Source organism: Littorina saxatilis, linkage group LG8 (genome assembly GCF_037325665.1).
Source record: "Littorina saxatilis isolate snail1 linkage group LG8, US_GU_Lsax_2.0, whole genome shotgun sequence".
Classification (NCBI taxonomy): domain Eukaryota; kingdom Metazoa; phylum Mollusca; class Gastropoda; order Littorinimorpha; family Littorinidae; genus Littorina; species Littorina saxatilis.
The window spans coordinates 22,420,328-22,476,621 of NC_090252.1; the positions used below are offsets into that span (position 1 = coordinate 22,420,328).

The window sequence follows — 56,294 nt, forward strand, 5'->3', positions numbered from 1 at the left end:
CATCAAAAGGATTTCAATACACCAAAATGTTTGTCTGACTCAAAGAGTTGGCAGAAACTGAAAGTATTTTTAGAATGTCCTAGGAGTTCATAACTTCACACCGTGACATCACAAACTATGGCTAATTCAAACCAAAGTAAGAAAGTGCATATGTCATCTTATTTTCTCTCCAGCTACTCTTTGTAATCAACATACAACTAAGTAATAAAAGTAAAACATTTGTGAAAACAAACGATAACAAAAATCATAAAATGTGAGCGTGCGCATAACTTCACAAGAATTTTTGTTATGTTGGTCTCTAGTACAGTTACTGTATAATATATTTGCAAAACAATGACAAACTGAGAACACAGAGTTATAGTATAGGCTAAAGCTGCACTTATATCACAAAATCAGATTTTAATTGCCAAAATAAAACAAATTGTTTGAAACTTGTGAAAGTTCATAACTTCACATCAATCACACATTTATACTAAAATAACTAACTAAAGTCTCTTGCAAATAATTCTAAACAACTTAATGATTTACTTAACCAAACTCAGTCATGAAAACTGTTACCGAAATCATTATTTAGTTAGTGTTTATGTCAGCTGACTGTGTGTTCATAACTTCACATCATTTATTTAACTGAAAAGCTACGTACTAAAATCTGCTGGTAAATTAAAATAACAAGAAGAGCAAACGCTCGATCGAGTCACTTTCGCAGTTCTGAATATTATATGAGGCATCAGATGGACAGGAAGAAATTGCTATTCACAACACAATACAGATGTAAATAATTTGATGTAAAGAATAATCCTATAAAGTTTGAATCAAATCCGATGAATAGTTTCAGAGATATGATATTTCAATTTTTTTCCTTCAAGACATACCTGTGACCTTGAAAAAGGTCAAAGGTCACCAAAGCAGACGTCAAAGTGTAGAGGTCACTGGGAGTCACGTTCACATAAAATTTGAGCCCGGTCACTTTTATAGTTTCCGAGAAAAGCCCAACGTTAAGTTGTGTGTTGCCGAACAGAAAAGGCTAGTTATCTCCCTTGTTTTTCTGATAACGTTCGTAAAAGGCTACAGATGTAAATACTTTGATGTAAAGAATAATCCTACAAAGTTTCAATCACATCCGATGAACTTTGTCAAAGATATAAAATGTCTAATTTTTCCTTTGACGCTGACCTGTGACCTTGAAAAAGGTCAAAGGTCAACGAAACCATCGTTAAAGTGTAGAGGTCATTGGAGGTCACGACTAAACAAAATATGAGCCCGATCGCTTTGATAGTTTCCGAGAAAAGTCCAACGTTAAGGTGGTGTCTACGGACGGCCGGCCGGCCGGACAGACTAACACTGACCGATTACATAGAGTCACATTTTCTCAAGTGACTCAAAAATGACATCAAACTGTAACAGCCTACTCTGGAGAAGAGCAGCACATCATTTGAGGTAGTGATTTAGTGTAGTAAATTAATTATTGTGTATAAATCATACTCATGGCATGTGTTCATAACTTCACACCGTGGGGCTGAGGGTCAGTTGATGTGAAGTTATGTACACCGTGCAGTCAACCCAGATTCATGCTGGAATTATCAAAATGTAATTTTGAGGGTTGATATTCAGAAAACTTCTTACAAAATGTCCAGATAAAGTCAAATGTACTCTTTTGCTATTAACAAGGCATTATTTTAAACACGCCCTTGAAAAATGAGCTTGAGTTATGTGAAGTTATGAACTTCATGACAAAACGGCTAAGTACTTCAGAAAGAAACAGTCAGCAGCCAGTAGATTCTTTTTGTGATGAAAATCATGGTACAGTGTAATTTGGAAACTGAAAATAGTCATTTTACATATATTTTGGGTTTTGACATGAGTTAGTAACTCTCACATAAAAATAGTGCGCAAGACACAGAGAAAATGGCTAACTAAAGCATACTGCTTGACTTTAGTGACAAAAATTGCTTAGTATCTAAATCTAATGTACTTTTATATGCAAAATTGCTGTTCCACTACAACCTTAACTTTCATGGCTAGCATTTAAGGACAAAAAACACTCTCAGTGGAGATAGTAGGAAAGTTCATAACTTTCTCACAAGAATTTTTTATTTCTCAATTACTCAAACACCAATGAATGAACTTGATGCAAACTTTCAGTGTGACTGCTGCTAGTGGATCCAAATGCATTACAAAGCTAGGTGTTCCCCAACCAGTCAATTTACTCTTTTTATAAGGCAAAAGGTTGGAAAGTTCATAACTCTTTTTTCACAAGAAAATCTGCACGTAAACTTCAAACTACTTTTGAACATGCAAAAACAAGTCAAACAACCCTTTTTATGTTTTATACCTCTGCAAAACATACTGTAAAATACTTTTTTACAAAAATATATCAGGTTTCAATCTTTAATTATTATTTAGAGCTGATCAGTGAACAAAAATGAAGTCTTACGGAAATAGTTATGAACTTTCTGTGAAATTTTGTCTCCCCATTTTCTGCAGGCTCACTGACAAAATTCAAAAACTTTGCTTTGTCAAAGGTACATTTGAGTTTTACTGGCTCAGTGAAAAGTCATTCATGACATTCTGTCCCATAAATATGACAGAGTAGACCATGTTTCAATATGCTGTAAGGTCATGTCACAAAAAATGGCCAAAATGTAGTGCTGCTGACTTCAGATAATGGCGACATTTTCATTAAAAACAACAACTGAGCACACAATGTTTCTCTAGGTGTGTACTTCATACTTTTTTTTACAAGTCTCATTAATCTTTACAAGGATTTTATTTTTCTTTGATGTACAAATCAGGTTAGAGCCAAGGTTGCACAGCTATTTCAGCTGTGGACACCATTTCAGACTTAAGGCCATATATATGCATCACATATAATTATTTCTTATATCTGTTGTGACTGTAATTGCTCAAAATTGTGTCATATCGTGGCATCTCAAATACAAGCAAGTCAAAGTCTATATTACTATGTCTCTTGGCATTTTATATTTTGTGCTTGGAACTGAAATTGCACATTCCATTTGAATCAACATTTGTATCTAAAGCAACTTAATCCAGTGTATTTTGCAAATATCCATTCTGACTGTGATTGTTTAGTAACTGCTCAAAATTATGTCATGCAATGTGAAATGATTTAGAGATGAAATAAGATAGGATCGAATCAAAACTGACAGGTTAATATACATATGACAAAAACAAGGCTTTTGAACCATATACTGTGAGAATGAGTGAAATGCTCATACTGTGTGGTTGCCATTATGTCATGATTGTTTTGTTTTCTTTTCCTTCAGTGTTCTTTTGCCTTTGTACATAGTAAATTTCAAGGAATATATACAATCAATCAATCAATCAATGAGTCTTATATCGCGCATATTCCGTGGGTACAGTTCTAGGCGCTCTGCAGTGATGCCGTGTGAGATGAAATTTTATACGGCCAGTAGATTGCAGCCATTTCGGCGCATATTTACCTTTCACGGCCTATTATTCCAAGTCACACGGGTATAGGTAGACAATTATCAACTGTGCCTAAGCAATTTTGCCAGGAAAGACCCTTTTGTCAATCGTGGGATCTTTAACGTGCACACCCAATGTAGTGTACACGGGGGGAGGTTCGGACACCGAAGAGAGTCTGCACACAAAGTTGACTGTGAAATAAATTTCCGCCGAACCTGGGATCGAACTCACGCTGACAGCGGCCAACTGAATACAAATCCAGCGCGCTACCAACTGAGCTATATCCCCGCCCCATATACAGCTGCGATGAGATTTCTAATGCTCTAAAATATACATCAAAGCACACCTGTCTAGTTCTTTTGGACAAATAAGAAATGAACAAGAAACTCAAGACAGAAGTATTTTGCAGTAAACACATAGTAAACGAAGCAGGCATGGACAAATATAAGCAGAAGACATTGTGTAGTACTTGCAGTTTTTATTTTTCTTGTAATACATGAAAACTGTGATACTGAATGAATTCCATGTTGCCTGCCTGAAAGTGAAAACTTGTCAGCATCTATAATGCCTGACATTTTTCTTTAACCTATCAATGCACAGCCTGAAAATCGTCCATGTTCACAACTCTTAGATTACTGTACAGTCATAAAAGTGTGACACTACACAGGTTGTGGGGGAGAATAGTTGAACAAATCAGAATGGAAGCAAAGGTCACATGGCTGTTCTGGTCTCGTACTGCTGGTGTGACCCCAGGGCTGAGGTACACCAACCAAAAATGGCTGCCACTCAAACTGGAGAGAACAAACCGCGGGTTCTGATCGGTTGAAATCACAACAAATCTGAATATCAACCAATCCAACAGCGCGGCTGGCTCGTGCAACTTTCTCGTGCACCTCGGCCCTGTTCCCTGATGATATTTCCCCAGGCATGGTACTGAAGGAATGGCAGTTTCAGCTGAAATAAAGCCGGGGGTCCAGGTGGCCGCTCAGGCCCCCTGGCGGGGTCAAGGGGCAGCGCCCCTTGTGGGGGTCAGGGGGCAACCTCTGAAGCTGATGACTTTTTACTAATTCAAATGTGTTTAGTGCCCTCTCTTTGAAGCTGAGAGGGATATAAGTGAAAGATAACAAGGCTTGAGTAAGAAAAAATAATAATCTCAAGTCAATCAGCAGATTTTTTTATTTTTTTTATTTTTTTTCTTTCCGGCGGATTTCCGCCGATCGGCGGAAGAGTACCATGCCTGTTTCCCCCAGTACATGCACAGAGGAGCCCCCTTTTAAGACCCCCCCCCTCCCCCCCAATCCCCCAATTTAAGACTCCTTTTTTTAAGACCTTGTTTTGTCAGACTTGTTGAGGTCCTAAAAGGGGGTTTCCACTGTATTGCCCAACATGATGTTACACTGGCAGTTTGTCATGAGAATACTGATGTTATCTTTGGTTTCAGTTCTGAATCGAGTACAGTGGACCCCTCCCCCCCCTCCCCTCCCCTTAGAGACCCCTCAGTTTAAGACTGCCTTTTTTTAAGACCCGATTTTCTCTGATTTGTAGATGTCTTAAATAGGGGGGGGGGGGGGGGGGGGGGGGGGGGAGTTCGACTGTACTCGGCAAGGTCAACTGTTTCCCCTCAACCTTAATGCTATGATGCAAAACTCTCAGTAACATTTGATTAAATCTTTGAAACATTTACCTGTTATGTATATGTATAACATTTGGCTGATTTGGCAGGATTTGTTTTTAAAGTACGGTGATTTTTTTTATTGAATACTTGGCTTGTATACATAAGATTTTGTTTGTACAATAAACTGTCATAAACTGTACACCAAAATAAATTTTCCTTGGTTCATCTTCAAGCATGAAAGAATATAAATCGTGATCATCACCCACATAAGGCAAAAAAAAAAAATATACTGTTCAAAAAAAGAAACGCATAGCTTGTAATATTTGGTTAATTTAGTTATATGGCTACAAGGATATCCACCAAACTGCAGAAAATGTTTATCTGGTCGTCGACCTTTCGTCCATTGCCACAAGTGAGCTCTGCACGTGACGCATGCGTTATCAGTGGCTACAATGTCAAAATTGCTCATTTGGCATGACCACTCGTCATGCTTCAGTGTAATCTCGTGAAACTCGGGGAATATTGAGCTCTCACCATGTCTTCCAAAACCCATAAAAGCGGATTGTTCGCCACAAAGAAATCAGACGACAATTCAGCGACGAAAGATGGCCCGATTGAGCAGAGAAGACCGCCAAATTGCATTGGGTCGTTTACAAGCAGGCCAAAGTCAAAGTGCAATCGCCAGGCACTTCCACGTGTCCCAGAGCACCATCAGTAGACTGTGGGTCAGGTTTCAAGCCACTGGCTCCGTTGCTGACTTGCCACGAGCGGGAAGACCAAGGGCGACAACTGCTGCTCACGACCGCTTCATACGGCTCCGCCACCTCCGGAATCGTTTCCTGTCGGCCTCATCTTCTGTCCAGGCTCTCCCCGGGCCACACCGATTATCGGACCAGACCGTGCGGAACCGCCTGCATGAAGCTGGTTTGAGAGCTCGCAGACCTCACAGAGGAGCTGTCCTCACCCGCCGCCATCGCCAGAACCGAGTGCAGTGGGGCAACCAGCACCTTCGCTGGACCGTCCGGAATCACTGGAGACACGTGTGGTTCAGCGACGAGTCCTACTTCCTGCTCCAGCGACATGATGGTCGGAGGAGGGTCTACCGGAGAGTAAACGAACGTTACGCGCCCAACTGTGTGGATGAGGCACCCGTTCATGGTGGTGGAGGCGTCATGGTGTGGGGGGCGATCAATACCGCTGGAAGGAGCACCCTGGTGCACGTCCAAGGGCGCATAACTGCCCAGCGATACGTGGAGGAAATTCTGCGCCCACACGCCCTTCCTCTTCTGGCTGACCAGGATGCCATATTCCAGCAGGACAACGCTCGCCCGCACACAGCACGACTCACCACCCAGTTCCTCACCGACCACCATGTCCAGGTGCTTCCCTGGCCATCCATGTCGCCAGACATGAACCCGATAGAACACCTCTGGGATGAATTGGACAGACGTGTGCGCAGGCGAGAAGAAGCGCCGGCAAATCACCGCGATCTATTGCAGGCACTTCAGGAGGAGTGGGACACCATCCCACAGCAAGATATCCGGCATCTGATCCAGTCCATGCCCAGAAGGTGCCGGGCACTTGTTGCTGCTCAAGGCAGTCACACCCCCTACTGACTTGACAGCCTCGGCACCCAATCGTATTGATTGACTGATTGATTTGAAGATGCAAATGAACTGTGTGTGCATTCAACTGTGTCCATACCAAATTTCAAACAAATAATCTAAATATTGGATTTTCTGTTAATTTTTTCGAAAAATAAAACAAATTTGGCAAGTAGCAACTATGCGTTTCTTTTTTTGAACAGTATAGGTGTGGTTACGGTAACATAGCCAAATAAAATAGGGTAGGAAGGTAGGCAATCACTTTTTTTTTTTAAACTTTTTTTTCTGTGTACAAATTAAACCTACTTGACAGGGAAATAAGTGTGCGACTAGGGCGCTTTCGCTTTCATTGCCTTTTCTGCACTCGTTTTCTTGTTTCTTTGGGGTTTTTTTGACAAATGTAATAAAAAGTTATAGGGTCGGCCCCTAAAAATAGGGTAGGTCGGGTTACCGTAACCACACCTATTTTTTTTTTAGGCCTTACTATTGAACACAAATCTCTTCAACAAAGGAACAAAAGCAACAAGCCAGTACCACCTGCTCGCTTATCACGTAACAATTACTGTTGTACAAAAACAAAAATAAATCCTTGATCACAATCTGTGAACAAGTTAAAAATATTCTGAATGAGGAGTCTAAGACAGACCTGTACACAGAAAAGAAATTAACATAACAGAAAAAATGTGTGTATATATATATATATGTAACTGTCCTGCAGCAATGCAAATTTCTATCAACATGATTGACAAAAAAACTGAAACAGTTGCGAAAAATAGACGCACAATGTTTGGAAATAAGCTGTGGAAAAGATGTTGTCATTAGAGACAAGCGATCAAAGCATCATAGTGAATATTGAGCTCAAATGGGCATGTTATGCAGTGCAGGCTTGATACGATGCATTTTTCTTTTCAAAAGCATGCACAGATGCATTTAAAAGGTTCCGGGTTCGAATTCCGACCACACCTGGTGGATTAACGGTGAAATTTTTTCCATTCTCCCGGGTCAACTTATGTGCAGACCTACTAATGCCGTATCCCCCTTCGTGTGTACACGCAAGCACAAGACCAAGTGCGCACAAAAAAGATCTTGTAATCCATGTCAAAATTTGGCGAGTTAAAGAAACACAAAAACACCCTGTATGCATACCCCAAAACAGAGTATGGCTGCCTAAATGGAAAAGAAACATTGGTCATGCACGTAAAAACCTGCTTGGGCAAAACACAAGTGCACATGAGAGCTGCAGCCCATGAACACAAGATGATTATTCACTATGGCCATGATCGCGCTGCATTTGCCTCTATCGATTAAGGGCAGAATATACCTGCGCAGTTTTAGCGGCACAGACGACGCACTGCATATTATTGATGCTGTGATTGGGATTATGACGAGTACTTGGCCTGTTTTCCTTTCACACAATGTGTAGCGGGCTGGGATAATCTGCAGTGCATCGTCTGTCCTGCTGGAGTGACATAGGTGAGCGCCAGGCCTTAGCGACCATGTGTGATTGCCTCAGCTTTTTCAAGGAGCTCTTTGCCAACCCATGAACCCAAACAAGAGTTATTTCCAGAAATTGTCTACTGAAATATATAGTAAAAACAAAGAAAAGCAGTAGCAATGATCCGTCTTTCTTTCTTTATTTGGTGTTTAACGTCGTTTTCAACCACGAAGGTTATATCGCGATGGGGAAAGGGGGAAGATGGGATAGAGCCACTTGTCAATTGTTTCTTGTTCACAAAAGCACTAATCAAAAATTTGCTCCAGGGGCTTGCAACGTAGTACAATATATTACCTTACTGGGAGAATGCAAGTTTCCAGTACAAAGGCAGACCTGATTACCACTAAAATTTCCTGGTGTACAAATGAGGCTAAAAATGTGTACAATCAGAATTTTAAGGTGTACAATTCATTCTCGCGGTACACACTGTGCTTTATTCCCCCCTCAAACCCCATTATTTAAAGACTGTAAATACATGTAAGAAAGAATTTGTGCTGAAAGTAAATTAAAACATTATTGTTGAAAAAAAAAACCCATACACTATTAGATATTTGAAAATGTGACACAAAACGAATGATAGAAAAACATAATTTTTATTTTTGACCTCTGAGGAAAATTTGCATCAGCTGCTGTCAGCAGTATTGAGTCAGCCCTTCATTTCTGTCACTGCACTGGTCAGTATTTTCTGGTCTCATACAGTCCTCTTTACACATTGCTTTCTAGGCTCACACAGTCCTCTTCAGACTTATATTTTTAACTCCTGAAGAACCCCATAATTAAGGTAGTCATGTTCCATCTTCACACAAAAACCCCTTCAGTGATGTACAGGAATGTTCTCGATTGATTTTTTTTAAAATAGTTTTTTAATTTTTATTTTATTTTTTTTATTTTTTTTTGCGTATGATTTTAATGTCTGGCGTATAATCGTACAGCGGTCTTCAATTTCGTAAGATTGTACGCAAATTTCGTACAGTAACCAGGTCTGCAAAGGACTTAACATTTCTTACATACTGCTTGACTAAAATCTTTACAAAAATTTACTATATTCTATACAAGAAACACTTAACAAGGGTAAAAGGAGAAACAGAATCCGTTAGTCGCCTCTTACGACATGCTGGGGAGCATCGGGTAAATTCTTCCCCCTAACCCGCGGGGGGTCAATGATCCGTCGCGATATAACCTTGAACGGTTGAAAACGACGTGAAACACCAAATAAAGAAAGTAGCAATGATATGGGTTTTCAAGAGTTTGAGCATTTCTTTTTGTCTCAAATAATACTAGAGATCACAACCAGGTGGGGTAGGAAATTGTAATGAGACAAGTTCTTGTCGCTGGAGTACTGTGGACAAAAATACTGTTGCTGTCAGTATCAAATATACTTCAACCAAATCTACTAATTCCACTTCACGCATACATCATTCTCAAGATTATGTAAAGCTGATGCTTTGAATGTGTACAATCACACAGTCCTTCTGAGGCGGTAAAGTCACTGCAACTCTGCAAAATAGTTCAATTTCCAAAGCACCTTTTACACGCCTCTACCACAAATGTTCAATGCCCAAGGCAGTTTTGTTAAATCATTCTATTATAGGCATTTTGACTTTAACAAAAACCTGAGCACATTGTTATCAATTGCATAATTTCAACAAGTCGACCAAGTTTTAATTTTCAGATACTTTGCCTTGTAATAAAAGGGTATACAGTAAAACCTGAGTCTAGCGGACCCTTATTGTAACGGCCACCTGCTACATACGGACAGTTTATCATGGCACGAACACGATTTCAACAATAACTAACCTTTAACGGGCGGACACCTGCCACTTACGGACGCGGACACGATTTTTCGGACCGTAGGAAGTGTAAACACTGTCACAAACGGACACAACGTACATAAAAACGCAACTTCGAAAACTCGACTGTTATGCAGACAGTGCTCGGCAGCCGTAGCCGTAGCACAAATGGTTGTTGATTGGTTGTCGACGGGCGCGGTGGCGCGGTGGTAAGACGTCGGTCTCCTAATCGGGAGGTCGTGAGTTCGAATCCCGGTCGCTGCCGCCTGGTGGGTTAAGAGTGGAGATTTTTCCGTTCTCCCAGGTCAACTTATGTGCAGACCTGCTAGTGACTTAACCCCCTTCGTGTGTACACGCAAGCACAAGACCAAGTGCGCACGGAAAAGATCCTGTAATCCATGTCAGAGTTCGGTGGGTTATAGAAACACGAAAATACCAAGCATGCTTCCTCCGAAAGCGGCGTATGGCTGCCTAAATGGCGGGGTAAAAACGGTCATACACGTAAAATTCCACTCGTGCAAAAACACGAGTGTACGAGGGAGTTTCAGCCCACGAACGCAGAAGAAGAAGAAGAAGAAGAAGTTGATTGGTTGTCCTGTCCCTTTTCTGACCAATCAGTGGCTTGTTTAGATGGAGACCCACTTTCGCTCACTCACTTTCGCTTCGCTCACTTTCGCTTTTTCGCATTGTGGATACAGTCACAACCAAAAGCAACAGTAGACTACTGTGTTTGAAAATGGAATCTCCAGCAGGAAAAAGAAAAGCGTTGACTTTAGAGCAGCGTGTCGCTGCCTTGAAAAAACTAGATAGCGGCCAATCATGCCGAGATGTGGCGAAGGAGATGGGATGTGGTAAAACACAGATCGCGAGGATCAAATCGGAAAAAGAAGACGTGATGATCTCTCTCTCTTTGTAAGCAATCGTTCGAAGGAAACCATAGTTAACACAGCTAAATTTGTGTTCCATGCATTTATGCTGAGACTAGAAAAACTGAATGAAACAAGAGCTGACCCAATTTGGTCGAGACACACTGCGGAATTTCCCGTTGAATGACTGATGAAGTCAGCTATTTTTAGCTTTGTGACGTCCGAATTGCGTAAGTTTGAATGCACAGTGTGTGTAGGGAACGGGGTAGGTGGGGGGGGGGATGTTGTTGTTGTTGTTTGCTACATGTATCATTTGTTTACTCACATTTTCAGTGAGTCTCATGTTCAATCCAATAAATACATACTACAGGACTGACAAAAAGTGTCTTGTTCATTTTACGTGCTCTTTGTAAAATATTGCCCCGGCCCCTCCACCTGTGAAGAAGGGACACCTGTCTAATAGGGACACTATTACCATTCCCAAAGGGTGTCCGTTAGAGACAGGTTTTACTGTATAGATATATATTAAATACATTTCATGGCTCAGACAATGCACAGTCATTCAAATGCATACAGACGCACAAAACAAACAAACTATATCATAACAAGGACACAGACTAGACTGCTTCCAATTTCTGAGATGTTTTCTCTCACCTGGAATCACACACACACAGCAAAGAACTCCTTTGAAGTGTGGTCCAACCCAAAGCTAGCTGCAATAATGACTTCCAATAATGACCTTCCAATAATGACCTTCCAATAATGACCTTCCAATGACCTTCCAATAATGACCTTCCAATAAACAATTTTCGTAAATAACTGTCAGGTTTGTATGGGTTATGGAAAAGTTGCCTTTTCTTGCAAACGCAGACAAACAATTTTTGTTTGTTTGTTTGTTTGCTTAACGCCCAGCCGACCACGAAGGGCCATATCAGGGCGGTGCTGCTTTGACATATAACGTGCGCCACACACAAGACAAGTCGCAGCACAGGCTTCATGTCTCACCCAGTCACATTATTCTGACACCGGACCAACCAGTCCTAGCACTAACCCCATAATGCCAGACGCCAGGTGGAGCAGCCACAGGATTGCCAATTTTAAAGTCTTAGGTATGACCCGGCCGGGGTTCGAACCCACGACCTCCCGATCACGGGGCGGACGCCTTACCACTAGGCCAACCGTGCCGGTGCAGACAAACAATGGCGGGACCAATCACTAGCAAGGGGTGTGTGGAGACACGCACATGTTTCAGGCACACCCCTCGCTAACGACTTGCTCCTCCATTGTCTGCAATGTTGCAAGAAAAGGTCACTCTCCCACAACCCAGACAAACCTGACGGAGTTATCTCGGAATTCTTCTTTTACACTCAGAGGTGACCATACAGAAGATTGACAACTGTAATACTCCAATCATTGACAGCCTCGATGCTCTAATCAGCAGTAGCTTAAGCACCAATTGTCCACATCCAATAAGAGGTGACCAAACTGAAGATTGACAGCCTCGATGCTCCAATCAGCAGCAGCTTAAGCACCAATTGTCCACATCCAATGAGAGGTGACCAAACTGAAGATTGACAGCCTCGATGCTCCAATCAGCAGCAGCTTAAGCACCAATTGTCCACATCCAATGAGAGGTGATCAAACTGAAGATTGACAGCCTCAATGCTCCAATCCGCAGTTGCCTGAGAACTTATTGTCCAATCAGATGTAAGAGATGTTTGGCCAGGAGGGAGGAACCTTGCAGATGACGGATTTCATGTGCTCGCGAATTCTGATGAAGTGTCGCTTGAACTCCAAACCATCACCCTGGAAACAAAGGAACTTCAGGTATAATTTTAACATTAACACTATCCAGTTTGTCAAAATAGTTAGTGTGTGTGTGTGTGTTTGTCTGTCTGTCTACCGTATTTGACGGATTACAAGACGCACCGTTTCATAAGCCGCACCCCCGCCTTTTAACAAAAAAATTGGGACGAGCCACGTGTAAGCCGCGTCACTATATTAGCCGCCGTCAAAAAAAATATAATCAGATCATGTCAATCAATCAAAACAAAACAATCAGGCAAACGAAAGTACGGTATTTGGCGAAATCGGCTCAGAGAATAAACAAGTGAAACAAAGAAGAAAAGTGAAAAAGTTTGAAGAAAAATATCACACACACAATTTGTAACCAACACACACATGTAGTCCCGCCCGGAATAAGCTTTTTTGGTATGATTTACGACTTTTGCGCACATTTCGAGCAGACGAAAACACAACATGGCTGCTCTCGCTCCTCCAACTATCGCGACACAAAAAAACGAAATCTCGCGCGCGCGAGATCCTGATACATCCGGTGTCTCTGTACGCTATCTTGTTGACAAACGAAGATTCGCGAAAGAAAGAGAAAAGCGCCGAGTCTTGAGTAGAGAGCTAATCTCGAGAGTTGCTGGCGGACGGATCGCCATCGTCGCACCATGGATTCGTTTATCCCCAGCTCAAAAGCAGCGCGCCCCTTGTCATCGGCCAGTGCAATCGCCTTCAATTTAAACTTTGCATCGTACGCGATTCTTTTGGTCTTCGGCATCGTACAGCCAGTACAGTTGTGTCAGTGCAGTGCAAAAGCAAACGGATACAAACGAATACGGGGACAAAGACAGCTCAGTTTCTTCGGACCAAATCGAGTTTAGGTAACGTTTTAGCCGCAGCTTTTTATAAGCCGCAATGCGATTTGTTTTGAAAAAAAGTCGCGGCTTGTAACCCGTCAAATACGGTATGTTTGTGACAGTGTATGTATGTGTGTCTCATTGACTGCACCACCTTATAAAAAGTAAAACCACTGTCCAAATCGACAACATGAATCAAGATTGCGGTAGTAGAACAGCCATAAACTTACAGACCTGCTAAAGTAAAGCATGATTTCACGTTTCGAGTTTTGTTACTTGGTCAGATCTGTCTCACTCCGCTGAGAGTCTCACTACGCTCACTCCTACCTTGGACAACCTGAAGTCGATGAGAAAGCTCTCCCCCATCTCCAGAATCATGGTTTTGAATGTCAGTGGAGACTGGCGTCTGTCAGTGGTGTGAACCGTCAACTGAAAACAAAGATAATTTGTTGCAATCTTAATCTTGAAAGAAAGACATTCGCTGATTCAGCTAGAAAAAAAGTTAGGCAAACCGACACAGTCAGAAACACCCACACGCACACACACAAAGCAAAAACACACACACACACACACACACAAAGCAAAAACACAGAGAAACACACACACACACACACACAAAGCAAAAACACAGAGAAACACACACACACACACAAAGCAAAGCAAAAACACAGAGAAACACACACACACACACACAAAGCAAAAACACAGAGAAACACACACACACACACACACAAAGCAAAAACACAGAGAAACACACACACACACACACACAAAGCAAAAACACAGAGAAACACACACACACACACACACAAAGCAAAAACACAGAGAAACACACACACACACACACACAAAGCAAAAACACAGAGAAACACCCACACACACACACACAAAGCAAAAACACAGAGAAACACACACACACACACACACAAAGCAAAAACACAGAGAAACACACACACACACACACAAAGCAAAAACACAGAGAAACACACACACACACACACACACAAAGCAAAAACACAGAGAAACACACATACACACACACACAAAGCAAAAACACAGAGAAACACACACACACACACACACACAAAGCAAAAACACACACACACACACACACACGCGTGACTGGGTGGCCGAGTGGTAACACACTTGCAATTCTAATTCTAAGTTTACAGCAAATATGAAGCGGGCTAGAGTTATTAGTTTTAAGTGCAATCGTTTAATTCTTAATACATGTGATGTTTTTATGTCTGTGATCGCCTGACACTGTAAGGCAATTTTCCTTGTTTTTATGAGGACAGTAAACATTTTGAGTCTTGAGTCTTGAGTCTTGAGAGGTTGCGAGTTCGACCCTGGGTCAGGGCGTTAGCAATTTTCTCCCCCCTTTCCTAACCTAGGTGGTGGGTTCAAGTGCTAGTCTTTCGGATGAGACGAAAAACCGAGGTCCCTTCGTGTACACTACATTGGGGTGTGCACGTTAAAGATCCCATGATTGACAAAAGGGTCTTTCCTGGCAAAATTGTATAGGCATAGATAAAAAAATGTCCACCAAAATACCCGTGTGACTTGGAATAATAGGCCGTGAAAAGTAGGATATGCGCCAAAATGGCTGCGATCTGCTGGTCGATGTGAATGCGTGATGTATTGTGTAAAAAATTCCATCTCACATGGCATAAATGGATCCCTGCGCCTTGAGTCCGAGTCTGGAGATACGCGCGCGATATAAGACTTCATATAACAATGAGGTGAGGCATTTTCCTCATTTGCATGGGAAATGTAGCACAAAATAAACCAGACTGTGCCCAAGAAAATCAATACAAAACAAAGCATGTGTGTGACTGGTCTGTGTTTCATGATGTTTAACAGAAAGTACATTCATGTCACATGTGATTGATGAATTAAAAACAGCAAGCATTTTAATCTTCAAATGTGACCCTCCACCACGAAATGAGTCGCATGTTACCTTGCGCGGTTCTGCGCTAGGCTTGATATAAGTCCGGAGAGTGTATGGTAACAGTGTGAGGGTCACCTTAGTCACAGGCTTATAACTCAAACAGTTTTCGCTCTTTTCTAAAACGGTTTTCACCACTGGATAGAGCATAAAAAACTCTTTAGGAAAATGTAAAAATATGAAAATCATGCAAAGGTGACATGCGACTCATTCCGTGGTGGAGGGTCACAAATGATTAAATTAAACATTTGCTTCTCAATCTCAAGCCGTCTTCATGATGGAAATAGTATAAGCGAGCACAGCATAGTTACCACATGAGAGGTACAGTGTTTGAAGTTGTAGCCCAGAAGGGAGAACACTCTGTCCAGCTCCTCATGCACCTCGGAGCGCGACTGCTTGGAGAAGAACCGGGTCATCCGCCGAACCAACTTCTGCATGGGGGTCTGGATAACAAGATAAGAAAAGAGAAACGAATGAACAAAATATCAACAGCAACGAAAGTTAACACTATCATGACTGGCTCTGCCTCACCCTTATCTTCCTCCTAGCCTGAGTCTGCCGCCATCAAACTTCTTCAAAGGTTCCTCTTTTCATACGTTTTTGTTTGTAAAAAAATTGCGAAAACCCACTTTGACCTCTGATCAGACTTTGGCAAACAGAAGTAGTGGGCATGGGAAGTAACTCTTAATATACATCCGTTCGAAGCAAACACAAGGTTTTTTTAACCTGTGTTGAATACTTTAAGGCCCCCCCCCAAAAAAAAAGTATGTTTCTGGTCACCCGACCCTACCTAGTTTTTTCCCGCCGACCCTATACTTTTTTTTATTGCATTTGTAAAAAAAAAAAAGCAAAAAAAAAAAAGCATCAAAACGAAACAGACAGCAGACGACACAAGGGGGATAACCCCGCATCCCTCTTGTCTCATTTGTTTTGTAATGTGTTGTCTTTCTCTTTGTATAGTAAGTCCAGTCTCTTTGCGTCACTGTATAGTCATTTTCTACCCTGATCAAAAAAACAAAAAAACAAAAAACCCAAAATATCCCTACCTACCTACCCTATTTTTTGTAGCCATGTTACCAGAAACATACAACTTTTTGGGGGGGCCTAAAAACAAAAGACAATGTCTAACACTCAAGCAGGAAACTGCGGTGACACACTAACCAAATAACCAGTAAAAACAGAAGAAAGCACTCCACCCGCCAACCAACTACCAAATCTGGTTCTCAAATCTTTTTATTAGCATCCTTTTAAGGATAGTTTTTATGGTACATATATTGTTATCCACCCACAAACTGTATTAAGTGTGAGTGAGTGAGTGAGTGAGTGAGTGTGTATGTGTGTGTGTGTGTGTGTGTGTGTATGCGTGTGTGTGTGCGTGTGTGTGTGTGAGTGTGTGTCTGTGTGTGTCTGTGTGTGTGTCTGTGTGTGTCTGTGTGTGTCCGTGTCTGTGTGTGTCTGTGTCTGTGTCTCTCTGTGTGTCTGTGTGTGTCTGTCTGTCTGCCTGCGTGCGTGCGCGCTGTTGCTATTGCACATCGCCGTGAGCTCTGGTGAGAAGGGGCGATTAACAAGTGTCCAATATAACTATCATTACCCTGCCTCATTTAGTGACCATTTTCAACCAAGCAAACAAACAACGTTACCTGAGACGAGGACTGAGTCCCGTTAAACTGAGAGCTGAGCAACATGTCGTCAGCCTGAGCGGGCTGAGAGAAGCTGATTTGAGCGTTGGTGTAGGACGTGCCTGATGAGCCGTCTCCCAACTCTTTGATAGATCTCAGACATTCCGGATCGCTGGGGACTTTGGTGATCGTACTATGAGTAGGCTGTGAGCAGGTCATGAGCCTGAAGAGAATAAAAAATGAATAAGTGCATGGGTGGGACTGAAAAATGTCAAGAATCATGAAGAATCATCAAAAAAGCACCAAAATACAACACAAAACAAGTCGCGTAAGGCAAAATTACTACATTTAGTGAAGCTGTGAAACTCACAGAATGAAACTGAACGCACTGCATTTTCCACAATGACCGTAGTCCGCCGCTCGTGCAAAAGGCAGTGAAATTGACGAGCCTGTTTAGCCCGATGGTTGCGCTGTGCTGCATAGGACGCTTTTCTGTACCTCTCTTCGTTTTAACTTTCTGAGCGTGTTTTTAATCCAAACATATCATATCTATATGTTTTTGGAATCAGGAACCGACTAGGAATAAGATGAAATTGTTTTTAAATCGATTTTGGAAATTTTATTTTAATCATAACTTTTATATTTTTTTATTTTCAGAGGTTGTTTTTAATCCGAATATAACATATTTATATGTTTTTGGAATCAGAAAATGACGAAGAATAAGATGAACGTAATTTTGGATCGTTTTATAAGAAAATTGTAATTACAATTTTCAGATTTTTAATGACCAAAGTCATTAATTAATTTTTAAGCCACCAAGCTGAAATGCAATACCGAAGTCCGGCCTTCGTCGAAGATTCAAACGCACGAAATGCACGGGATTTGAGAGGAGTTTTGCGCTTGGCATTTTCCAAATAAGGATATCCTACTATGAGTACTACGCTGGAATACTACAATGAATTTTCAAACGGCTACACTGGCTTCGTCTTTCCTGATTGAAAGGGGGTGTATTGTTGATATTTGTAGATAATAGACTCTGCATTTTAATGGTCAAATGGCGATTTCGGTATAAAAATGTAGACAAGGACCTTTAAGACTCACTCCTTTTTAAGACCTGATTTTCTAAGATTTTTGGAGGTTGTATACAGGGGGTTTGACTGTATTTCTGAACAGTAAACCATAGCACATTGATAAGGACTTGTATAATAAGTCTATCCAAAGAGATCTTTTTATCCAGTGTGAAAATGTAACTTTCACTTGTTGTAAGAAACATTTACACACTTCTTCTCATGATCACAGGATCAGATTTTTTTTCCCAGAGATCACTTTTCTTCCTCGAAAACCTAATCAGGTTTCCTCCAAAATTCGTGTACAGTGGAACTCCCCTTCTATGACCCCTCAATTTAAGACTCCCTCCCTTGTAAGACCTTGTTTTCTCAGACTTTTTTTTTTCAAAACCTCTGTAAATGTACCCCCTTTTTAAGACTTATTTTCTCAGATTGTTGGGGGTCTTACCACCCCCATTTTAAGACTCCCTCCTTGTTAAGACTTATTTTCTCAGATTGTTGGAGGTCTTACCACCCCCATTTTAAGACTCCCTCCTTGTTAAGACTTATTTTCTCAGATTGTTGGAGGTCTTACCACCCCCATTTTAAGACTCCCTCCTTGTTAAGACTTATTTTCTCAGATTGTTGGAGGTCTTACCACCCCCATTTTAAGACTCCCTCCTTTTTAAGACTTATTTTCTCAGATTGTTGGAGGTCTTACCACCCCCATTTTAAGACTCCCTCCTTTTTAAGACCTGATTTTTTTCAGATTGTTGGAGGTCTTACCACCCCCATTTTAAGACTCCCTCCTTTTTAAGACCTGATTTTTTTCAGATTGTTGGGGGTCTTACCACCCCCATTTTAAGACTCCCTCCTTTTTAAGACCTGATTTTTTTCAGATTGGAGGTCTTAACAGGGGGGTTCAACTGTATCCGAGGAGAATTCCCTGGAAAGACAGGTCTGACTGTAGCTATAAACAGGGTTGTTGTTGGGTACCGGGTGCATATAGATGGCATAACGCCCGAACTTAGTGCAAATCACTGAAAACTTTGCTGTCGCTTCACCAGATCCGCCAAACACAGTTGGTGAAAGAGGGCTGCCTTGTACTTTCAAAACCTGCCCAAACTTTTTCGGGCCAAAAAAGAAATATTTATTAATGACATGTGAGAAAATACATTTTCTCCTACATATGCGAGAGAGACAACCCAAGAGATTAAAATATCGTTCAATTCATAGAGATTACACAACGTCATCGAGTGAGGGACCGAAAAATATTGAAACTCGAGGATGATTTTTTTGTGGTATCAACCGAGACCGTAGGTCGAGGTTGATACCACACAAAAAAAATCATCCGAGAGTTTCAATATTTTTCGGTCCCTCACAAGATGACGTTTGTGTAATTTGTGTATACAATGATCAATCTCTATACCTTCCTGTCACTGGAAGCAGCAACACTTGAAAGCATAAGTTCCCTTGACAAACGTCATTTATGATTGGCGTCATCTATGAATGACGTCACTGTCTAGACAAGACAAGTGCCGGTATCGGCAAACCTTGTCGCGGCAAAGGGCTATGACCCGTGCCTTGATACCATTGAGATCATAGGAGATGCACAGCAGTGCCGATACCAGGTTTCTTTAGCTTCACTTTAAATGATATTAGAACGATAGTTATTCACTTGAAAGTGAACACAGGAGAGTTGTATACACACAGTATAATTACCATGTAAATGAGGTCTTTCAAACTAGTCTAGCAGGAACCTGATTATTCCATTGCTCATGATGTCAAAGTCACCAAGACAAACGCCAGTATGGGAACACTTTTGAGCTTGCTGTTTTGCTCACGTTTCAATATTTTAAAAAGCAACTGGTTTATGACACAGCAAGCCAAGTAGTATTCTCTTATCAATGCAACTAAAACTCACCCAGGAGAATGATCTGACTCAGAAGTTCGACCTCGTTTACGCAGCGGGCCCTCGGAGAGCTGTGATGCCCTATCTGTAAATAGCAAACAAATAAATTAGTATGATTCAAAGACACCTACACTTAAAAAGAGAAAGCAAGATTCCGACGGGCGCAGCGGCATGGTGGCAAGACGTCGGCCTCCTAATCGGGAGGTCATGAGTTCGAATCCCGGTCGCTGCCGCCTGGTGGGTTAAGAGTGGAGATTTTCTGATCTCCCATGTCAACTTATGTGCAGACCTGCTAGTGACTTAACCCCCTTCGTGTGTACACGCAGGCACAAGACCAAGTGCGCACGGAAAAGATCCTGTAATCCATGTCGGAGTTCGGTGGGTTATGGAAACATGAAAATACCCAGCATGGCTACTCAACGAAAGCGAAGTGCGCTGACTATGCTCTCAGAGTATAGTGTGGGAAACCCAAATGGGAAAACAAGCTCACACATAACCAGACAAATTCTGGAACGCTGAAGAAGAAGAAGAAGAAGAAGAAGAAGAAGAAGAAGAAGAAAGCAAGATTCCAACAAGTAATTCTCCAAAATGCACAAATCTTAACCTTGTTTTAAATTCCTACTGTTGTAGTGTAACAAACAGGGTAAAAAGAAAACTGCCATCACTTAATCATGGCTGTCAACCTTACGACTATGACATTCCTGTGGGGGTCCGATGTTGATGTCACATCGACAAGCTTTACAAAATGTGTGATGGCCCCCCTTGTCTGACTTGTCCATAAAGTCATAGTTCATCTTATACTGCGGTAAAAACATCCTTTAGCCTTTGGTTTTTGATCTTGCTTTTGGCGGCATTTTTGAAGGCCGAAACTGGAAAGAAAAACAACTTATTTTTCATACATGCGCACATCGACTTGGCTGGTTTCGGTTAACCAAAGCGTCTTTTCGTCCCGAAAAAAGAGGCTGCTTTCACAAATAATGTTAGAAAATTTCCTTTTCGGGAAAATCGAACAAATTTTGAGATTTCGAGACAGATTTCAATCATTGGGAGATTCCCCGAAAAATTCGGAAGGATTGGCAGCTATGCTTAATACTTCTCTGCAGACTGAAGTGAAGTAGCATTATGCCTGATATTAACCCCTTCACTGCCACAGTATACCGTAAAAGTCGACCTATAAGCCGCGACTTTTTTTTCCTAAATGGACCCCTGCGGCTTATAAGGCGGTGCGGCTTATGAATGACTTTTTCTGAATCAGTGGCGTGTATCCGACTTCGCTCAGTGACCTAGTTTCCGAAAGTTGGATCGCCGATCGCCGCTGTGTAATGGCCTTGAATCAGCTGTGTTTACCTCAATTCACTCACTCACCTTCTTTCCGGAAGTTTGAAGCATGACAATAACTTACACTCACACAGTAATGGGTTGGTATACACCGGTTTTGATCGATCACTTCGCATTGCTACTACAGAGAACAGCAACACGCACATCTAAAACAAAGCAACGTACAACCACGATGCCGAAAACACGGAGGCAGGCCTATGATGCAGCCTACAAACTTGCAGCCATAGACTTGGCTGTTGAAAAAGGCAATCGCGCTGCTGCTCAACAAATCGGCGTCAATGAAAGCATGATTAGGCGTTGGCGAAAGCAACGAGGCGAACTTGTGAAATGCAAGAAATCCACAAAAGCATTCCGTGGTTGCAAGGCACGCTGGCCACAATTAGAAAAAGAAATGGAGGACTGGGTCAGCACACAACGTGAGGATGGTCGCGGTGTTTCAACTGTTCAGCTTCGTCTGAAAGCACGCACCATTGCAACACGTCTGAAGATAGACGACTTCAAAGGCGGTCAATCTTGGTGTTGCCGATTTTTGAGGCGCAAAGGTCTGTCACTGCGTGCACGTACAACTTTGTGCCAACAGCTGCCGCCAGACTTCCATGAGAAAATGATGTCATTTCGAAACTACGCACAAGAGCAGGTAGCTGAGAATCTGATTGGCCCACAGAACATCATAAATATGGATGAGGTTCCGTTGACCTTCCATTGACACGCACAGTAAACAAAAAGGGCGAGTCTTCTGTGGCACTGAAAACAACGGGACATGAAAAAACACACTTCACCTGTGTTTTGTCGTGCACGGCTTCGGGTGAAAAGCTTCCGCCGATGGTGATTTTCAAGCGAATCACAATGCCGAAAGAAAAGTTTCCGAAGGGGATCGTCGTGCAGGTTAACAAGAAGGGGTGGATGGATGAGAAGATGATGGAGACCTGGCTGACAGAATGCTATGGGAAAAGGCCAGGGGGTTTCTTCCGTCGCACTAAAGCTCTGTTAGTCATGGACAGCATGCGTGCACACATCACTGAGAAGGTCAAAAAGTCAGTCACTGCCACCAACTCCATCATCGCTATCATCCCGGGTGGCACAACAAAGTACCTGCAACCCCTCGATATCAGTGTGAACCGGCCCTTCAAAGTGGTGATGAGGGATGAGTGGGAGAGGTGGATGGTGGATGGCGAGAAATCATTCACAAAGACTGGCCGGATGCGTAGAGCAACCTTTGCAGATGTGTGCCAGTGGGTCCTGAAAGCTTGGGATGCTGTCAAAAAGTCAACGATCATCAACGGCTTCAGAAAGGCTGAGATCATCACTGGAGCAGACGACGCGACAGACAACACGACAGCCACTGACAGTGGGGCCGAGAGTGACACTTCCGGTGACTCTGTGCCAGAAGCCATTCTGAACTTGTTCATCTCCGACACTGAGGAGTCCGACTTCAGCGGATTTTCAGCATCAGATGTTGAGTGATTTACAGAACTAACTACAGGTGCTGTGTGCAGGACGAGAGGACAGTTTGATAGTCCAGAGTTCTGTGAATCACTCAACATCTGATGCTGAAAGTAAAGTGCAAAACTGACAAGTTAGCCGGTTCGTTTTTGTGTGTGTGTGTTTTTTTTTCGTTGACTTTCGATGTTTCTTGACTTGAACTTTGCTTCTAGGCGCGGCTTGTATGCCGGAGCGGCTTGTGTATGGATTTTTCTGATTTTTTTTTAAAAATCGGGGGGTGCGGCTTATACCCAGGTGCGTCTTATAGGTCGACTTTTACGGTAACAGCATTTTGTTATTGCTGTGCGCCAGGGCAAATTTCGCTTTCTTCGGTAGGTTCACTAATCTGTTCACTGCTCAATCATTTATTGAGATATCTCTTTGATCTTTGGCATGTGGTTTGCTTACACCCTTGGCTATTATCTGATAACATGATCATTGGACTTTGTTTGTGATTGTTATTGTAAAAATCGATATAATGACCATTTTTGTCAAAAATTACAGTTTCCAAACTTTCACACACACACACTGCAGCACGTAAAACCGCAGAAAACACAGCTAAAACTGGTGTCAAACATCAGGTACTCACATTACAGCCCATAACAGTATTCTTCTGTGTGGTAATCCATAAATCACTTCTTGTAGAGCTTCCAGAACACTGTATCATTTGAAAACAGGTCTACAAGTTGATGTCCGACTTTCGGCCGCCATTTTGAATCTTGTAATAGATCGGAAAAAAATTCTAAAAATGTTTTTACCTCGTGGTACTAACTTATCTGAACGGTCAATGGGAAAGAACTGTGTTTAAACCCCTACAAGAAGTTGGACAGTGGTTACCTCCCATTTAGTTTTCACAAATGTCCTGAAAAGTGCTATGCCACGTGCTAGTACGTGTATGGGCGTATGACAAACCAAACATGACCACGTATCTAGTACGTGCTGGGCAGTGAAGGGGTTAATACAATGACAGTATGACCACGTATCTAGTACGTGCTGGGCAGTGAAGGGGTTAATACAATGACAGTATGACCGTGCCAGTGCTAAATAAGACTACGGTGAAGATTTAGGCTTTAGAAACAAAAATATGCAACCAAAAAGTCAAAAGGCATCAAATACTCCTATTTCAAAAAAGCTTAATCTTCTTCTTCTTCTGCGTTCGTGGGCTGAAACTCCCCCGTACACTCGTGTTTTTGCACGTGTGGATTTTTACGTGTATGACCGTTTTTACCCCGCCATTTAGGCAGCCATACACCGCTTTCGGAGGAAGCATGCTGGGTATTTTCGTGTTTCTATAACCCATCGAACTCTGACATGGATTACAGGACCTTTTTCGTGCGCACTTGGTCTTGTGCTAGCGTGTACACACGAAGGGGGATAAGGCACTAGCAGGTCTGCACATAAGTTGACCTGGGAGATCGGAAAAATCTCCACCTTAACCCACCAGGCGCGGCCGGAATTCGAACCCACGACCTTCCGCTTGGGAGGCCGGCGTCTTACCACCAAGCCATTGCGCTCGTCAAAAGCTTAATCAAAACAAGTCTCATCCCATTCATTGAAATGACATTTGGAGAACACACATTAAATCTACCAAAATAACGTCAATCATACAAAATAATCAATCACCTGGGGATGACAGAATTAAAAGAGGGGAGGAGAAAGAGATCACACACAAAAACACAGTGCGTGGAACTCACAGAAATGGAAAAATCATAATCACCAGGCGGTGAGAGAATTGAACGAAGGGGAGAAAAAGATATCACGCACAAAAACACGGAACACACAGATCATTCAGCTGAAGTAAAATCGAACACCTTGAACAGTAGTGAACACTCACCCTTGGAGAAGTTTTTGTTGAACCACTGGTTCTTACGAATATCTGTGATGGTGTATCGTTTCTCTGGCTTATCTACCAACAGCCTTCGGAGCAGACCTGAAAAGCAGAGCAATATTGTTCGAGAGAAATAAAAGAGAAGAACTCAGACCTGTTTACATAAGTGTTTTGGAGTAATGCTCAGCCCCCAAAATAGTAATCCTGGCACAAAAATAATAATCATCCAGCATTCGTCGCCAATTACAACGCACATGACAACTGTGTCTGCGAAACGCAATCATGCACATATATCTATCATTCACAAACAAAACACATCAGTCAGTTTTGTAGTCATCATAATTTCAAAGAAGATCACATCAAAAGCACATGCATCACTGATTCTTTTTCTTTTGCTCGTAGTAGGCCTTTTTCAGTGTGTCAAGCGCTTCTCTACTGTACTTGCGCTTGCCGAATGAGTGAGGGCGAGACTTCACCACAAGAATCAATCAATCAATCAATCAATGAGGCTTATATCGCGCATATTCCGTGGGTACAGTTCTAGGCGCTCTGCAGTGATGCCGTGTGAGATGAAATTTTATACGGCCAGTAAATTGCAGCCATGTCGGCGCATATTTACCTTTCACTGCCTTATTCCAAGTCACACGGGTATGGTAGACAATTATTAACTGTAATTGAAAAAAACCCAATGCCAAACATGTGAATTAATATTAAAAAAAAATCGTAGTCTTGACACGGATAGCGGAATGGCGTATTTTTTGCAGAAAATCGTAATAAATTACGCCAAAATCGTAAGGGTAAACAGGTCTGAGAACTAGAAGACAGAAGAGGGGAAGGAACTCTACTCTTTCCTGTCGCTGTAAGAAGGATGGAAAACTGGCTGCAAATTGCAAAGAGAGCTGATAGGGCCAAATAGAAACAACGTTTGGTCTGATGACAAGGCGAATTCAATTTGTGTTGGCGGAATCGTTTACAGCACCTTTTTTCTTTTAACTCATTGTCTCCCAGGTACAGATATATCCGTACCCACTCATATGGCTCTATCTGACCAGGTACGAATCCGCTCAGACTGTAACATCCATCAAACGCCTGCATTCCAGCGTGTTGATACACAGTTATTACACAGTTACTGCAATTCTGAGTGACCTGCTGCAGCACTGCTGGTCTCGGCTTAAATCTTGGTCAACATAGGTGGGGTAGAAAGCATAAAAAATGTTTCACGCCGGGCGCATTTGGCTTTTAACTGGACGCAACTTGTATGAGCTACGAGCCCTGGAAAAGTAACTTTCCTAGTAAAGTCTGCAAAATCGAGTTTTGCTATTTTCAATTTTATTTTGATCAGGTTAAAAAAGTTCTTGGGTCATGAGGAAAAAAGTGTCAGTCTGAGAACCAGAAACCTTTTTTTTTGTAGGCCTAAATAGCAGCATTCTTATTTCTGTCTGCTGTTGACAGTTGGCTTTTCGCAGTGTCACATTCATCACAAAATACTCACACAATGCCAGATTGTCAATCTTGTTCCAGGGTCTGTACTCAATGTGACACTCCCTCCAATTCACATATTCCACACAGGCCAACACAGCGGCATCCCAGGGCAACTCTGCAAACACAAGTATTCCGCACATCAGATTAAATCACAGCAAGATCAACTTTAAAAGATATTCGCTTTTCCCCTCCTTTTTAAGACCCTGTTTTCTGTTCATAACCTCTGTACATTAACTCCCTTATAAAGATTCCCTCCCTTTAAAGACCTGATTGTGACAGATTTTTGGAGGTAGTCATCAAAAAAACCTGGAACCCCCTATAGCGGAAGACCTAAAATACATGAGAAAACGGGCGGGGATATAGCTCAGTCGGTAGCGCGCTGGATTTGTATCCAGTTGGCCGCTGTCAGCGTGAGTTCGTCCCCACGTTCGGCGAGAGATTTATTTCTCAGAGTCAACTTTGTGTGCAGACTCTCCTCGGTGTCCGAACACCCCCTGTGTGTACACGCAAGCACAAGACCAAGTGCGCACGAAAAAGATCCTGTAATCCATGTCAGAGTTCAGTAGGTTATAGAAACACGAAAATACCCAGCATGCTTCCTCCGAAAGCGGCGTATGGCTGCCTAAATGGCGGGGTAAAAAACGGTCATACACGTAAAAGCCGTAGGAGTTTCAGCCCATGAACGAACAAACAAACATGAGAAAACACTGTCTTAAAGGGGAAAGGGTCCCACAATGGAAGTAGATTTACAGACATTGTCAACAGAAAGTCCAAATAAAGAAGCACAAAAATAGGGTTAGGTCTTATAACGGGGTTTAACTGGACAGTGGAACCCCCCTTTTAAGACCCCCCCCCCCCCCCCCTGAATTTAAGACTTCCTCCCTTTTAAGACCCTGTTTTCAAAGACCTTTTGTCCATATCCTCTGTAAAATTACCCCCATTTTAAGACTCCCTCCTTTTTAAGACCTGATTTTCTCACATTTTTGGAGGTCTTAAAAGGGGGGTATATACAATACCCAGATATAGTGAGCACCCACCTCCGCCAAGCATGGCCACAAAGACAATGCCACAGGACCATAAGTCAGCCGGCTCCGCTCTGTAGGGCTTGTTGTTTATGACCTCTGGAGCCAGGTAAGGAGCCGAGCCGCACAGCCTCTCCAGGTAGCGCCATTTTTCCTGGTAGCGGAAAATGGTCGCCAGGCCGAAGTCTGCGATCTTCAAGTCATCTGCACCAAGAGAGTTGGTTTTGTACATTGTAGTTTGTACAGGCTTTGTGGCAGTTCAGTGACGTAGAAAAGGAATTAATAGTTACAAACCTACTTTTAGTTTTTGTCTGGGTAGAATGCCACACCTGCATTTGTTTGTTTGTTTGTTTAACGCCCAGCCGACCACGAAGGGCCATATCAGGGCGGTGCTGCTTTGACATATAACGTGCGCCACACACAAGACAGAAGTCGCAGCACAGGCTTCATGTCTCACCCAGTCACATTATTCTGACACCGGACCAACCAGTCCTAGCACTAACCCCATAATGCCAGACGCCAGGCGGAGCAGCCACTAGATTGCCAATTTTAAAGTCTTAGGTATGACCCGGCCGGGGTTCGAACCCACGACCTCCCGATCATGGGGCGGACGCCTTACCACTAGGCCAACCGTGCCGGTCACACCTGCATGCACACACACACAACCACAAACAGACTCACACGCACACCAAATACAATACACACACTGAATAAGGCCCCCCAAAAGTTCTCACCATTCTCATCCAACAGCAGGTTCTCTGGCTTAATGTCTCTGTGAGCAATGCCCTTGCTGTGAAGATACTCCTGTTGACAGTCAAAAAAATCGATTAACAATGACATTTTGTGTGTGAGGCAAAATGTAAAAAGAATCTTTTTATTAACAGTAGCACACATAATAATAATAAACACCTTATTTAGATTTTATATGTAAATTTATTCATGAAATTAAAGATGACACGGACAACACTTTAGGTCAGTATTATTGGCAGTGTGATAGGTGTGCTTGTTATTACATACGTGAACCTATGTTTTATGTCGGTTGTCCTTTTGTCCAATTGTTGTTATAATCGTTTACAGCAGGCAGGGTGTGCCGAAGAAAATTTTCCATTTTTATGTAATATTTGAATGGACAATAAAGGGTTGTTATTGTTATTGTTAAGCTGCAAGTTTTCCAAATCCTTTACCACTGTCATGGAGGATGACTGCTAGTATTTCATTTTTCCTTGGAGAATGGTATTTTTCCTCAGAAAATCAATCAGGTTTCCTCTCAAACTCGCAGATCTGAGAAGAATTCCCCAGCTGGACACAAAGAATGATCAGGAACTGACATTCAATGATTTATGACAAAGCCAAACACAACCGGTAAAAGTGTACAATAATGTAAATGAAATATCCAACCAATAAAATCCTACATACCACACCATCAATCAGCTGACGAAAGTACTTCTGGGCCTCTGCCTGTGGCATTCCAACATCAGGTTCTGTGTGAACACAAGATACATTAGACCAAACCAAAAATAAAAAATTTTTCCCATGACCAGGCCAAAAAACAAACAAACTAGGATCGGTAGGTCGTTTTTTTTAAAGTTTTTTTTAATGTTTTATTTAAGTTTGTTTTTTATGTACACAAGCCTACCACACAATGTCCAGAGAGCAGCAAGTCAACCTCATCAGGCTGCGTACTGGCCACAACAGGCTCAATGCTCACATGAACCGAAAGTTCAAGCTGGCGCCATCACCAACCTGTGCCTGCGGTCAAGAGGACCAAACAGCGGAACACATCTTACAGCGATGTCCCTTACTAGATGAGGAACGAAAAGAAGTGTGGCCGTCACCAACTCCCTTGCAGACCAAACTATACGGCAGTCGACAGGAGTTGGAGAAAACGACAACATTTATCACCAGTGCTGGACTGATTGTGTAACCTCTGCGAACGCCAAGAAGAAGAAGAAGAAGATGTACACAAGCGCATGTGGCTTTATATTTGCCAAAAATCAATCGACCCGTGTCCCGTAGATGTGGAAGAAAAATAACTTACCTTGTAAAGTCTGCAAATCTAGGTTTGTCATTTTTTAAAATTTTTTTTATGAAAGGTCAAAATAATTCTGGAGGAAAAAAGTTCTAGTCAGAAGGAAAAAATAAGGAAGGTCGGGGAATCGGAAACATTACCTTTTGGGTTTTGCTTTCATAATTTTAGAGAGGGATTACGGACTAAACAGAATCATTCCTTTTTAATAAAATGATTTACATTTGGCCGGCTTTTGCATACTCATGTCAGTCATCAGCACAATGTTCTTCAATCCCTGACTATAACTAGTGAATTCACAACTTCCATTGCACTATTCCTGATATCAATAGCTATGAATCCCACTCAATTCAGCAACTTTTTCCTGCAGTTTTTGTATTTTTGTAAAGTACACTAGTTGTTGAATGTTAAAAAAACAAAAGTCAAAAGAGATCTTTACTCACCAAGAAAGAGACCGCACATTTTCAGTGTCAAATGTTCGCCTATGCCTCTGGAGGCTTCTTCAGGACAACATTCAGAGACAGGAAAGTAACCCCAAAACAAAAGCAAACAGAAGTGAACCAAACAAATGACAAGAGTGTACAGGAACTGATACATAGGTCATTGAACACCTGACGGGTTAAGATGTTTCAAACCAAGACGTACATGTTCACTGGTTCACCTTCAATTGAATTTTTTTTCTCAGCCTTACCAATTCTGTCGAAGAGTTCTCCACCACTAGCGTACTCCAGAAAGAGATACTGTATATCGCCTTCCCTCCTGACTCCATAAAACTTGATTATGTTCTGATGTGAGATCATTCTGTGAATGCAAACCTGCACACAGACACAACAAATACTTTCTTATTTACAATAGGCTGGAACAACCCCCCCCCCACACACACTTTATTTAGAACGGTAACAACAAATCTGAGCTGGGTGGAATTTTGCTTACCTCACCTCCTTACCCACACCCGGCATCAAACATATCAGTCAAGAAATGTTCCGACTTCATTTTTTTTAATCCAAGTACAATATATCGTGTTTTTTTTACTTTTTCTTTTACAGAAATTTATATTTATTCCAAAGTGTAGGTTATGGAAATTATTCAACACACATGAATTTTAATTTAATTTTTAATCATAACTTTACCTCTTTGCGCACATCATCCCAGACAACTCCCTTCTCTGAGGTGTCGACAATTTTCACAGCCACTGCTTCCCTCGTCTTGACATTGTATGCCAGCTTTACTCTGAAACAAGTCACACAAAAAATCAACAAAAAATTAAGAATGACGTTTGTATGACTACGGCTAAACTGACACTTGGTTGCAACTGCAAGGACTGTGGCACTCTGGTTTAAAATTAATCAGCAAAAGTATTCAAAAAATCTACATTAAGACTGTGAAAACGCTTGTGAAGCTTGTTCATTTTCATAGTTTTACGGTTTGTTTGTTTTTTGATAAACATAAAAGTCTTCAGTGCCTACTCCTGAAACAATGTGGTTGTTGTTGTCTTTGTTGCTTTTGTTTGTTTATTTTTTTTCACAGATCTACTCCATCAGTCCATGACTCAACATTTTTTCAACACTTCAGACTCAAAAAAGTTAATTAAAATTATCAAAACATAGATATGTACATACCCACAAACTACAAACACCAAAGAAGTTGGTTTTTGTGTGTGTGTGTGTGTGTGTGTGTGTGTGTGTGTGTGTGTGTGTGTGTGTGTGTGTGTGTGTGTGTGTGTATGTGCTGTTCTAACACCTGTTCTGCTCCGTCCATATCTGAATTTTGTTCCGCTACCACTACCAGACCAAAGAAGTTAATGACAACAAATGAACAATAACAAATGATTAAAGCGTGAAAGATTCAGTCACTCACTCTCCATAAGCCCCTTCACCCAGAACCTGCACAAACTCCCAGTCCTTGACGAAGAACGTCGCCCTTCCTTTGGACGCTGCGGGGCTTCTGGTCTGTTCGTCTTCCTCCGTCTTCTCAACCGATACCCTCTCAGCGCCCCCTTTCTTGGCAGCTGATTTCTTTTCACTCTCGCTATCCTCATCGCAGCGTTTTCTTTTCATCGACTTTGTCTTGGAAAGGCTCGCTCTGTCATTTACATTACCGGCAGTGGCGGGTGAGGCAGTTTTGTCTTTGTTTTCTGTCCGGCTCTTGTCTGTCACTGAACCGCCTTGGCTTTTCGGATTGTCTTTGCTCTGGTAGTTCGAAGAGTTTGAAGATTGTTGTACATTTCTAGCGTTCACATCTCTTGATGAATTCAGTACTGACGAGTCATTTTCAGATCCGGCAGCTGTTGTTTGCTGCAGACTTTCTTGAGCGCTTGCTGTATCACTGCTTGTTTTTAAATTTGAAGAATTTAGTTCAAGGGCTGGGGGTTGACTGCTGGAAGTTTTCAGGTGTGCTTCGTTAACTGGCGCCATATGAATGGCTTCCATAGACCCAGTGAGGGTGGTGGACAGAAGACCCGCCATTGTCTGCTCTTTTGGTCACGTCCCTGAAAACATTTAATGAATAAAATTAAGGTTCATAAATTAATTTTTAGCCATGTTAGCATTCTTACATCCAATGAAGAACATACCTGCATTAGCTGCCATAAATAACTTATAAACAGCTAATGAGCTGTGCACCGTGTACAACCATATGTTGTATAATATATAATATGCTCACATACCAACCTCATCCTACCAGTACCACCCTCCCCACCAGCTTAATTATATATATATATTAATTATATCTATGTAATTATATATTATATATATATATATATATATATATATTCAAACAATGGCACTTTGTTTGTTTTTACACAAGTATGCAGACACAAGGGGAACGACACAAACATCTAATGACATTCACAAATCATTATCAATATCATACACAACGATTGAATGACATTAAAATTTAAATTCAGACAACTGAGACACACACAGCCAAACAGTAACAGTTAAATACTAACACACACACACACACACAGACAAAGACAAAGACAGACACACAGATGCTCACATTCAGTCACACTCACACATCGACAGTCACACGTACAGGGTCAGGGGCGCCTGCTGGCAGTTGGCCGAGTAGCTCAGTGAGGCTGGAGGAAAATATAAATTATAATTTACCGATTTAAGTCCAGATATTGATTAATATTTGACTATTTGCTTCTTGAAGTCGATGCAGACGGGCTAATAAAAAGAAAGGTTCTGGGTGAAACTTATGATGAGTGTTTTGACTTTGAGAAAGACTAAGAGTAAGAGGCTGTCTTTGCTACGAAAACAATCATGGCAAACTTGAAAGTAAAGCTGGAAGTGGAGACTCGACTTTGAACACAGTACACTGCGGCCTGTGCACCTAAATAATCATGCAAATAATCGCAAAAACGAAATCAATTAATCAGCTATCATTGCTTTTCAATCAAAAACACCACAGATAACCAACGGAACATGGAGAAATCAACACAATCTGACCTGAGTTCGCAGATAATGCCCTCGTCTTTTCCTATCTCGCGCTCTCGTGGTCACGTGGGAATACAATGTCACGTGACCGGACGTAGTGTCTGTGGGGTTCTGTCTGGGGACTCCAGAGATACACCTTTCGGTTGAACTGAAAACGTATTACTCTTGCATGACTGAATTCGGAGTTCGCTGTTCAGGAATGGGAATTGCAGGACTGATTTTAACGGTTCAGAAAAAAACGAACAGAGGACACTGACTTTGCGGCGAGTGGTGTAGGGCCTATAGTCACTGTCAAGTTTAGCCAAGCGACAACTGCGTGACTACTAAACTGAAATGACACACACAACCACACACGCAAGCACGCACGCACGCACGCACGCACACGTTCTGACACACACACACACACACACATTATCACCGTGACACACCAGGGGCGGATCAGTTCATTTTATGGGGGGGGGGGGGGGGGGTCCCAAGTTGTGAAGATATGTGTGAAGGCGTGAAACGCCGAGCGGCCGACAGCGCGAAGCGCCTAGCTTGCTAGGGAAGTCCGGGGGCATGCCCCCCCGGAAAATTTTGAAAAAAAGGATGCAAAATGGTGCAATCTGGTGCATTCTGAGGATGATCATTACCAGTTTCAGGCAGCAGATTTTGTCACTGATTAATACCCCAAAAATTGAAACTCAACCCAAAAAAACCCACAAAAATATTTTTATTTTTTGGCTGGGGGGGGGGGGGGGGGTCCGGAAACCCCAGAAACCCCCCTCGTCCGCCCCTGTCACACACACACACACACACACACACACACACAAACACATGTTGACACACTGACACAGGCACACGGCACACACACACACACACACACACACTGACACACACCGGCACACACACACACTGCAAATGATGACTCCGCGACAGAGACACATAAACTGACACTTCACTGGATACCACAGCCGAATGCTGAGTGTAGTTTCTTCATTTATTTTACAAGAACAAAGCTGAATTCTAAATCCAGTCCCATGAGAATAGGCCTGAAATTGATAAATCACCGGAACTGATAAATAATCACATTTCTTGGAATGAACACACGCGAAAACAGGTCTGAAATCAGTAAAAACAGGCTGAGTGTACAATCACCGGAACAACTTGAATTAACAGATTTCATTGGGCCGGAATGAATACACACACATTAAATATCAGTTCATGATATGTAGTTGACATGGAAGGCCCAATAACTATGACAACCGTCACTGATGAACATTGTATATTATTTCTTTGAGTTCAGTGTTAGGACTGAATCAGTGGAGGTAAAACGGGGCCTATCATGAAATGGGCATTGATGAAGTTATATCCTTGTTTTGTCAAGACAGAAAGTTCTTTGGCATCAAATTGTAAAAAATTTAAAAAAATTAATAATGATAATAATTGTACTTTTAGATTAGTTCGACCCCACGTTCGGCGAGAGATTTATTTCTCAGAGTCAACTTTGTGTGCAGACTCTCCTCGGTGTCCGAACACCCCCGTGTGTACACGCAAGCACAAGACCAAGTGCGCACGAAAAAGATCCTGTAATCCATGTCAGAGTTCGGTGGGTTATAGAAACACGAAAATTCTGGCCCAGCATGCTTCCTCCGAAAACGGCGTAGCGGCCATACACGTAAAATTCCACTCGTGCAAAAAACACGAGTGTACGTGGGAGTTTCAGCCCACGAACGCAGAAGAAGAAGAAGAAGTAATTTTAGATTGCTTCAAAGAGCCAAAAAAAATTGAAGGGTTTCATCAGTTTGTCTCCCACTGTATAACTCTAGGCTGGATAACTCTCTTCGGATCCGTGGATTTTCGAGTTAAAGGTTGTCTCCCCGAAGGGCAAAGAAATGGGGCCCCGACTCGGAGAAAAAATGTCACTCGAAAAAAATAATCATGTTCAAGCTGCCAGGAGAGGCCATGAAATTGCCTTTAAAATTTTAAAATGTTGTTTTCAGGTCGTGGGATATTTCATTGAACAACAAGTCAAAAGAGCACCAAATAAGAATAAGCGACGTTTGTAAAGCACTCATTCATCAGCCTGTACTGGCACAGCACGGTGACACGGACACACTGACACACACACGCACGCACGCACGCACGCACGCACACACGATCACACACACACACACACACACACACACACACACATACACACACACACACTGTGACACACACACACACACATACACACACACACACACACACACACACACACACACACACACACACCTGTATGGCACAATTCACAATTCCTTATTCCGGCGCCGGTGTAACACGACATTTTTACTCCACGAAACATTTACTCCGGAGTAAAAATTTCGTGCGAAATTCTTACTCCGAGTACACCTTTCGTACGAGAAAAGAACTCCCCAAGGCACGAAATAATTACTCCCTCCACGAAATTTTTACTCCCCATTTTTTTGAGTCACTTGAGAAAAAGTGACTCTATGTAATCGGTCAGTGTTAGTCTGTCCGGCCGGCCGTCCGGCCGGCCGTCCGGCCGGCCGGCCGGCCGGCCGTAGACACCACCTTAACGTTGGACTTTTCTCGGAAACTATCAAAGCGATCGGGCTCATATTTTGTTTAGTCGTGACCTCCAATGACCTCTACACTTTAACGATGGTTTCGTTGACCTTTGACCTTTTTCAAGGTCACAGGTCAGCGTCAAAGGAAAAATTAGACATTTTATATCTTTGACAAAGTTCATCGGATGTGATTGAAACTTTGTAGGATTATTCTTTACATCAAAGTATTTACATCTGTAGCCTTTTACGAACGTTATCAGAAAAACAAGGGAGATAACTAGCCTTTTCTGTTCGGCAACACACAACTTAACGTTGGGCTTTTCTCGGAAACTATAAAAGTGACCGGGCTCAAATTTTATGTGAACGTGACTCATTGTGTTGTGAATAGCAATTTCTTCCTGTCCATCTGATGCCTCATATAATATTCAGAACTGCGAAAGTGACTCGATCGAGCGTTTGCTCTTCTTGTTTACTTCCAGTAAAAATCTCGTACGCAAAAATGGGATGCTGGCGAAGGGATAATGCCAATAAGTGATCTCGCACAAACGAATGTCGCACTACCCTCCATCTACCTCTTCCACCACCAAGACTAACAGGGGACAAGGGAGTACAAATTTCGTACACCTGGCATGGGAAGTTAAATTGCTCGTGTTAGTTTGAAGTAATTTATTCGTTATTTATTCAAGGGAGTAACATTTTTGTACGAAATGTTTGGCTCGGAACTCACCTGTCCGGGGAGTAATTTCTCGTGTAATGGGGGAGTACGTTTTTCGTAAAGGGAGTAACATTTTCGTACAAAATTTTTACTCCGGAGTAAAAATCTTGTGGGAGTAATTTTCTCGTGTTACACCGGTCAGGAAATTGCAGGATCTCACCCGGAGTCACTGAGAAAAAATCAAAAACAAGCCCCCCCCCCCCCCCCCCAAAAAAAAAGAAAAGAAGAAGAAGAAGAATAAAAGATGATTAGCAAAGCCGAGTTTCACATCAGCGAGCAAAAGACCAAAATGAATCCTGATCTGAATAACCGAGCCCCTTAAAATAACAGTTCGGTAAAACGAAAAAGTACAGAGAGATTCATGTGAAACGCCCTCATAGTTCAGCCACAGTATAACACTCACACTGACAGCCTCAGAAGGGTGCTCTCACCCGGCACAAGGCAAACCCTGGCCTGGGATGTGTAGTGCCGTTTGTTTATCGGATTACAAGGGAAGAATGCAACTTTAACTTGAACAGAAATAACTTTGCACGGTATTTCAGAGAGCGTCCTTGCCCAGCTACAGTAGAAATCGAACAGCAGACACTTTGCTGGTGTTTTAAAGATTGAGCGTCCCTCGTCAGCCACAGTATAATACGCTCGGCCCCTGACCACTCTCCTGGACTCCTCTGAAGGACATAGCTCTGAGGTGAAGGTGAGGACCCATCCCCGTGTGGTTCCCCTGTCTCACGGTGAACACGTTCACATCCCTGTCAGTGCGTGTGTCAGTGTCCTGGACTGGAATTCTGTGCACAATGCAAAAAAAAAATCGTGAAATTGATTGATGCAACGGCAAAAAAAGGCAACGTTTTACCTATGAAATGAAACGCATTGATGACACCCACCCACATACACACACTCACACACACACACACACACACACACACACAATTGAATGACTGACTGACATCTAATCTACCCATCGTGAACAAATCCACGCTTTACAGGCTCCGCACAAAACTGAGACAAACTAAAACTCAATCATAGACTGTGACACCAACCACAGACACACACACACACAACAGTGACACACACACACACACACACACACACACACACACACACACACACACACTCACTCACACACACACACACACACACACACACACACACACACACACACACACACACACACACACTCACACAAAACACACACACATACACACACATGTAAACCTGTGAAAGTATTCATTCTTATTCATTCTTTCACATTTTACAAAGTACTTTTGGTCACCATGATTTGTCAGAACTAAATGGGTTAATTGTCTATCTAGTGTAAGGGAAAGAACTGTGCTTGTTCTTGACAAATGGAATATCATGATTACTTCCCTTTAATTATCAGGAATGTTGTCTTAGTAAATTTAGAAAGGAATTAGTGACAAAAGATTATTAATGTTATTTGTTTATTCTAATGAGTTTTTAGACTTAGCTGTTTTAATTTTAAGTAGTCAGTTATAATTATTATTTAAAGCACTTTTTGGTTTCATAAGTACTTTTTCATTGGCAACTGCTAATTAATTCTACTTCCTCTTGAAGTACCAGACATTTTCATCAAGAGCCAGATTTTCATGCTCGTGATTTTCCAAATGATTATTCCTAACTCAGGTGAGCAATTGTTTTTATATTGTGTTGATTTGTTTCTTAGAGTCTGTGTGCATTGTTTCCCAAGTTTATTTGATGCAGGGTTTTGTAGTTTTGAAGGATTATTTGGATTTGATATCACATAAGATAGATAGTCATAGAATGCAAAGAACCATGTGGTCACCTTGAATAATGGAGAAGATTATTCATTGAAAGAAACTGAAGTGACATGATGAAATAGGTATTGCATTACGAATGTATAGTTGTAAAAGATGTATTTTAAGAATTAGATGATAAGAAATATAGTTTTTGTATTTGTTTTAGTTGATAGTATTTGTTTTTCCCGCCTTTAAGAGTTATGCATCCTGCCACATGGCTTTGAGAAGTTGCTGTGTGTTCACTGTTGATTTGTCTGGAAATGAATATGTGTTTTAAGTGTTTGATTATTATGTGGTTGATAGAAATGGAACATAGTCTTTCTTTTTGATGGAAAAGGAATTACCATGCAAGTTATGTAAATGGTAAGCATGTGCATTATTTTGTATGCAGCAGGCTTTCTAGTCATAAGTGACTTGGAATGTTTCTCGGTCATTTTGAGAAGAATTTAAGGCATTGAGTGTCTTAGTTTTTCTATGAGTGATGAAGCTTTTAGCTTGTCACTGGTGGACGTAGTAAAGTTTTGATTTGGTCTTGATTGTAACTTGGCCTAGAATTCATCAAAGCATAACTTCTTGTCCATGCGAAAAGGAATTTGGAATCACAGGCACCAGAGGTGGTGATTGAATTCATGTTCTTATGCGGTTGTATTCCTGTATCATGATTTACATGATATATTTTATAAGGCGTTCCAGTTTTCCTGTCATAACCATATTTGTATTGTTTTGTATTATGTTTTGTCATTTTTATGTTGGCATAGTTTTATGTTTGTTTGTTTGTTGTGTTGACAAAAAAGGTGTTCTGAATGAAATTGAAATTAGTATTCTTTGATTAATTTTGTTGTTGAAATATACTTATGTTGTTATTGTTTTGTTTCAGGGGTAACGTTTTTTTTATTGATCGTTGATCAAAAAGAACCATTTGGATTTTTCATTGAGTTTGTTAATCTGTTTTGAACTCTGGTTGTGTAGTTTTAGATTTTGGTTTGAAGAAACATTTTTGCATTTTGGAAGTAAACCGAAGATATCTTTTCATTTAGTAATTTTACATATAATAAAATTTGGAACACCAAACATACTTTTGTGTTGCATTGTGTGAATCGTGAAAATAGTTAAACGTAAAAGGTTACCTCACCCATCCCCTCGGAATAATTTGCTGACACATTTACTAAAAGTCTTAGCAGGTTTACACACACACGCACGCACGCACACACACACACACACACACACACACACACACACACACACACACACACACACACACACACACACACACACACACACACACACACACACACACACACACACACACACACACACATGTGGAGAAAAGTGCAGTACACCTATGTTTCCTTTGGTATTTCTTATTTCCCCAATGAAAGTCCTGTTGTTCTTGCCCCTGTGTGTGGGCTGGTTTTCTTTCACTTTGTTTACGATTCTCTTTGTTTCTGTGTGTCGTAATATATGGTCCGTGGGCCGCCGTTTGTGCTGTTAAATCGTTTGTCAAGTAGTCACCTTTAACCAGTTCTTGTGCTTTACCAGCTGATTCCCCTACTTCCCTTATCTTCCTCAATTAAGCCTGGTTGTTCTCTCAGTGCACAGAGAGATAGACTGTAAGAGCTTTGTCCTTCCTTTTAGTGACTTTTAATTTGTGAGCCTTATAGTTTCCACCCTTGTTTGTTCTTATTAATCGTTTATTAATTTCCTTTGTTTTAGTTGTAAGTTTTTGGTCCAAGGGAAAGAACCGCTGTAAAGTTACTTTTTCTAATCCCGTAGGTTGTCTTTCTTGACCCGTGTGTTCGATTATGTTGTAGAAAGTCAGCGTGTCGTCAGTCCAGTTTTTACGTCATTGTAAAACGTCACTGTTTTGTCGTCATATTCGTTTCGCCCTCAGCGGCTTTTGTTTGGTTTTTGACGCCATATAGGGTATGTACGCGTTTTCTGTAATGTTGATTATAAAGATTTGCATGTACCATTGCTCTGTATCGTTCCTTAGCACCTGTTTTTGTCCAGAGCTGTATCCTTTGGTGTTCACTGTCTGTTATTCTCTCATTCTGTCTCCTTCTTTCTCTGTTCAGTATTTCTGTCTTTCTCATTTCTGCTTCCTTTTTTTTGCAGTGATTGAGTGCTGTAACTCCGTTTATATTGCTTTTTGTTAAACGTAACTTAGAAATGTTTTGATATGTAACGTTTTCTACTTTTTCCATTGATTGACATACTTATAAGTAATCTTCTTTCGGTGTGCGGTCGTCTTTCGCGTTGGGGCCGTGTTTTTCTCGAGTTTCGTTACCTTTTAAAGTGTAACTGTGTTTATTAAGTCTAAATCTTCGTTTCTGTTTGATCCGCTAAAGTTGCGTTTTTTGTAAGGTTGAAATTCATAGTAAAGTTTCTATTTTCTTAGTGTGACCGTGGCCTTGACGCGTTCGGCTTTCGCACGCGTTTGAATTTTACATTTGCCGTGACGACGTTTTTTATAGTCTAGTATCGCTTCTGTTGCACTTGTGCAGTTTTCACCGGACGCAGATCAAGGTAACGTACAAAACAAAAGAACTAAATAAACAAGCCAAAGAAAAACATCTGTGTTCGCGTTGTCGCCGCAGTTTTGAAAGAATGTCTGCTATGTGCTACAGCCACTCGTTCCTCCAAGTCTGTTATCATTAGTTAGTCAACACCCAGCTTCCCCAGGCCCACAGGCTAATTTACAGGCCGTCTCCAATTTCACAGGAAGACACGAACTTCCCCTTTTTTCTCGGTCCAGTAATCAGAGATACCACCATACTACTGCTTATTTAAACAGTTCCAGACACTTGTTGGATAGAGGGTGTGAGTGTCAGTTGCGCGTCTGGAGGTCATTAACCTTTGCCGTGCTTCCTGGGTTCACCTGTACCCAGAGACACACTAAAATCATTGTAACTCTGGAACCATTAAAGGTATTGTTTTGAAATTTTAAGTATCTCTCACACACCTAATTTGCTCTCTGTCTGCAAATTTTTAGTGTGTACATGACAAAACATCAGAATTAATTGATTATGATAATTTACATAAACACTACCGATGGCGCGGGTTCACACATACCCATACTTTTAAAGAGTAGTAGTGATTGTAACTATCCCTCTGCCGACGGCGCGGGTTCTGCTACACCCATAATTACCAAAGCGGCGGAACAGTGTCTGTCTGCCTGTTTGTCTCCAAGAGACTGTCTGTCTCTCTGTTTGTCTGTCCGTATCTCTCTGTCTGTATGTCTGTTGTTCTGTCTGTCTGTCTGTCTGTCTATCCGTCTATCTGACTGTCTGTCTATCTGACTGTCTGTCTCTGTCTCTGTCTCTCTCTCTGTCTGTCTCTCTCTCTCTGTCTGTCTCTCTCTCTGTCTCTCTCTCTTAGTCTCTCTCTCTCTCTCTTAGTCTCTCTCTCTGTCTCTCTTTCTTAGTCTCTCTCTCTCTCTTTCTTAGTCTCTCTCTCTCTCTCTTTCTTAGTCTCTCTCTCTCTTAGTCTCTCTCTCTCTCTTTCTTAGTCTCTCGCTCTCTCTCTTTCTTAGTCTCTCGCTCTCTCTCTTTCTTAGTCTCTCTCTCTCTTTTTTAGTCTCTCTCTCTCTTTCTTAGTCTCTCTCTCTCTCTCCTAGTCTCTCTCTCTCTTTCTTAGTCTCTCTCTCTCTCTCTTAGTCTCTCTCTCTTTCTTAGTCTCTCTTTCTCTCTCTCTTTCTTAGTCTCTCTCTCTCTCTTTCTTAGTCTCTCTCTCTCTTTTTTAGTCTCTCTCTCTCTCTTTCTTAGTCTCTCTCTCTCTCTTTTAGTCTCTCTCTCTCTCTTTCTTAGTCTCTCTCTCTCTCTCTAGCTCTTTCTTAGTCTCTCTCTCTCTCTTTCTTAGTCTCTCTCTCTCTCTTTCTTAGTCTCTCTCTCTCTCTTTCTCTCTCTCTCTTTCTTAGTCTCTCTCTCTCTTTCTTAGTCTCTCTCTCTCTCTTTCTTAGTCTCTCTCTCTCTCTTTCTTAGTCTCTCTCTCTTTCTTAGTCTCTCTCTCTCTCTCTTTCTTAGTCTCTCTCTCTCTTTCGTCTCTCTCTCTCTTTCTTAGTCTCTCTCTCTCTTTCTTAGTCTCTCTCTCTTTCTTAGTCTCTCTCTCTCTCTCTCTCTCTCTCTCTCTCTCTCTCTTAGTCTCTCTCTCTTTCTTAGTCTCTCTTTCTCTCTCTTAGTCTCTCTCTCTCTCTTTCTTAGTCTCTCTCTCTCTTTTTTAGTCTCTCTCTCTCTCTTTCTTAGTCTCTCTCTCTCTCTCTTTATTAGTCTCTCTCTCTCTCTCTCTCTCTCTTAGTCTCTCTCTCTCTTTCTTAGTCTCTCTCTCTCTCTCTTTCTTAGTCTCTCTCTCTCTCTCTTTCTTAGTCTCTCTCTCTCTATCTCTCTTTCTTAGTCTCTCTCTCTCTCTCTTTCTTAGTCTCTCTCTCTCTTTCTTTGTCTCTCTCTCTCTCTCTTTCTTAGTCTCTCTCTCTTTCTTAGTCTCCCTCTCTCTCTTTCTTAGTCTCTCTCTCTCTCTTTCTTAGTCTCTCTCTCTCTTTCTTAGTCTCTCTCTCTCTCTCTTTCTTAGTCTCTCTCTCTCTTTCTTAATCTCTCTCTCTCTTTCTTAGTCTCTCTCTCTCTCTTTATTTGTCTCTCTCTCTCTCTTTATTTGTCTCTCTCTCTCTATCTTTCTTAGTCTCTCTCTCTCTCTTTCTTAGTATCTCTCTTTCTCTCTCTCTTTCTTAGTCTCTCTCTCTCTCTTTCTTAGTCTCCCTCTCTCTTTCTTAGTCTCTCTCTCTTTCTTAGTCTCTCTCTCTTTCTTAGTCTCTCTCTCTCTCTTTCTTAGTCTCTCTCTCTTTCTTAGTCTCTCTCTCTCTCTCTTTCTTAGTCTCCCTCTCTCTCTTTCTTAGTCTCTCTCTCTCTTTCTTAGTCTCTCTCTCTCTCTCTTTCTTAGTCTCTCTCTCTCTCTTTCTTAATCTCTCTCTCTCTTTCTTAGTCTCTCTCTCTCTCTTTATTTGTCTCTCTCTCTCTCTTTATTTGTCTCTCTCTCTCTCTCTTTCTTAGTCTCTCTCTCTCTCTCTCTCTCTCTTTCTTAGTCTCTCAGTCTCTCTCAGTCTCTCCCTCCCCCTCTCCCTCCCCTGCAAGAGGTCGGTGAAGGGAGAAACTCGATGCAACCACTGAAGTAGCGCTGTGGGTTTCCCTGAACCCACCCCGTCGTTAGAGAAATAAACGATAAAAACCCTCTTTCAAATGTATGGGTTCAGACAAACCCGCATCGTCGTTAGAGGAATAAACGGTAAAAACCCTCTTTCAAATGTATGGGTTCAGACAAACCCGCATCGTCGGGAGTGTGTAGTCAAAAGCGGCATCCGGCAAAGGTTAATCAAATCTTCGTACTCGCAGAAAAATTCCTCCCGAACTTCGCCTTTAAGCCAGAAACAAAGAAGCCGCATATACACCTGTAATAGTACAAAAGGTGACCCAGTACAAATCGCCAGTGCGTAAATAGGTCACTTTAAGCCGACAACTTGTGTGCACCAGAATTGGGTTTTTCCTCTTTCTCTTAGCAAAACATTGGTGCCAAGCGGTTAATCGCTTGCACCTGTGGCACTGCCCCCAGCTTGACCAACCCCCCCCCCCCCTTTCTTAGACTTCTCGGTCGGTGCACATGCAGTGCTGAGGTCAGCTAGACGGGCCGCGAAGAGCGGACTGACCACGGCATGGTCTTTGTTCCAGCCTTCCCCCCCCCCCTCTTTCCGCCCCTCCCCAAGATAAAGGACCGAAATGGCTGAACTTGCAACTCCCCCAGTTGTACGGCACAGAGTGACAAACCTTTGAGTGTTGGAATATTCCTACCCTTTCTAATGTCGTAATGACGTTTTAATCATCTCGCTTTCGGATGCAACGCATTCTTTCTACCCTTCCTTTAGGTTGCTAAGAATGGAGTTAATGGTTTTTTTTTCTTCTACACACATACGTACACATGCACGCACACCCTCTCTCTCTCTTGCTCCTTTCTTTTATTCTGCACCTTTTTACTTCTTCTTCTTCTTGGCGTTCACAGAGGTTACACAATCAGTCCAGCACTGGTAATAAATGTTGTCGTTTTCTCCAACTCCTGTCGACTGCCGTATAGTTTGGTCTGCAAGGGAGTTGGTGACGGCCACCCTTCTTTTCGTTCCTCATCTAGTACTTGATATTCCTTTTATTCATATATTCGATACACGATACATGTATCTTCACGTTAATCATATAATACGGATGATGTATAAAGAGAGTAAACCGAGTGTGTACAAGAGGGGATACAGTACGGATGACCCGTGTTTTGAGCAGAGAAAGTAGGTCAATTTAAGCTGACCACTTTGGTGCGGCCAGATCGGAGTTTGGCTCTATTCCTTAGCAAAACTCCGGTACCGAGCAAATTAATTGCTTTCACATGTGTTGATAAGGCGAACGGGGTTGGCCGCCTGGGAAACCGAGCTGACCACGGAGGGGCATTTGTTCTAGTCCTCCCCTCCCCCTCCCGCAACTGGACTTTACACCCCCCCCTCCTTCCCCTGTAGCTGTAGGAAATGATTCGACTTGGAGATTTTAGGATCTTCTTTGCCCTACCTTTTCTTGTAATGTTTTAATTACATCGTTTTTGATACCACAAATAACGTCCCTTTTTGTTTTAGGATCATCTTTGTAAGTTTTATAATCAGCTTTTATGAAGGTTTGGTGAAGAAGGGCGTGTTCTTTTTACCCTCTCTTTGTTGACTTTACATTTCGTTTGTCTGTTCGTCTGGTGCGTGTGCTTTGAATGCCATCCTGACAAATGTCTTTCGAAAACACACGCACGGTTACATCCTAGACACAGACAGATAATATTCCCGTGAAGCTACCACCGCTCGGCTTTACACACACACACACGACATACAACCAATGAAAAGGTCTTCCGAGGCTGACCAAGGGACCCAAAGAAAGAAGAGAAATTGACAAAGTGTACCAACCTTAATCGTAAGTGAGGGCCCAGTGAACCGGCTGCTGTCCTGTTGTTCTGTCCCTGATGATTCGGGTGAACATCGTTGTCATCTCGACTGGCCGAATAAAAGATTGTTTGGTCAATCAAAAAAATATATCAAGCAGTGGTTCAATCAATCAATCGATTAATAAATAAATGAATCAATCAATCAATTCGGTGTTTAAGCCAGTAACTGATAATTAGGCAGTGACGCAAACAACAGGAACCACCACGAAGACATGTCTTCATTATCACTGGACTTCTTACATCCAGGTGCACAGAGACACCCCCCCCCCCCCTTAAAAAAAAAACCCACCAATAACAACAACACCGTTTCATTGCCTTTCTTGCAAGGAGTCGAAAACTGCTTTATTAATTTTATATTTATTACCGGTACTTTTTATTTATTGTCCATGCGGGAGGCGTAAGGCTGCACAAACCAAAGGTAAGCGAGGCGAAGATCCCGCACGTGAACTAATTACGTCAAAATGACATGTAAATGTATCGTCCCTATTGGGATTAAAACATGTGCATACACAAAAGGAAAAATAATTTTGTTTTACCTGTAGTCAAATTAACAACAAAGTGCAGTCAAGTAAACAAAGAAATAATAACAATGCTGACATAATAACACAATGATAAAAAATATATAATAATTATAATCATCATAATAATGATAAATGTATATACTAACTTCTGCATGATTGTAAATTAGGTATGGTGTCTTCTCACCCAACTCACAAAATAGTAGGTAGCTGCACTCGCTGAGTTTGATTCAAACGGGAACAGACACTGATTTTACAGGCACCCGAAATTAATTGTTATACGTTTCATTCATTTCCATGCAGAAACGTGTGGTATGTATATGTGTGTGTTTGTGTGTGTCTGTGTTTGTGTGTGTGTGTATGTGTGTGTGTGTGTGTATGTGTGTGTGTGTGTGTGTGTGTTTTTGTCTGTGTGTGTGTGTGTGTGTGTGTTTTTGTCTGTGTGTGTGTCTGTGTTTGTGTGTGTGTGTGTGTGTGTGTGTGTGTGTGTTTCAGTTTTTGTCTGTGTGTGTGTCTGTGTTTGTGTGTGTGTCTGTGTTTGTGTGTGTCTGTGTGTGTGTGTGTGTGTGTGTGTGTGTGTGTGTGTGTGTGTGTGTTTTTGTCTGTGTGTGTGTGTCTGTGTTTGTGTGTGCCGCGTCAAGCTCTTTTCTTTGCAACGTTCGAGTTGATATTTGGGTTTAAATATAGTGGAGCAAAACAAAATAACAACAACAACAGCAGCACACAACAACAAAAACAACAACAAATACAACTACAACAAAAACAACAACAACAGCAGCACACAACAACAACAACAACAACAACAATCAAATCAAAGCACGACGTGGATACATGTAATAAAACTTTGTTCTGGTGCCTGTATGGCTTCCTCCCAGACGTCTAACTAACTGAATTATAAGTTGTGTCGTAGTTACAATCATCCCACGCTGAAAGAGGTGAAGGTTGTTTGGAAATTGTGCGCGTCAGCTGTGCAGTGAGCAATGGAATGTGACACCTCAATTTGAGTAAAGCAGCACAGAAAGGAAACTGAAGTACGTGGTGACGTTGGGTATTGCGCTGGTCGTTAGTGTGAGAACTATCACGAAAAATGAACACGGAACTGACGTGGAATTTATTTTTGCTCTGTCCGTATTCGACTTTGCTCATTCTGTCGCCGTTTGTGCGCGTGCTGGATTGCAACAGTTTAGTTCACCATTTATCAGGGCCGGACTACCGGGGGGGTTATGGGGGTTGCGCAACCCCCCCCCCCCCCCCCCCCTAGCCTAAACATGTACCTTACTTATTTAATTTTTTTTTTATTATTGCTTATTTTATGCCGTTTCATGCAAGGAGCGACCATTTTCCTATCTCAGAATATGACCTACCCGTCAGCTTCAGGGGGCTTCGCCCCCTGACCCCCACAACGAGGGGGGGGGGGGGGGGTGGTTTCTAGGGTTTCCGGACCCCCCCCCCCCCCCAGCCAAAAAATAAAAATATTGAATGAGGTATGCATTTCTTTATTTTACATTGAGTTTCAATTTTTGGGGTATTAATCAGTGACAAAATCTGCTGCCTGAAACTGGTAATGATCATCCTCAGAATGCACCAGATTGCACCATTTTGCATCCTTTTTTTCAAAATTTTCCGGGGGTGCCCCCGGACCCCCCTAGCAAGCTAGGCGCTTTGCGCCGTCGGCTCAGCGCTTCGCGCCTTCACACCCTTATCTTCACAACATACTTTTGAAAAATACCAGTCATAAAATGAACTGATCCGCCCCTGCCGCCAGGGGGGACATCCCCTTGGGCCACCACTGGCAACCCCCCCCCCCCTCCTCTTCGCCTAGTCCGGCCCTGTTTATGATAATAGCACAAACACACACACACGCGCGCACACGCACACACACACACACACACGCACGCACGCACACACATACACACACACACGCACGCACACACATACACACACACACACACACACACACGCGCGCACAAACACACACACACCCACACACACACACACACACACACACACAGCTGAATGCTGAGTGGAGTTTCTTCATGTATTGTACAAGAACAAAGCTGAATGCTGAGTGGAGTTTGTTCATGTATTGTACAAGAACAAAGCTGAATGCTGAGTGGAGTTTCTTCATGTATTGTACAAGAACAAAGCTGAATGCTGAGTGGAGTTTCTTCATGTATTGTACAAGAACAAAGCTGAATGCTGAGTGGAGTTTCTTCATGTATTGTACAAGAACAAAGCTGAATGCTGAGTGTAGTTTCGTCATGTATTGTACAAGAACAACGCTGAATTCTCAGTCCAGTCCGATAAGAACAGGTCCGAAACTGATAAATCACCGGAATAAATCATCACATTTCTTGGGAATGAACACACCCGAAAACAGGTCTGAAATGTACAATATAGCACCTCTGTTAGAACTTCAGCCAGTATAACTTAATAATAACACTTGTATGGCACAATTTATACACACAGTCCTTATTCGACAGTCAGGAAATTGCAGGATCTCGCCTGGAAAGAAAGAACATTAAAAACAAGCCAATAAGCAAAAGATGATCAGTAAAGCCGAGATTACACCAGCGAGCAAGAGACCAAAAACAATCCCGAGCTCAATAACTATAAGTCAGTTAACACAAAGTCAGTAAAAACTGAAAAGTACAGAGAGATTCATGTGAAGATCCTCATAGTTCAGCCACAGCACATGCACTCGTCACGAGCGGGTCCGGATCAAAGTGGGCGGGGCCTGTGCGCTCTCAAGACTACTAAACCAAAAGAAAAGACGACCGTCCATCACAAGTGACATCCAAGACATATGCCCCGCCCACTTCCTGACGAGTGCCTGTGAGCCACAGGTATAATTATCACTCACAGCCTCAGAAGGGTGCTCTTATCCCAAGGCAAACCCTGGACTGGGATCCGTAGTGGGTTTGCCTGTGGGGTTAGAACGGAAGACTGCAACTTTAAATCGAATAAAGCATGGACACTTTGCTATTGTTTTAACTCATTGAGGCGGCCTTTTTGCAGCTTTCTCCACCTGCGCCCGACAAATTGGCGGGCGGTAATACTTCCCTTCGGGTCTCACTCAGACAGAGCGATCACGGACCTACATTAATGTAGGTCCGTGGAGCGATAGCGTGGACGATGATTCGCTGCACTGACTGACGAAGCCGGCTTTGGCACTGATTGATGGTCAATCTAAAGAGTTCGCGAAGTCACAGTCCTAAGGCTTATGATTGAAGCACTGATCTCATTCAGTTAATTGTGCGAAATAGACGTCACAAAGCTGACTACACGGCGAAGCTTTGCCCTAAATATTTGGTAAAAAATACTTCGCGAAATAGACTCCGCGCTGAATAAAGGACGGATATTCAATGGGAAAAGACGATTTCGCGAAGTCTATACTTCATGAAACTGGCTGCACGAAGCTGTGGCACTGAATTTTCGGTAAAAAAGACTTCGTGGAATGTCAGCGAAGTCAACTCTGGGCTCAGTTTAGGAAAGCCTTTACTAGCCACAGTTTTATGCCTTCGGCCCCTGACCACTCTCCTGGCCGGTGATTTTGATCCCAAATGTGACGTTTCTTTGTCTCAATCGAGTGAAACAAGTGGTGATTCGAATGCACAAGACCCGATAGCAGGCTTCGATTCAGTTACAGAGTTAGAAGCGTTTTAGTGAAGTACCCATCAGATTTGTGCTACAGTGCCAGGCAGGAGAGGCTGCTGAGCCTGCACTGCAGTCTGGGGTCATAGGATTAAAGGGGATCGTCCTAAATAATCAGTTGTGCAAATTCGACTCCGCAAGCGGTTTACTTCGAAACTTTGCGGTACTGAATGCTCAGTCAAAAGAGTTCGCTAAGTCTTCGAGAAGTCACTCAATTATTTCAAGCCTCTCTGAATGGGGCGAAAACGACTACGTAAAGTCTACTACACAAAACTGGCTGCGCAAAGCTTTGACACTAAATTTTTGGTAAAACTTGAGACTTCACGAAGTCGACTCCGCGCTGAATAGAGGACAGGCTTTAAGTCTGATGTTGAATGGGCAAAGTCGACTCCGCGCTGAATAGAGGACAGGCTTTAAGTCTGATGTTGAATGGGCAAAGTCGATTTCGCGAAAGTTACTTAACGAAGCTCTCTGCACGAAGCTTTAGCACTAAATTTCCGGTTAAAAGATTTCCGATGAAGTGTTCGCTAAGTCAGTTTGATGCTCAGCCTTTAGCCACAGTATAATACGCTCGGCCCCTGACCACTCTCCTGAACTCCTCTGATGGACATGGCTCGCAGGTGAAGGTGAGGACCCATCCCCGTGTGGTTCCCCTGTCTCACGGTGTACACGTTCACATCCCTGTCAGTGCGTGTGTCAGTGTCCTGGACTGCAATTCTGTGCACAATGCACACAAAAAATCGTGAAATTGATTAGATGCAACGGCAAAAGAAGACAACGTTTTACCTATGAAATGAAACGCATTGATCACACACACACACACACACACACACACACACACACACACACACACACACACACACACGCACACGCACCATTGAATGACTGACTGATATCTAATCTACCCATCGTGAACAAATCCACGCTTTACAGGCTCCGCACAAAAGACAAGTTGAAAACTCAATCATAGACTGTGACACGAACCACACACACACACACACACACACACACACACACATACATACACACACACACACACACACACACACACACACACACACACACACACACACACACACACATACATACAAACACACACACACACGCACACACACACACACACTGACACAATACACACACACACACACATACACGCACGCACACACGCACACACACACACACACACACACACTGACACAAAACATACACACACATACACGCACGCACACACGCACACACACACACACACTGACACAAAACACACACACACACATACACGCACACACACACACACACACACACGCACGCACGCACGCACGCACACACACACGCACGCACGCACGTACACACACACACACACACACACACACACACACACACACACACACACACACACAATAAAACCAATGAAAAGGTCTTCCGAGGCTGACCAAGGGACCCAAAGAAAAAAGAGAAATTGACAAAGTGTACCAACCTTAATCGTAAGTGAGGGCCCAGTGAACCGGCTGCTGTCATGTTGTTCTGTCCCTGATGATTCGGGTGAACATCATTGTCATCTCGACTGGCCGAATGAAAGATTGTTTGGTCAATCAAAAAAATATATCAAGCAGTCGTTCAATCAACCAATCGAGTAATCGATTAATCAATCAATCAATCAATCAATCAATTCGGTGTTTAAGCCAGTAACTGATAATTAGGCAGTGACGCAAACAACAGGAACCACCAAGAAGACATGTCTTCCTTATCACTGGACTTCTTACATCCAGGTGCACAGAGACCCCCCCCCCCCTTCTAAAAAAACCCACCAACAACAACACAGTTTCATTGCCTTTCTTGCAAGGAGTCGAAAACTGCTTTTTACATTTAGTCAAGTTTTGATTTAATTTTATATTTATTACCGGTACTTTTTATTTATTGTCCATGCGGGAGGCGTAAGGCTGCACAAACCAAAGGTAAGCGAGGCGAAGATCCCGCACGTGAACTAATTACGTCAAAATGACATGTAAATGTATCGTCCCTATTGGGATTAAAACATGTGCATACACAAAAGGAAAAATAATTTTGTTTTACCTGTAGTCAAATTAACAACAAAGTGCAGTCGATTAAATAAAGAAATAATAACAATGCTGACATAATAACACAATGATAAAAAATATATAATAATTATAATCATCATAATAATGATAAATGTATATACTAACTTCTGCATGATTGTAAATTAGGTATGGTGTCTTCTCACCCAACTCACAAAATACCGCAAGCAGGACGTATGGTTCTGCCGCCTCAGATTACGGGCACCCGAAATTAATTGTTATACGTTTCATTCATTTCCATGCAGAAACGTGTGGTATGTGTATGTGTGTGTGTGTCTGTGTTTGTGTGTGTATGTGTGTGTGTGTGTATATGTGTGTGCGTTTGTGTGTGTGTGTGTCTGTGTTTGTGTGTGTGTGTTTGTGTGTGTTTGTCTTTGTGTGTGTGTCTGTGTGTGTGTCTGTCTGTCTGTCTGTCTGTCTGTGTGTGTGTGTCTGTGTTTGTGTGTGCCGCGTCAAGCTCTTTTCTTTGCAACGTTCGAGTTGATATTTGGGTTTAAATATAGTGGAGCAAAACAAAATAACAACAACAACAGCAGCACACAACAACAAAAACAACAACAAATACAACTACAACAAAAACAACAACAAAAACAACCACAACCACAACAACAACAACAACAACAACAACAACAACAACAACAACAACAACAACAACAACAATCAAATCAAAGCACGACGTGGATACATGTAATAAAACTTTGTTCTGGTGCCTGTATTCGACGAAATGTTTCACAACACCCAAAGTTACCAGTACCCGCCTTCGGGGTGCACGCATGAAGAGGTGAAGTTTCATATATTCATTTCCAACTCCAAAATTGTGCGCGTGGTTGTCAGTAAACAATGGAAGGTGACACTTCAATTTGTTATTTGAGTAAAGCAGCACAACCGCAGCACAGAAAGAAAACTGAAGTACATGTCATTGACGTTGGGTATTGGCTATTACGCTGGTCGTTAGCGTGTCGTAAAACTAGCGACACTGAACACTGAACTGACGTGGAATTTATGTTTGCTCTGTCCATATTTGACTTTTCTAATTCTGTTGCCGTGTGTGCGCGTGCTAGATTGCAACTTTAGTTCGCCAATTATGATAATAGCACACACACACACACACACACACGTTCATCATACATGTTGTCCGCAACCATAGTTTTTCCAACAGTAGGCATTCGGTCAGTAGGCATTCTGTCAGCAGGACGGTATGGTCAGTATGTATTCGGTCATTAGCCAGGCATTTGACCAGTATGCATGGATCCGGTCAAAAGGGTACCCTCAAAATCGACCTGACAAAAACGAACGGTACAATTAAAGATATCGACGAAAATTCAGAATAGGCACAAGTAGGCAATTTATATATAGATATATATATTATGCACACACTCAGTCATCTTGCACAACAATGCAACACATGGATAGGATTAATGGAATGACATGTATTTGTCAACAACGAATCATGGGATAGAAAACTACAAAATGTGAAAGAAAGTACATTTAAACAATAAATGTAATACTGATTGTTAAACAAATGTAACATCGTTAATTGAACACCATTGTGATAATAGCACCAGTAACAAGATATTGGCAAGTGCAATGATGGTAGTATTGTAATTACATTTATTTGTCAACAACAAATCAGGAGATAGAAAATTCAAAACGGGAAAGAAAATGTTTATGTTAACAAAATCCTGAAATCAATTGCCGTCAACATGGAAAAATTGCGCGAGTGTCAATTGGTACCGTAAAACTAAACGTTTCATTGGACATTAGCGCAATTTGTTCATGCCGACGACGATATGTAGATTGTTTTATGTCACACCCACAGCTTAAAAATAGTTTGGTTTGATCGAGAAATGTTTGAGTTATGAAAATAATTATATATATTTGTCAACAACAAATGACAATAGAAAAATTAAAAATGGGAAAGAAAATGTGTTATGTTAACAAAATCCTGAAATCAATTTTAAATAAAATATTGGCCAACATGGGAAAATTGCGTTAGTGTCAATTGGTACAGTAAAGGTAAACAACATTTCACTTGACGTTAGCGCAATTTTGCCATGGCGACGATGATATGTACATTGTTTTATGTCACACTCACAGCTTAAAAATAGTTTGGATTGACCGAGAAATGTTTGAGTTATGAAATAATTATATTTATTTGTCAACAACAAATGACGAGATAGAAAAATAAACAAGTCGCGTAAGGCGAAAATACAATATTTAGTCAAGTAGCTGTCGAACTCACAGAATGAAACTGAACGCAACGCAACGCAGCAAGACCGTATACTCGTAGCATCGTCACTCCACCGCCCGTGGCAAAGGCAGTGCCCGTGGAATTGACAAGAAGAGCGGGGTATTCGTTGCGCTAAGAAGGATAGCACGCTTTTCTGTACCTCTCTTCGTTTTAACTTTCTGAGCGTGTTTTTAATCCAAACATATCTTATCTATATATTTTTGGAATCAGGAACCGACAAGGAATAAGATGAAAGTGTTTTGAATTGATTTCGAAAAAAAAAATGATAATAATTTTTATATATTTAATTTTCAGAGCTTGTTTTTAATCCGAATATAACATATTTATATGTTTTTGGAATCAGAAAATGATGGAGAATAAGATAAACGTAAATTTGGATCGTTTTATAAATTGTTATTTTTTTTTTACAATTTTTAGATGTTTAATGACCAAAGTCATTAATTAATTTTTAAGCCACCAAGCTGAAATGCAATACCGAACCCCGGCCTTCGTGGAAGATTACTTGACCAAAATTTCATCCAATTTGGTTGAAAAATGAGAGCGTGACAGTGCCGCCTCAACTTTCACGAAAAGCCGGATATGACGTCATCAAAGACATTTATCAAAAAAATGAAAAAAACGTTCGGGGATTTCATACCCAGGAACTCTCATGTCAAATTTCATAAAGATCGGTCTAGTAGTTTAGTCTGAATCGCTCTACACACACACACACACAGACAGACAGACAGACGCACATACACCACGACCCTCGTTTCGATTCCCCCTCGATGTTAAAATATTTAGTCAAAACTTGACTAAATATAACAAGTCGCGTAAGGCGAAAATACAATATTTAGTCAAGTAGCTGTCGAACTCACAGAATCACGCCGTGGATGGTGGCACGCCTAGTTTTTTCCACCGCAGGAACAACACCCAATTCGTTTCCCCGCAAGATGAACAACATGGTAGGTGTCTCCAAATTAATGCCTTAAAATAGTAGATAACCAGACTTTCTAGTATTGAAGTTTATATCATACTGTTCGGTACTTTATTTTGCATTGGATCAGCTAGTTGTCTTACCATTTACACTCGCGTGTACTACATAAAAGAAGAAATGTCATCAAGACAAGTCAGAAATACTGTCTCCCACGTTAAAAATGATGAAATAACACAAAGCACGGTCAACAGAAGGGCTTACATCTTTTTGCTGGTCAAAGTCAAACTACTTGTGGATACTGCTCTTCATTTTTAAGTTTAAGCTTACCTTAGTTTAGACTCACGATCGGTTCAAAGATCAACAGTGAAATTTGACGGGGTAAGATCCCCCGCAGCTTGGTCAAAAATGCGGGGGACCTTATCTGGTGTCTGCGGGGGACCTTACCCACTGAGAATCGAGTACCACAAAATAACGCTAGATTAGAGCAGCTTATCCACGATGCTGGTGCCCAAAAACGCGCATACAAGGCTGCAAGGTATCGAAGATTAAACTGTGAGTATTAAAATAGTGCTTTAAATGGTAGTTCTTGGTTAATTTGTACGAAATTGAGACCTCTCTGTATAATTTTCACGGACTTCGGCAGAAAATCGAACGCCACTGTTCACGAGTACACAACAAGACATAAATTACATATTATACATATAGCCTAGGCAATTCTGCTTCAGAATATCTATACTTAATAATGTGATTTGCCACAACGTACCTTCACAGGGCAATTCCTTTGCGAGATAACAATTTTGCTTCCGTGTGCGGGGGAACGAATTGGGTGTTGTTCCTGCGGTGGAAAAAACTTGGCGTGCCACCATCCACGGCGTGAGAATGAAACTGAACGCAACGCAACGCAGCAAGACCGTATACTCGTAGCATCGTCACTCCACCGCCCGTGGCAAAGGCAGTGCCCGTGGAATTGACAAGAAGAGCGGGGTATTCGTTGCGCTGAGAAGGATAGCACGCTTTTCTGTACCTCTCTTCGTTTTAACTTTCTGAGCGTGTTTTTAATCCAAACATATCATATCTATATGTTTTTGGAATCAGGAACCGACAAGGAATAAGATGAAAGTGTTTTTAAATTAATTTCGAAAAAATGTTGATAATAATTTTTATATATTTAATTTTCAGAGCTTGTTTTTAATCCAAATATAACATATGTATATGTTTTTGGAATCAGAAAATGATGGAGAATAAGATAAACGTAAATTTTATAAATTTTTATTTTTTTTTTACAATTTTCAGATTTTTAATGACCAAAGTCATAAATTAATTTTTAAGCCACCACGCTGAAATGCAATACCGAAGTCCGGGCTTCGTCGAAGACTACTTGACCAAAATTTCAACCAATTTGGTTGAAAAATGAGGGCGTGACAGTGCCGCCTCAACTTTCACGAAAAGCCGGATATGACGTCATCAAAGACATTTATCCAAAAAATGAAAAAAAGTTCGGGGATTTCATACCCAGGAACTCTCATGTCAAATTTCATAAAGATCGGTCCAGTAGTTTAGTCTGAATCGCTCTACACACACACACACACACACAGACAGACAGACAGACACACGCACATACACCACGACCCTCGTTTCGATTCCCCCTCGATGTTAAAATATTTAGTCAAAACTTGAATAAATATAAAAATGGGAAAGAAAATGTGTTATGTTACACAGCTTAAAAATTGATCGAGAAATGTTTGAGTTAGGAAAATAGCAACTGCTTGGATTGCAAAAAGAAAAGTCTAGAAAATGGAGTTTTGGTGCATTAGTGAAAAACATAATTGGCATAATTATACATTGTTAATGTTAATTGAACATGATTCAGATATCATCAGCAACATGATTCAGATATCTTCAGCAGCAAGTTATTGGCAAGTGAAACTTTATGTTCTATGCAGAATGGACATTTTCAGTTGAATTTGTCAGTTTACAGCTTGACACAAGTGTCCGTCCCGAATGTACCGGTATTACAGAAAACATAATTGGATAAATAACATAAAAATGAACAAGTAATAATAAGATAACCTAGTGTGCACACAAAGCAGTCAGGCTGACCAATGTTGATGGATGTCCAGGTTGAAGGGTGCTCTTATCACACTTAACAAGATGGTTCCCGTGGAAAGGAAGATATAGTATCTGTAAAATCATACTTACTCGCG

General features: G+C 41.7%; 1 protein-coding gene and 1 long non-coding RNA gene across 2 annotated transcripts; one reads left to right on the forward strand and one right to left on the reverse strand.

Moving 5' to 3' along the window:
* Window positions 1-10,391: 10,391 nt before the first annotated feature.
* LOC138973053 (serine/threonine-protein kinase Chk1-like) lies at window positions 10,392-31,638 on the reverse strand. Its single transcript, XM_070345708.1, has 13 exons — window positions 31,023-31,638; window positions 30,296-30,395; window positions 29,857-29,980; window positions 28,556-28,620; window positions 27,874-27,943; window positions 27,155-27,343; window positions 26,128-26,232; window positions 24,642-24,737; window positions 20,000-20,072; window positions 17,051-17,252; window positions 15,722-15,853; window positions 13,790-13,891; window positions 10,392-12,623 (listed from the first exon to the last, which is right to left on the reverse strand). The coding sequence occupies exons 1-13, from the start codon at window positions 31,628-31,630 to the stop codon at window positions 12,519-12,521; spliced, it is 1,971 nt and encodes a 656-aa protein (XP_070201809.1). The 5' UTR covers window positions 31,631-31,638; the 3' UTR covers window positions 10,392-12,518.
* Window positions 31,639-37,084: 5,446 nt separating this feature from the next.
* On the forward strand, window positions 37,085-38,761 carry LOC138973047 (uncharacterized). The gene is made up of 2 exons (XR_011457872.1): window positions 37,085-37,519; window positions 38,531-38,761. It is a non-coding gene; the product is annotated as an uncharacterized lncRNA (long non-coding RNA).
* Window positions 38,762-56,294: the final 17,533 nt, after the last annotated feature.

Excerpts from the sequence above, each read along its gene's own strand:
- LOC138973053 (XM_070345708.1), bottom strand. The coding sequence starts at position 31,630 with ATGGCGGGTCTTCTGTCCACCACCCTCACTGGGTCTATGGAAGCCATT. Across the intron at positions 15,854-17,050 it reads GGACTCAGTCCTCGTCTCAG|ACCCCCATGCAGAAGTTGGT; the intron begins GTAACGTTGTTT and ends CTTGTTATCCAG. Across the intron at positions 12,624-13,789 it reads TCGACTTCAGGTTGTCCAAG|GGTGATGGTTTGGAGTTCAA; the intron begins GTAGGAGTGAGC and ends CTTTGTTTCCAG.